The sequence below is a fragment of the Lethenteron reissneri genome, chromosome 50 (assembly GCF_015708825.2).
Source record: "Lethenteron reissneri isolate LAM-NWPU_2019-01 chromosome 50, ASM1570882v1, whole genome shotgun sequence".
NCBI lineage: Eukaryota > Metazoa > Chordata > Hyperoartia > Petromyzontiformes > Petromyzontidae > Lethenteron > Lethenteron reissneri.
Window position 1 is genome coordinate 9359453 of NC_083828.1, and position 60948 is coordinate 9420400.

General features: G+C 46.2%; 3 protein-coding genes and 1 long non-coding RNA gene across 7 annotated transcripts in view; 3 read left to right on the top strand and 1 right to left on the bottom strand.

Moving 5' to 3' along the window:
* LOC133355212 (dual specificity mitogen-activated protein kinase kinase 1-like) overlaps window positions 1-11150 on the bottom strand; it is a 54633-nt gene extending 43483 nt beyond the window's left edge. Inside the window, exon 1 of the mRNA XM_061572575.1 lies at window positions 10908-11150. Within this exon, the coding sequence (XP_061428559.1) occupies window positions 10908-10993 (86 nt within the window). The 5' untranslated portion in view covers window positions 10994-11150. The remainder of the gene's footprint in view (window positions 1-10907) is intronic.
* Window positions 11151-15269: 4119 nt separating this feature from the next.
* LOC133355211 (cyclic AMP-responsive element-binding protein 3-like protein 4) lies at window positions 15270-36681 on the top strand. Of its 4 annotated transcripts, none has more exons than XM_061572571.1 (10): window positions 15270-16141; window positions 20157-20374; window positions 21218-21530; window positions 22144-22277; window positions 25983-26069; window positions 28655-28761; window positions 30697-30765; window positions 32447-32531; window positions 33987-34083; window positions 35535-36681. In XM_061572571.1, exons 2-10 carry the CDS (start codon window positions 20234-20236, stop codon window positions 35915-35917), a joined length of 1416 nt encoding a protein of 471 aa, XP_061428555.1. In that variant the 5' UTR covers window positions 15270-16141; window positions 20157-20233; the 3' UTR covers window positions 35918-36681. The 4 variants fall into 4 exon arrangements, with proteins under 4 accessions (XP_061428555.1, XP_061428557.1, XP_061428556.1 ...); XM_061572573.1 differs by having other exon boundaries at window positions 20157-20227; XM_061572572.1 differs by having other exon boundaries at window positions 20163-20374.
* Window positions 36682-42360: 5679 nt separating this feature from the next.
* On the top strand, window positions 42361-52880 carry USE1 (unconventional SNARE in the ER 1). The gene is made up of 8 exons (XM_061572586.1): window positions 42361-42503; window positions 46042-46091; window positions 46488-46566; window positions 48486-48641; window positions 50273-50291; window positions 50416-50431; window positions 50695-50854; window positions 51895-52880. The coding sequence occupies exons 1-8, from the start codon at window positions 42405-42407 to the stop codon at window positions 52075-52077; spliced, it is 762 nt and encodes a 253-aa protein (XP_061428570.1). The 5' UTR covers window positions 42361-42404; the 3' UTR covers window positions 52078-52880.
* A 31-nt stretch (window positions 52881-52911) lies between these two features.
* LOC133355228 (uncharacterized) lies at window positions 52912-57072 on the top strand. The gene is made up of 2 exons (XR_009756674.1): window positions 52912-55883; window positions 56160-57072. It is a non-coding gene; the product is annotated as an uncharacterized LOC133355228 (long non-coding RNA).
* Window positions 57073-60948: the final 3876 nt, after the last annotated feature.

Below are 60948 nucleotides of genomic sequence, written 5' to 3' on the forward strand. Positions count from 1 at the left end.
CCATCCAGGGATTATCCTCACCTCCGCCGTCGCACGTGCCCACCACCACCAGGTATCCACTCTGCCCAGTGTTGATTTGCTTTTATTTAAAACGAGAAAAACTCTGCATATGCATGGATTATGTGATGCTCCCCAACACGTGGAATTGTCCTTGGAAGTATTTAATTACGTAATCGGCAGTGCAAGCGCCGACGGGTAGAGGTCAGAGAAAAATGCGTATATGCATATTTGCAAGTATGTCCTCTCTACGTAGTTGCCTCCAAGTTTTGGGGTGACCCTATGATCAACTTGACCAGGTGTCTCGAGGGCCGTCGTTCCCAACCAAATTTGACTCGCGTACCAATGTCGAACCTCTAAACATATTTGTCGACCACCAAGCACCAAATAATGTATACAGTAGAACCTTGGATTGCGAGTAATTTGGTCTGCGAGTGTTTTGCAAGACGAGCAAATTTTTAAAATAAATATTAATTTGATAAACGAGCGAGGTCTTGCAATACGAGTAGTACGTGTATATGCTTTGTCTGCTGAGTGTCACGTGATCACAACTGATATACGAGTGCTTTGGATTACAAACACGTTTCCGGAACGAATTATGCTCGCAATCCAAGGTTTTATTGTATTTCGCAATTCAAAATACTCTTAAAAGTACTGAACAATGCACAAAAGCTATACAAAACAATTTACTAGATTTTTGTTACACATGTGCTATTTATAAAGCGTTGTGCAATGGGGTTGTGAAAAAAAATCGGTTTATGACAAAAATTGCCTGCTACTGGACTGTATTCGCAAGTTCCGCAAACCACTTTTTTTTACAATAAAACGAAAAAATGTGCATGGTGATCCATTTATAGACACCCCACTGATTTCTAATGAGCCTCTTCATTTAATTCTCAACAGGCGATTGCATATTGAGAGTGTTTAAATAGTGTGATTCATGTGTTGAGAGTGGGGAGACGGGTTAGTCGCCTTGATACGAAATGATCATTCTGAAAATGTTCTCCCAATCATTTTTTTAGGGGCATCTATAGCATTCACAGATTCTTGAAAAGTATAACGGTTTGAATCCCCTGGCCGCCCTGATTAATACTGTGGCACCATTAACCATACAAATACTATACGGTCGTCTGCTTCACATTGGACGTTTAAAATCCTGTGATATCATTAGCAAGAGTATGCCAAGGTGTGCCAGGTATCATGGTGCCAATTTTCTAAATAAAAAAAAATTCCTGCCAATTACTCAATTTGAATCTACATGACAACCATCACTACATACTGCGAATACTTGGCAGGACCTTCCTGAAAAAGGGTCATGAGACTAAGTGAGGCATTCCAGGGTGCCCAAGTGAAATAATAATTATAATAATACTGAGATTGCTCTGAGATGTGCTGAGTGGAGGTTTTGATGTGAAATGTTCTCTATAATTTCTCTCATTATTTGAGGGTATATATAAATTACGGTGATGTGAACGCAAAGAAAGTCAGATAAGAAGCAGATATCCAATCAACAACTGATACCCACGGTAGGCATTACATCTCAATGCCCCTTTGTATGCGCAAATGAAGTGATGGGGCTTAAGAGAACATAACTCCCGTCCGTTCGATATTCAACCTTTGGAATGGTGCACATCCTGCACAATGCAATCGATCAATCATCTATTTATGGACGTGAAGTCCAATCACATTAATAGCACTCCCTGGCTTCATTTCGACATGAGTGCTGCGACAAAAATGCAAGCTGTACCCATCAATTAATCGCAAGTGGAATCGTACCAAGCCAAGGTCTCCTATGGGAAAGTAAAATTAAACTCCGTGGCTCTATTCTGCTTCATTATTAACATCATCATTTTGCATCATCTCCTGACGGATCAACGCCTCTACATTTGTGCCATATTTCACAGACCTGCGATGCAGCAAACCACTTTGCATCTGTAAACGAGCCAAACGTTTGGCTCTCTCTCTCCACGACAGATATCTTTTCGGGCACGTTACCACCTTTGGCTGCCACTCAATTAGTTAGTCTCGGCCACAAGCCATCTTCCTTTCTAGCGACGTCTCTTGCCCAACACTATGTACTTTTATTAAAGGCAGAAGTTGCGTCTTTAACCAGGGCAATGCTCTCCATTCCGTGTGTCTTTCCATCTCTCAGCGTAATCCCAAGTCTGCATCACTCCAAGCTATCTTTGCACTCTCTTTGGCTCCGTCGTCTTTGTCGGTGTCAATGTTTCTTTTTGATCCAAATATTATAGCAGGTGACAGGCATTTATTAAGTGTGTGTGTGTAAAGCATAATGGTCATAAAGCATGTAATCGCTTAATTATTAAACACTCATTGTACAACGCTAAGGAAAGTGAGGGTATCCCATTGCAGTCGACACCAGACTGGTTTTTCAAACGAAACCTGGGTGAGTTCAATCGATAACATGCTCTATTATTCATGAGACAATGTACAGGTAGTCCCCGAGTTACGATGGTTCGACTTACGATATTTCGATCTTACGATGGCGATAGCGATACGACAAAATTGCTATCAACAACCTAACATCGTTCAAGTATGCAGACGACGGAAATAATCTTGGTGAGTACCAGAGGTGTGGACTCGAGTCATGTGACTTGGACTCGAGTCAGACTCGAGTCATGAATTTGATGACTTCAGACTCGACTTGGACTTGCATAACAATGACTTTGTCCCACCTCTGAGGTGTGGACTCGAGTCATGTGACTTGGACTCGAGTCAGACTCGAGTCATGAATTTGATGACTTCAGACTCGACTTGGACTTGCATAACAATGACTTTGTCCCACCTCTGGTGAGTACAGTACAATGTGATACGTTACGATACGTTCAATGCATATGTATGATACGTAGCTTTAGCGATTTCATTTTAAGGTTACCACGATATGATACGTTCAATGCATGTTAAAATTTTATAGCAGATAGGATTGTTTCCTGAAAAAACGTTCTATTAAATTGCAGTTCATATAGGTAGGCTAAGAATTTACCTTATTTTTTACTTTAAATTTTACTGTGCAATACAGTATTGTAATTCATTAATACAGTATATTGTTTATAGTACGGTACTGTAAATTGCTCTGTTTTGCTAAATTATCATCATTCTTTAAGACTCCTGGGTAGTTTGGGCCATCTTCGACTTACGATATTTTCGACTTACGATAGGGGTCGTCGTAACGCATCTCCATCGTAAGTAGAGGAGTACCTGTGCTGGCTAACAGGTAGTAGATATTACGGGGGTCGAGTTGGCACAGTGGTTTGTGCAATGTCCTGTGAACTCGACCATGCGAGTTCGATTCCTGGCCAAGGCTAACATCAAATTGCGAGTGTTAATTGAATCAGTTCTGGACCTCCCCCCATTTCACCAATTGACCCTCACACAACGGATACGGGGTGGGGAGAGTTTTTTTAAGTAGCGGAATAACAAAGTAAATACGTAATTTTAATGTTTTATAAAGGAAATCACACGATTGAAAGCATTACTCAATTCATCGACCAATTAACTGTTTCTTCACCCCAGTTACTATGGAAATCAACTCTGGTCCAGCATTTCAAGTATGCCAAACCTTTCACATTCATATGCAGACCACGTGTAAAACGAGTGGATATTGTATTCAGCGTTCCACAGCACTCACACGTATGTGTATGTTAATAGCAGTGAAGCAAACGAATCATGACAGTTTCATATAGAGTCTGACGTCTTTTGACGTATAGACGACGCACGAGTTTGAATTCAGAGGCGAATGGAAAATTAGATAAAAGCTGCAGCCCTGCAGCGACTTGCTTACCGCAGATGTCTTTCTAAGAGGAGGAATGCACCCACACTTTACCTTACATCAAGTGACCTGCTAACTTTTCTATACTGCTGGGGAGACACAACACGTGGAGACAGGGTTCAAGAAAATTGCACATTGGATCAACTGCTGCGCTGAGAAATAGAACTGGCAACTTCTGGTTCGCCCAAAGTTTAAATGAAGTGCTCATACCAATAGCATCGGACAATCCAAGATCTTCTGGATAGCATAGGTATGGAATGCCAATCAACGGATGGCTATGTACGGCGCGAAAGAAGTTGAACATACACACATGGCTGATGAAACTAAATAAGTATAACCCGTAAAAACTAAGTTTTTCACTATAAATCCTTTATATGCGTGGCAGCGAACTTAATATAAAGGATTTAAAAATATATTCGCCTGTGGAGGACGCGGGGATCGATCCCGCGACCTTTGGCATGGGAAGCGAGGGCGCTACCAACTGCGCTACTCCGCCACGGCCTGTGGAGGGGTTACGCTCTGGGCTCTTACACTCTGACGTTCAGCCAAAGCCATGAATGCGTTCTATTTGAATATATGTAAAATATATTTTTTTTGCCTAAAAAGTGTACAATTTTGGGAATTTTTTTTTCACGAACATTAATTGTCTGGCACAACGAGTCTGTGTGGAAAATGTCAGCTCGATTGGATCACGGGAAGTGGGTTAAAAAACGACCGAAAGATTTACACGGTCCTAAGCAAGCAAGCAAGCACGCGAACTTAATATAAAGGATTTAAAAACCGTTGGCATCGATGTGTTGAGACACAACAGACGTTATTCTTATATCCAGATTGCAAATCCAGTGCGCGAACCATTACACCGCAGCTGCGTTCCAGGCAATGAGATATTATATTCATTCATACAGATGATAACGTCTGCATTACTGTGCGTTCCCCCGTGTTGGGAGATTAATGCTTCCTGACGGAGAGGGCGGCGATGAACTCAGGGCTTGCATTCCATGGCATTAAAACGTGGCCACCCAACAATAGTCTGGGACACATGGGCACAAAGACAAATATCCCCCTAATAGCCTCATCAGGCTGTTGGGGCAAGTCCTGTTAGCGAGCACCGATTAAGGCCGGAACGGTTCACGAGGGGGTGGCTAGCCAACTTGACACCCAGCTGCCTTTGTCTCTCCAGTGCTGATGCTAACACACCTAGGGGAGGTCCAGTATCAGCTCAGCAATTGTCACCGATTTTGGCTGCAAGCAGGAATTGATTTCCAGTAGTTGGGTTTGTACCGCAGTTCAATAATGATTGCACCACCGCCCCCCACACATTTAAGATGTGCCAGGCGAGGTGCACTTTGAGGCCACATGAAGTGTCAAAAAGGCTCGCTGGCAGGTCACAGAACAGACCCTAGTACCATGGGTTTACTGAGATGACGAGCAGGTGCACTACTTGTGCTCGCCACGATGCTAATGTGCTATGTTTTAGTTGTTGTGAGTGTCGCTACTCCACCCTCCGTTGTTGCTGAAGGGCAACTGCCTCGAACTACCCAGTAGCATCCTTCACAAGCCTCCTCCACAGAGGCCGATCTTGACACAACTGGTACAAGTCATCGCAAGTCCAATCAGCTTCACATCCTTCTGTACGACAACAGTAAATTTCTTCTCTAGCCCGTGCTGTGCCTGTTTAGTCCCCTCTCTGTGGTCAAATGGAAGCTGCTTGGGCATGTGGTGACTGTGCATGCTGGCTACATGACCCAGTCAACACAACCTCGCCTGACCGAGGAGCTCACTGATGGGGCTGTGTCCAAATCTTTCAAGGAACTGGAGCTCCTCACACAATCAAGTCTACACTATGGGGACCTCATTTGCCAGTAAAAATATGATAATTGGTTCTTTACCCTTCTATCTGGCAACAAAACTGACACCTTTTTGCAAGGAGTCATGTTTGTATAGACCGCAATACCTGCAGTCATAATACAAACAAAAGAACATAACTCTGATAATGTGCACTGTCCTTGAAGTTGATTGGTCCACACCCGAGACAGCTTTCCTTAGAGCCTAGTCTCATATGGGTTGGACCAGATGACGCCAAAAGTGCGCCTTTTGGCGTCATCTGGTCCAACCCATATGAGACTAGGCTCTAAGGAAAGCTGTCTCGGGTGTGGACCAATCAACTTCAAGGACAGTGCACATTATCAGAGTTATGTTCTTTTGTTTGTATTATGACTGCAGGTATTGCGGTCTATGCAAACATGACTCCTTGCAAAAAGGTGTCAGTTTTGTTGCCAGATAGAAGGGTAAAGAACCAATTATCACAATCAAGTCTGTTTACATTCAGAATGGATTGTAGGGAGGCCATCAAAAATATTTCAGACCAGTGCATGTGTTCCCTTAAAGGGCTCCACGTTTTGTAAACACAAGGGAGGGCATAACTGTGGCAGAGAATGTCTGGAGCTTTGTATGGAGTGATAGGCCAGGTAGCTTTCACACAACGTTACGCAGCTGATGAAGAGATAGTGCCACTCGACTGAATCGGACAGGCACACACACACACAGCCGCATAGACACACTGATCCGCTGAGAAGTTAAAAGAAGGTAAAGGTGCAGTCTTGTAATTGCTTGGTCATGCCAGAGCTGGCAGAAGAGCTTCCTCTCAAAGGAGCTCTTGAGAGAGTACCCACAATAAACCTAACACTGGCAACCTACGGATTGACTTGTGCTGTGTACTTATTTAAACTGCTGGGACGGCAACGGCAGGGGAATATTTGAGACACTGCACCGTAGTTTCAACTGCTGCGCCAGGATAACGAATTGGTGACCTGTGTGCAAACCATCACACCGCGGTAGTATATGCATGGGAAGAGGGGGGTGGAGACAAGAACATACTGAAAAATATACTGTTTTAGAGATGTGGAGATGTTTAGAAATACAATGACGCACACACATGTACATATAATGCAATATAGTGAAACAGACTCCGGGACAGATAAACCCACATTCTGAATGACGCACACGACCTAAAAACACGAACTTATCTACACACAAGAGCCACACACAATGAGCTACACGAACAAGCATATACTGACGCACACGAAGACACACTCACAAAGCGACAGATATATAGATATACATACTAAAAATACAAATATGCCCTACAAAGAATGATGGGGAATGTTACTTTAGCAAGCACCGATTAAGACTGGTATTGCACATTTGGGAGTGATTTTGCCAACACCACACCTGGCTGCTTTCGTCTCCCATATGCTGGTGTCTGCACACTGCATCATGAGGCCGAGACGAGCTAGGTAGGGAAGGTGGAAAACCAGTTCAGATAGCCACCACATGCATCAACCACTACACCACCACTCTCCACATACATGCGTCAAGACACACACACACACACATTGTGAACCACACACACACACTGCCACCATAAATCTAACCATGTATATAACGAATAACCGTTTGCCAGACGCACCCACAGGCAAACAGTCCCACCTTAAGTAAATGCCCTTGCCATGTGTCATCCTTCCCAAAGCCACACAAGGTGTTGCTACACCGCAATGGTGACGAATGCAAAGCCATTGGAAGCCATGTGGAGTCAAACCGTATCAAAGAACAGGCATGTCGACACAAAGAGAGAAAGGCCAAATACAGCGCTGTTGAAAGTCAACGGGCAACCCTGCTTCTATGTATGTATCCATAATAGAGGTTTTTGGGTTAGATCGCGTAAATATAATTGAGTCGTTAAACCCGCCACCACCCGACACAGCCAATAAGTGAGGTTGGTCACGTAAACAAAACATGACAATTCGTTACGAGTTGAGCACAGTGGTGTGTTGAAGACTAAACCCACGACATTTACGATTCGAGTACGACGTTTCGCCAGTAACTACAACCAGCATCATCAGGCGGACAGCCTGAGTTGTGGAGAAAGTATCCTGCTTCAGTATACAGTACAGCCCGGTTGTCAATCCACTGCTAGATGAATTAAGGCTTCCCTATGCCGTGTCCATAATGAGGGCTGTTTGGCCACACTGTGTTTCACCATGCTGGTCAATACGGGTTTATCAAGTGGGTGGGGGGTGCCGGTGGAGGGGGGGGGGTTACAGCTGGTGCATCTGCCAGTCATCTAAGTCAGCCAAACCCATGGCACCTGAGTCTGTCCCGCAACCTCCCATCAGCGAGCCTTCGATAATTCACGTGGCCACTCAGTGCACCTGGCCTGGCACAGGTGGGTGTTGGTATTGGTGTCCAGGACCAGGTTCGAAAGCACTCGCCAATGTTTAGCCCTGCCTGCGAATCGAAATCGGGTAGTCGGGTCCATAGTGCAGTGTACTTGAGCAGTACATTGACTCCCACAACACCCTTGGCGTATGTGCTTGGATAAAAAAAATACAATCACAAGTGTTATCTTGCTGCCAATTAAACACACGGGGAATAATGTCGCCTTTGTTCACATTGTAAAGAGGAATATAAGATGTTATGACTCCACTGGAATAACAACAGTCCTTGTTGCTCATACTTATAAATCCAATGGTCCTTTTGTAACACGTGTAGGAAAAACAATAGCGTCCTTCATTTATCCTAAGAAAAATCAGTCCCAATGCTTCTGTTCTGAAGGATTGTTGCATGAAGATGTTTGGACAATACATTTTAACATATGCGTGTGTTTGCACATTTGAGCAATGAGTTTATCAGATCAAGTCCGGAGCCAAATGAAACTAAAGGGGAATCCGATATCAAATGCCAGAAAAGAACCCCGTTCTTGAAAATATTTAAAGGCGTGCCCTCGGGGCCAGATGCATGTACAGTATTAGAATGTTATTGTGCAAGTGTGCTCTTAACACATCCTCAATTAGTACTTGGTGTGGTGCGTAATAACGTCGCCACTAAGAAAGACAAAGGCGGCCGGGCGTGGTGCTGGCCACCCACCCCCTCGTGTGCCGTTTTGGTCTTAATAGGTGCTGCTCGCTAACAGCACTTGCCCCGATAGTCTGTTAAGGCTATACGGGAGATCTTTGTCTTTAAAGAAGCACCACAAGATAAAAAAAAATGAACCGAGGCTTTACAAAGCACACGCGGAGATCGCAAGCTTTGAATTCCATTGGCAGAAAGAGAACAACACATGGGCTAGAATGGTAAGTGAGCTTGGACAGGACACGTCATATGATCTAGAAAGTGATGATGTCCGATGGTTAAGTGCTGTAGAATGAGGCAGCCGAGGCCAATAAATTGAAAGAATAGCGCAGGGAAATTTAGTTTTCAGGTCCATACGGCGAACAGCCGTTTCAATACCGCCACATTTTTTTGTTTATTTGTTTGTGTTTCTACCCTGTGATGGGACTTTGTAGAATAAACGTTGAGATTTATAAGAGGCACGGGGTGACCAATAAAGTCTGAACTGGTCTGCAATACGAGGTGGGCACTGATAAGGGGTTGACAGGTATGGAAAGTGTCTGAGTGAGGAATCCTCCACCGTGGAGATGGAACGCTAGAGGTGCTAATATCCATCTGATAAAATGTTCACAAAGTCGCTCTGATTTTAACGGTACTTATTTGAACAAACGCACATATTGCATGTGCAAGAAATTCACGATCAATGCATACGACTTACGGATCAGATATGTGAGCGAATGCCTAAAAACAAATGCGCAAAAGAAAGATGGGGATATGCATGTTTTGGAACTACGCTAAGATGTGAAATAGAACACATTGGACGAGGGAAAAAAAATGCAAAATCGGAGCCATCACGTTGTGTCATCAGCCAGCAGTGGATAACCATGACTCGACGATGAAAGCACGAGATGCGTGCTTGTAATGCCACTAAAAGAGACCAGATGAACACGTGGATCAAGTGAACAAAGGTATCATGTTGACTGTTTAAGGAAATAAAGTGGGTTTGGGCAAGACACATGATGATGGCTAGGGGCTGGAATGACGAATGGGACGAGACTGGTGAAAGAATTGCAGCGAAATGGTGAGAGAGACCCCCACCCCAGACCCCGTAGATTCATAGTAGCAGATTAAAAGATGCAATTAAGATGTTGTTATCCATCTTCTTGGTTCTTTCGGTAAAGTCACGTAGAATGGAAATAATAAAATAATTCTCACGACGTTTCGGCCACAACGCAAGCAGCCGTCCTCAGGTGAAGAACAGGACGGCTGCTTGCGTTGTGGCCGAAACGTCGTGAGAATTATTTTATTATGTTTTATTTAAGATTATTTTATTATTTCCATTCTACGTGACTTTACCGAAAAAACCAAGAAGATGAATCCCTGCAGTGACGAAAGCTTTAAATCGAAAAATGTTGTTATCCACTCAAGTGTTTGTTCAGACGCAGAGTGGATCTGGTCCGTTCTTCCTTTAAAGCAGTGAAGACAACAGCAGAAGCGATGGGGACGACTTTAGACTGTCCACCCCCCCCCCCCCCCTCATTTACAAAGCTTCCAACTGGTGTTGTTCACGACGTGCATGCGATGTATCTGCATTCTAGATTGTTTATTTTATCCGAGAGAAGACACGTGCTACTTTAAATGCTGATCCACGCGGAAATATGTTAAAGTAACGGTCAAGGGGATGGGTTAATTCATTACGCGCGCACATATTTGAAGCCACTTGGGCGAAACGTGATATCCGAACAAGAGTTGGGGTTCCCCTACATCAAACCCGCACACACCCAGAGTGGTGAAGTATGGTCAAACGACACCCCGGGGGGTTTCATGCAGCAGTGGATTGACAATGGGGGGGGGGGGCATGCGCATTATGCACACCTTAATATATTTAGTCCGTAGTGCATAAGGATAATCGCGTTTAATTCGTGCGATCGTATTTAATTAATTTAAATGTACATTTAATCAGATGTTGCATCCGAGGCCTAACGCCGGATCAGGAGACACCGACTCTCGGATAGAATCGCTGCCGGGATGGAGGCACCAACTCCCGGCCGAGCTCGCCTGGTCGAGGACCCCCCCCCCATCACCTCGTCGTTACCTCGTCCGATCGGATTTTTTTTTTTTAAAACCTCTCGCAGCTCAACGAAGGAGCCCCACAGATCTACACGACAACCGACGTCAACGAAAAACAGCGACTAAATAAACACAAACAATACAATTGTCATGCACTCACTCGGTGGACGTGGTGGGGTTTCCCACAGGAACGCAGTCTCCGACCGTGTGGGTGATTTGCAAGGGTTCTGGCTTCTTCTTGGGCATCTTTGTGGAGTGGTCGTTTTTTTTTAAGCTTAACTTGAAGAAATGTGTAAAAAAAAATGTTTAAAGGGGAGAATTGTTGAGGTTTGGTTTTTACCGAGACCCGCAGGAGGCAACCACCACACGGACCCGCTACACAACCACTCAGCCCCGGGTTCCTCGGGCGACGATGACGTCACGCGGGCGACGCCCAACCCCTCCCCCGTAGCCCCGCCCACTTTCACTCTGACCACGCCCACTTTCTCGCTATCGCCCCGCCCCCCTCCCTCAAGCCCCTCCCTTCACGATCGCCCCCCCCACCCCCTTCACGATCGCCCCCCCCTCCCCCTTCACGATCGCCCCCCCCACCCACCCCCTTCACGATCGCCCCCCCCACCCCCTTCACGATCGCCCCCCCCTCCCACCCCCTTCACGATCGCCCCCCCCACCCACCCCCTTCAAGCTCGCCCCCCCCCACCCACCCCCTTCAAGCTCGCCCCCCCCCACCCACCCCCCTTCACGATCGCCCCCCCACCCTCCCCCTTCAAGCTCGCCCCCCCCCACCCACCCCCTTCAAGCTCGCCCCCCCCACCCACCCCCTTCACGATCGCCCCCCCCTCCCCCTTCACGATCGCCCCCCCACCCTCCCCCTTCAAGCTCGCCCCACCCCACCCACCCCCTTCACGATCGCCCCCCCACCCACCCCCTTCACGATCGCCCCCCCACCCTCCCCCTTCAAGCTCGCCCCACCCCACCCACCCCCTTCACGATCGCCCCCCCACCCACCCCCTTCACAATCGCCCCCCACCCCCTTCACGATCGCCCCCCCACCCTCCCCCTTCACGATCGCCCCCCCCCTTCACGATCGCCCCCCCACCCACCCCCTTTACGATCGCCCCCCCCACCCACCCCCTTCACGATCGCCCCCCCCACCCACCCCCTTCACGATCGCCCCCCCCCACCCACCCCCTTCACGATCGCCCCCCCCTTCACGATCGCCCCCCCACCCACCCCCTTCACGATCGCCCCCCCCTCCCCCTTCACGATCGCCCCCCCACCCACCCCCTTCACGATCGCCCCCCCCCCACCCCCTTCACGATCGCCCCCCCCCCCACCCCCTTCACGATCGCCCCCCCCACCCCCTTCACGATCGCCCCCCCCACCACCCCCTTCACGATCGCCCCCCACCCACCCCCTTCACGATCGCCCCCCCCACCCCCTTCACGATCGCCCCCCCCACCACCCCCTTCACGATCGCCCCCCCCACCCCCCTTCACGATCGCCCCCCCCACCACCCCCTTCACGATCGCCCCCCCCACCACCCCCTTCACGATCGCCCCCCACCCACCCCCTTCACGATCGCCCCCCCCACCCCCTTCACGATCGCCCCCCCCACCCTCCCCCTTCACGATCGCCCCCCCCTCCCCCTTCACGATCGCCCCCCCCACCACCCCCTTCACGATCGCCCCCCACCCACCCCCTTCACGATCGCCCCCCCCCACCCCCTTCACGATCGCCCCCCACCACCCCCTTCACGATCGCCCCCCACCCACCCCCTTCACGATCGCCCCCCCCCACCCCCTTCACGATCGCCCCCCCCCACCCCCTTCACGATCGCCCCCCCCACCACCCCCTTCACGATCGCCCCCCCCACCACCCCCTTCACGATCGCCCCCCACCCACCCCCTTCACGATCGCCCCCCCCCACCCCCCTTCACGATCGCCCCCCCCTCCCCCTTCACGATCGCCCCCCCACCCACCCCCTTCACGATCGCCCCCCCCCACCCCCTTCACGATCGCCCCCCCCCACCACCCCCTTCACGATCGCCCCCCCCTCCCCCTTCACGATTGCCCCCCCACCCACCCCCTTCACGATCGCCCCCCCCTCCCCCTTCACGATCGCCCCCCCCTCCCTCTTCACGATCGCCCCCCCCACCCCCTTCACGATCGCCCCCCCCCTCCCCCTTCACGATCGCCCCCCCCCTCCCTCTTCACGATCGCCCCCCCACCCACCCCCTTCACGATCGCCCCCCCCTCCCTCTTCACGATCGCCCCCCCCACCCACCCCCTTCACGATCGCCCCCCCTCCCTCAAGCCCCTCCCCTTCCCTCACGCCACGCCCATTTCGCCCCCCTCCCCACCTCCTCCAATACGATGGTGACGTCACCAGAGCGCCTGTGCCAGGCCAGGTGCACTTTGAGGCCACGTGAAGTTGTTGAAGGCTCTCTGCTGGCAGGTCACGGGACAGACCCAGCAGGGTTGACTGACTGAGATGATTGGCAAGATGCACCACCAGCTGTAACCCCCCCCCCCCTACTGTGCCAGCTTGCTGCGTTTTGGGGTCATCCATAAATGACGTCACGCGATTTTTGACGATTTATGACCACCCCCCCTCGTCACACGGCGTCACAAAAAGTCAGACCCCCCCCCCTCAAATATGACGTCACAAAGCTCTGCCCCCCCCCCCCCAAAATAAAACATGCTTCAAATCGCTTTAAACTATTGTCATTGTAGTGCGTATTTAATGTGGCGCTGCATCCTGATGTTGTAGGAGAAAACATTTATTAAAACGTCTATTTAATTAAGTAGAACGTGTTGTCTATATTTAGTTAAAGTTGTGCATTTTGATGTGACGTCACATTTCCCAACACACATCGTCACAAATGTCTGACCCCCCCCTTCCCATAGGTGCGTGACGTCAATTATGCCCCTTTATCTGCCTGGCACTCCGCTCGTTGTTGTGAGCGTCGTCTCCTCTGCCCTCTGTTGTTGCTGGAGGGCGACTGCCTCCAACTGCCCAGTAGCAGCAGCCTCCTTCACGAGCCTCCTCCGTATAGAGGCTGATCTTGACACCGCTGGTACCGGTCAGCGGCAAGTCCACTCCGCTCCACATCCTCCCGTACCGCATCAGCTCCATCTCCCGTTGAGGCCCCTCTATCCGGACAAACAGCAGCTGCTTGGGGCATGCGGTGGCTGGGCATGCGGGCTCCATGATCCAGCACCTCACCTGCCGTGACCATGCCCGTTCCATTAAGCCACTGCGTTGGTGCTGGCACTATTTTTTTCTTAATCTGTTTAATGTTTATGTTAATTAGAGTACTTAATGCTTATGTTAATTAGAGTACTTTAAAACATATTGCTCGACGATGCTGCATTTGCAGTGGTGCACAAGGACAAATAACGAAAAACTCAACGTATTCGTCAATCACACTGTGACCTTAAAAGGAAGCTTTTATAATAGGCGGCATTTCAGCCAAAGTCCCTTTTCAGAGCACATGAATCGAATCAATTATTTAGATCTCGATTTGCTTCTTTTGTTCCCCTCGTAAGGTAGGTTTGCATGGCAATGACGTTCTCCAGCACGTGGAGACCAGGGGAGGGGGCTTTGTGTCAGGTTCAGTGATAGAATGGTCGATGTTGTGAACGCGGGATGAGCCAGGAAAACCACGTGGCACACATCGTCTTCGGCTGTGAAGTCCGTTACGGGCTTGCCGGGCGGCACTGGTTGCCCTTGCACGTGGGCCGACGTCCACTCAGGGGCCGTCCATAAATGACGTCACGCAATTTTGTCCGATTTGGAAATATGGTTTTGTCCGATTTGGGAAAAAACCGCCACTTTTTCAAATTTTCTTGCTGTGGTTTTCACACCCGATGATGATTGCTTGTGTTGCAGTCGAAATGTCGTGAGAATTTTATTGTTTTATTTTTATTATTTTATCCCTTCTACGTGGCTTTACCGAAAGAACCAATAATACGAATCCCTGCAGTCACGAAGGCTTTAAATCGAAATTTTATGCACAGTAAACACACACTCGGAAGTGACTGCTTTCCGTTTACAACTCATATTAAATGTGTCGTGGTATTCATTAACAATTGGATACAGTATATGTTCCATTAGTTTAATTGTGGGTAGTGTTAGGGTAGATATTCGATTAAATGAAATAATCGTAGGAAGGGCAGAGCGTATGTGCAAGGATACTATACAGGCAGCAATACAAAACGGACGATAGCGCAACACAGTACCGAGTGAAAAGGAACCTAATAATCGTGTACGATAGGCGCAATTATTTCTGGCTGTGGGGTCTTGATATCGGGGGGGGGGAGGGGAAATTTTTGGTTCAGTTTCCGACATACGGAAAATTCGGGTTACGGATCTTTCCGCGGAACGCAACCCCTTCCGTAACCCGGGGACTGCCTTGAAATGTGAACGCCACCCCCTGAGCAACATGGCCGCCCGTCGGCTCACCCCCCCCCCACCCCCCCCCCCTTGGTGTGACGTCAAATCTGCCAGCTTGTACCCGGAAGCCCCGGGCACGGCTCCGACTCTCACTGACATTGGATCTAACAACAACATTACCACCAACAACACCACCACCTCCAACAACATCACCAACAACAACAACACCAACAACAACACCACCACCTCCAACAACAACACCACCACCTCCAACAACATCACCAACAACAACAACACCAACAACAACACCACCACCTCCAACAACAACACCACCACCTCCAACAACATCACCAACAACAACACCACCAGCAACACCAACAACACCAACAACAACACCACCACCAACATCACCACCTCCAACACCAACAACATCACCACATACAACATCACCACCAACACCACCATTACCACAAACACCACCACAAACAACAACACTACCACCACAAACAACAACACATACAACAACAACACTACCACCTACAACATCACCACCAACAACACCACCACCAACAACACCACCAACACCACCACCTACAACATCACCACCAACAACACCACCACCAACATCACCACCTCCAACACAACAACATCACCACATACAACATCACCACCAACACCACCATTACCACAAACACCACCACAAACAACAACACTACCACCACAAACAACAACACATACAACAACAACACTACCACCTACAACATCACCACCAACAACACCACCACCAACAACACCACCAACACCACCACCTACAACATCACCACCAACAACACCACCACCAACATCACCACCAACAACACCACCAACACCACCACCAACAACACCACCACCAACATCACCACCAACAACACCACCAACACCACCACCAACACCACCACCTACAACATCACCACCACCAACAACAGTCCATGAGATCTGAGGCCAGGAGGGAGTGGGTAAGGCTCGTTCCGAGCGATCCCAATCCGCTTGGGTTTGTTGTTGCTGCTGTTGTTGTTGCTGCTACTGCTGCTGTTGTTGCCACTGCTGTTGTTGTTGCTGCTGTTGTTGTTCTCTTTAAATCGTCGTCACTGTGAGTCGTCTTGCTTATCGCGGCCTCGACGAACTTGCCGCGTCGTTTTGCGGACGTGGCGACGGCTCCAGTCGCCCCGCGGCACCTCTCGCTAGCAACGATTCCTCGTTCTTTGGGTTTGTTACAAAGATTCAGTTGTTTTAAATCCTTCTATATGGCAACAAAACTGACACCTTTTTACAAGGAGTCATGTTTGCATAGACCGCAATACCTGCAGTCATAATACAAACAAAAGACACAACTCTGATAATGTACACTGTCCTTGAAGTTGGTTGGTCCACACCCGAGACAGCTTTCCTTAGAGCCTAGTCTATGCAAACATGACTCCTTGTAAAAAGGTGTCAGTTTTGTTGCCATATAGAAGGGTAAAACACCAATTATCATATTTTTACTGGCAAATGAGGTTCCCATAGTTTTAAATCGTTAAAAGTTTACGATGTGTTAATGTGTTTGAGAAACATCTTTCGCTCGAGAGTCGTCCGATGAGATTGAACTAAAGACGTCCACTGCTGGATGAGGGCTGACACCTACAAGACAAAGACAAAGATCCCCCGTGTAGCCTTCACACACTGTAGGGGCAAGTGCTGTTAGCGAGCACCTATGAAGGCCGGCACAGCACACGAGGGTGTGGGTGGCCAACACCACGCCCGACCGCCTTTGTCTCCCCAGTGACGATGTTTACACCGCACCAGGTACTCATTTGAGGCTGAGTCGACCTAGGGGAGGCCCAGGACCGGTTCAGATAATCATCGCTGGTGGTGTTGTCCGTGAACGGGAATCGAACCCGGTTAGCCAGGTTCGCAGCGCTAACCACTGCACCACCGCTCCCCACCCTGTCACTAAGTTGCGGAGACGTCACCACGACGCTTGTGCCAGGCTAGGTGCACCTTGAGGCTACCACGTGAAGCGTCGAACGCCCGCTGGCAGGAGGTCACGGGGCAGACCCAGCAGATGCCACGGGTTGACTAACTGAGATGACCGAGATGACTGGCTGATGCACCACCTGTGCCCCCTACTGTGCCAACTTGCTGTGCTTTAGCCACCCGGCGCTCCGCTCGTTGTTGTGAGCTGACACCCACACACACGTACAGAGAAAGTCACTGTCGCGTGTTGCTGTTGCTCTATGAGTATTTGCAACGATTGTTTCCCTTATAAAAAAAAAGTTGTTCGACCGCACGGTAAAAGTTCTCGTGGTTGGTGATGGGTGGCAGCAGCAGCAGTAACTGCGTCAACCCACGCGGTTTCACGCAGCGGTGTTCTTCTCGTACGGGGTGCAGACGTTTCACTGCGGGCAAAAATAATGATCACTTGTGTCTAGTTGATTATTGGTTTTTTACCCTTCTATCTGGCAACAAAACTGACACCTTTTTACAAGAAGTCATGTTTGTATAGACCGCAATACCTGCAGTCATAATACAAACAAAAGACATATCTCTGATAATGTATGCACTGTCCTTGAAGTTGATTGGTCCACACCCGAGACAGCTTTCCTTAGAGCAGGGGTCGGCAACCTACGGCTCCGGAGCCGCATGCGGCTCTTTACGGGCTGCTTCTTGACGATATGTACAGTATGTACTCAGATGCATTGCGGCTCTTGAAATACTGAATTTTGTACCGAACTGGAAAGAAATGGCTCTTCTTGTTATTTTGGTTGCCGACCCCTGCCTTAGAGCCTAGTCTCACATGGGTTGGACCAGATGACGCCAAAAGGCGCACAACTCAAAGACAATGCACCATCAGAGTATGAGAGCTCGGGGCAAGCATCTACACTATGGGAACCTCATTTGCCAGTAAAAATATGATAATTGGTTTTTTACCCTTCTATCTGGCAACAAAACTGACACCTTTTTACAAGGAGTCATGTTTGTATATACCGCAATACCTGCAGTAATAATACAAACAAAAGACATAACTCTGATAATGTGCACTGTCCTTGAAGTTTGTTTGTGTTGAAGTTTGTGTTTTTCCCTTGTGATGGGACATTTTGGGGTGAACGTTGAGATTGAGAAGGACACGGGGTGAGCAATATGGTCTGAATTGGTCTGCAATATGGTAGAATACTGATCAGGGGTTGACAGGTTTGTATTAGTGAGTGTACTATTGGTCGTTGTCTATTCGTTTGTGTTTCTCACTTGTGATGGGGCTTTGTGGAGTGAACGTTGAGATTGAGAAGGACACGGGGTGAGCATTATGGTCTGAATTGGTCTGCAATATGGTAGAACACTGATCAGGGGTTGACAGGTTTGTATTAGTGAGTGTACTATTGGTCTTTGTCTATTCGTTTGTGTTTCTCACTAGTGATGGGGCTTTGTGGGGTGAACGTTGAGATTGAGAAGGGCACGGGGTGACCAATACATTATGAATTGGTCTTTAATAGGATAGGCACTGATAAGGGGTTGACAGGTTTGTATTAGTGAGTGTACTAGTGGTCTTTGTCTATTCGTTTGTGTTTCTCACTTGTGATGGGCTTTGTGGGGTGAACGTTGATATTTAGAAGGGTACGGGGTGACCAATAAGATCTGAATTGGTCTATAATAAGGTAGAACGCTGATCAGGGGATGGCAGCTATGAAGTAGAGACGCACGGTTCAGTGTGTTGTGCGTGGTGCATTTTCGTACAGATTCTATAATCGAGCACAGAACTACAAAGTCACATTTACAAGAACAACGGAGTGCCCTTGCCAAGCACATTCAGCAAAGCAGCAGCGGCAGCAGAGTCTGGTTTAACAAACCCTGACTGCTGATGCGACCCAGAATTGTCGAAATTGTTTCCAGAGTTTTATGGCTTAATAATTACACGTTGCTGGATCATGCCGATATGGAAAGCCGATTGGCTGATGAAATCAAAACGCCTTTTTTTAGTTTGACGGATGCACACAACGGAGTTCAGCTTGTTATTATGCGTTTAGCATCGTAAACGTGACTTTACCATTCTGTTAACTTTTTAATAGTAGTAGCTACGCCATTTCATTCTTACCATATCAAAAGACCTACTACAGCACGTGTCTTCGCCATGGCGAATGACCTTGTCATACATTGCACGAGGCTATCGACACGTAGCTTTACCATAACGTTGACTCTCGTACTCCGTAGTGACTGCCATGGTAATTGACATTCCATATAGCCATGTGCTATGGTAAAGCCACATCATTGTAACTGCAATTCATGCTGGTCAGTGTGGGTTGGTGAAAGTTCACTCGTGTTAAATATGGCCAGGAATCGAACTCAGGTGATCAGGTTAACAGCGCATCATGCTAACCAGCACCACTGCTGTAAATATTGACTTGTGCTCACATTACATACATCATATCCATCAACGCTTGGATTTATCGTATCATGTGACTCCTGTAGTACGGTATCTAACCTCTCCACGGCATGCCACTTTACCGTCGTAGATTACTTTATGAGACCTCCTTTGCCAGTAAGGAGGCCTCATTACTCTGATAGTGCGTTGTCTTTGAACTGTGCGCCTTTTGGCGTCATCTGGTCGAACACCGTATGAGACTAGGCTCTAAGAAAAGCTGTCTCTGGTGTGGACCAATCAGTTTCAAGGACAATGCATAAATTATCAGAGTATTGTTTTTGTTTGCATTTGACTGCAAGTATCGTGGTTAATGTTAACGTGATGCCTTGCAAAAGGTGTCGGTTTAGTTGCCAGAAAAAAGGGGAAAACCCCTATTAGTACTTCTAGATTTGAAGCTTTTGTGACTGCAAGGATTCATATTCTTAGGTTTTTTTGGTAAAGTCACGTAGGTTAAAAATTTAAATTAGTACGTCGTAGATTACTTTGTCATTTAGCATGTGACTGTCAACCACAGCATTTGACTGCCATGCTCACTATGTGATGGGCCTTACCCGTGTGTCATGTATGTGTGTGGGCAGCAACAGTGGTGGCAGCAGAAACTGGCCACAACAACAGCAGACGCAGTGACAGCAGCAGCAGCAGCAACAGCGTGAGCATGGAGCTGGGCAGCGCAGAGCTCCTGGAACTGCTGCTCGACTGCCCGGATGGGCCACGTGACACAGGGCATTCTGGGATACTTATGGGGGATGCCTTCATCGGCTCTGAGGAATCGGGAGACATTTGGGGCATCAATCACGTGAGCAAAATGTCCTTTTCCTTCAATGCATAAGGGAGCTGATTGGATATTAACTGTCGGTTGTCACTGTTTTGTCCCTGTGGTTAAACTGCAGGAAGGATGAGGATTTGCATTTGGAGGGCACTTGCTTAAATGTACAATAAAACCTTGGATTGCGAGCATAATTCGTTCCGGAAACGTGTTTGTAATCCAAAGCACTCGTATATCAGTTGTGATCACGTGACGCTCGGCAGACAAAGCGTATACACGTACTACTCGTATTGCAAGACCTCGCTCGTTTATCAAATTAATATTTATTTAAAAAATTGCTCGTCTTGCAAAACACTCGCAGACCAAGTTACTCGCAATCCAAGTTTTTACTGTACTTGCTTAAATTCTTCAGCAACTGCAAATCGCCTTCCGTCACATCTCATCTCAATCAATCCACTAACCATCTGCAGTTTTGGATAAGGGAGACCCCCGGATGGCAGCTCCCTCTGTGCAGCGCAAGGCGAATGCAACACCACCCTGCAAGTGGGGATTCGTCTGCCGCTAGGGCAATGTGTTGCCCGAGTGGCAGACTAATGCCGATTAGCACGGTTGGCTACGTACGGTGCGAAACAGGATCGACATACGTGCATGCGGTTTTCCCAATTGAATCATTTTCAGTGGTTTTATGTTCGTTGAACTTCTTTCGCGCCGTACCTAGCCAACCGTGCTAATCGGAGGTGCGGATCAAATGTGCTTGAAATCAGGTGTGATGTAAGGCGCTTTGAGTTAGGAATTTAAGTGCGCTGTAACTGCAAATCCTTACCCCATCCTTTTTTTGGAAAGTATCAAAAATCACCGCATCTGCCTTCCCAGGCCATGGAAGACAGCGAGCCGGAGGACCTCCTCTCCCACATGGTCGACCCCCACCAGGCGCGCTCCATGTCCCCGCGAGATGACGGCGGCTTGTCACCCATGGGCAGCGACGACAGCGGCATCTCGGACGAATCGGCCGTGCCGGGCCCGGGGGTCTCCTTCGGCGAGGGCCTGGCCCCCATGATCGCCGAGGGCAGCAGGGCAGCAGTGGGCAGCGGTGCCCGGGACATGTGCTACGTACTGAGCGTGGGGTTGGATGGGGTGAAGGCCGTGGCACCGTCGTCAGACATGGACATCATCTCCATTGAGTACGGTGAGTAGGGATGTTCGCAGAGCTGGGACGATCAGTCGGTGAAGTCGAGTAAAAGTTATCGGTGGTAAAGGTGCAGCCCTGCAATAGTTTGCTCATGCCACTGCTGGCGGAAGGTTTCCACGAGGAGGAGCTCAAGAAAGCCCTCTCTAGAAGTTACTTGGCCTACTCTTCCTCACCACACGCAACCTGTCGATCGACTATCTGGGTCTGTCACATTTATTTTTCTTGATCGACAGCGGCGTAGAGATTTGAGAAACTTGACCATTGTATTATTTTCTGCGCCAGGAGATCAAATTGATCCGGCGACCTCTGGATTTCAAGTCTAGTTGGCTAACCATTACACAAGGCACAAAAAAAGAGTACAATCTTGAGTCGAATCTGACCTCAAACCGTGAACGTTTATTGAAGTTCTGACTGTATTGGGGATGAATTGTTACCTACTCGCATGTAATTAATATTTACGTAAAAAGTAATTCGCATTTCGAGCCGGATAAACGTACATACGGATTGTCATCACGGATGCGTCTTCAGTGCCTGGGACGCACGTGCACGTTATTTCCCGGCACCGTGACCTCGTGCATCTCTCTCTCTGCCCGTCCACCCTTCATTGCAGACGAGTGGAACTCCCACATGGCTGGCGTCTCCACGTTCGCTGACAATCCCATGGCAGCGCTGGCCGGTGGAATCAAAGTGGAGGGCACCATGCTGTCCGCCAGCCAGTACTCGTACCGCGACACTGGCAGCCTGGTAGGCAGTGATTCCATTGGGTCCTCAGCTGGTGGCGAGCATGTTGTCCTCGCCGATAGCCTGGTAGGCAAGTTGGGCTTTCATCTTCTTGGTTCCTTCGGTAAAGTCACGTAGAAGGGAAATAATAAAATAAAATAAATTAAACATAATAATATACAATTCTTAAATATACGCTGCCAAGCTTGGTGGTGTTCATTCAGACGCTGTCTTTCCGACAGACCTGTTCTTCACCAGAGGGACGGCTGCTTGCATTGTGGCCGAAACGTCGTGAGAATTGTATTTTATTATGTTTTATTTGTATTATTTTATTATTTCCCTTCTACGTGACTTTACCGAACGAACCAAGAAGATGAATCCCTGCAGTCACGAAAGCTTTAAATCGAAAAAAAAAAGTTGGGCCTTGTAGCTGCGCCTAGGCTAGAGATGTCCGCTGGGAAAGCTGAGGCTGTTTGAGAGAGTGTTCGGCACCGCTGAGATCCTGGTGTTTGGATCCGGGTTTCTTTCTGCCTGTGATTAAACCGGGATCTCGCGTGCAGTGATTTGATGGTCTCAAGGGTGGTCACCAATGAATGCGCAATAATAAAAAAGTCATATAAAAAATACTTCTTTAAAAACAATGAAATGTACCGTACTAGTAATGGCAGAACTCCACGACTCCAGGAAGTGGCCCCGAAGCTTGCCATAACGTAAGGGGCCGTGGTGATTTACAGCCAATGTCAGTTGAGCGTGGACAATTAGACCCAAGGCGAAACATAACATATAAAAAAGATGGTTTAAAAAAATATATATATTTTTTAATGATAGAATATAGTATTGTCATCAGTATGACTTAAGTATACCAAAATTGCAGTCGATACCACATTGGGAAGTGGGTTAAAATCGAGTTACAAGATTTGAGGATACGACGACAACAACAACAGACAGAGTGAGTTAAATAAAAGCGTGTAAAGACGTGGAAATTTAAATTGTCAGTTAATTTGCGGCACTGCAGCAGCGGATTGAATTTGACTGTTACGGTTATCTGGTTTCCTCTCACTTGAAGGCAAACGTTCATTGACTTGGCCAAAACTTCCCAATGCAGCAGCGTCCTCATAAACATGAGTCTTGGGACTTGCTGAAGCTTTCCTGTACAGTAGAACCCCTCTTAACGACGGCAATTGGTTCCACGAAACCGGTCGTTAAGCGAGTATAGGAAATACACGTTATAGGCTTAATTTGTCCGATAGCATCGAAAGTTACCTTTTTTCACCCAAAACGTACTTGATACTATTTAAACTATGGATATTAATACATCGAGATACAAACAACATTATAAACACGTAATAAATAAATCAATGCATTAATTAATATTTACTTTATCTACAACATCCCATCGTTAACAGGAGAATGGTTGGTAAGCGAACACATTGGGCTCTATGGAGGCACTACACTATACACTACACTACTATACACTACAATACACTACTATACACTACACTACTATGCACTACACTACTATACACTACACTATACACTACACTATACACTACACTACTATACACTACACTATATACTACACTACTATACACTACACTATACACTACACTACTATACACTACAATACACTACTATACACTACACTACTATGCACTACACTACTATACACTACACTATACACTATACACTACACTATACACTACACTATACACTACACTACTATACACTACACTATATACTACACTACTATACACTACACTATACACTACACTCCTATACACTACACTACTATACACTACACTACTATACACTACACTATACACTACACTACTATACACTACACTATACACTACACTACTATACACTACACTATACACTACACTCCTATACACTACACTCCTATACACTACACTATACACTACACTCCTATACACTACTATACACTACACTACTATACACTCCACTACTATACACTACACTACTATACACTACACTACTATACACTCTACTATACACTAACTATACACTACACTCCTATACACTACACTGTACACTACACTACTATACACTACACTACTATACACTACACTATACACTACACTACTATACACTACACTATACACTACACTACTATACACTACACTATACACTACACTCCTATACACTACACTCCTATACACTACACTATACACTACACTATACACTACACTCCTATACACTACTATACACTACACTACTATACACTCCACTACTATACACTACACTACTATACACTACACTACTATACACTCTACTATACACTATACACTACACTCCTATACACTACACTGTACACTACACTACTATACACTACACTACTATACACTACACTACTATACACTACACTACTATATACTATACACTACTATATACTATACACTACTATATACTATACACTACTATATATTACAATACTCTACGCTACACTACTATACACTACACTATACACTACACTACTATACACTAAATTTATATACACTACACTACTATACACCACTGCTATACACTACACTACTATACACTACACTATACACTACACTATATACTACACTACTATACACTACACTATACACTACACTACTATACACTACACACTACACTACTATATACTATACACTACACTCCTATACACTACACTATACACTACACTACTATACACTACACACTACACTATACACTACACTATACACTACACTATACACTACACTACTATACACTACACATTGGGCTCTATGGAGGCCCGTCGTTTAGTCATTAACAGGGGTGGTCGTTAAGAGGGGTTCTACTATATAGATATTATTGCAAAATTACAATTGTTTTGGAATTACTTTCTTGCTGAGGTTAGAAGTCGCTGGTTGGTTCAGGGGCCTGATGCCAGCACCACTCGAGCCTGAGTTTGAATCTGGGTTTCAGCTGCCCATGATTAAACCGGGCTCTCAAGCGATATAAGCCGATGATCTCAACCCGATCACCAATGGCTGCACAAGAAAAAACAAACCCATAAATAAAAAAATATATAAAAATTCATCTTCATGCTTCCCAGGTTAATTACGCACACATCATCAACTGCACACACACGCTCGTAGCTGTGGGGCAGTAAACATTGCTTGTGAAACGGCATTACCGCGTGAGTGTTTATCACCGTAATAATTAAATAGAGAGGTCAGAGCACTGAGCCGCCACCATTGAGATCCTCGATTTTAGTCCTCGAGTTTCAGCCGCACGCACGTCGACTAAGCCGGGCTCTCAAAGTGCAGCAAGTTGATGGTCTCCGCCCAGTGACCAATCAGTGACTGCGCACAAAAACCCAAACCCGTCATATAAAATTTGGTCCGACACTTGAAATTGCGCAAGTCCGGATGAGAACTTGGGAGGCAAAGCTTTATGATTAATTTATATTATTCGGCAAAAATGTGTTTGCACTGGGTTGGACCCGTGTGCAGGATGGGGGGGGAGTGTTGATCACCGCTGGCATTTGAGTGGTCTCCAGGAGTTTGGCGACTAAGGGGAAGAGAGAAGACATGAGAGCAAATTGTGGGATAATGTTAGGGCAGATATTATAAGTCATGTGGCAACTGGACTGCAACTGCTGGTGGAAGGTGGAAGGGCATTGACGGCGCGTGGTGGGTGACATCAGCAGCCTTGGCCTCGATGACTTGTTGACCTTGAGTGTATTGCGTTGTGCTCAAGTTCCCAGAGCTTAATCTGTCTGAAGAGGAGAGGAAGCTGCTGGAGCAAGAGGGATTGTCACTACCCTCCCACCTGCCACTCACAAAGGTACATTGCAACCAAGCGCCTTGTCCCTTTACTACACACAGGCACACGTACACACATCTCCATATCTCCATATATATATAAGGCAAAGTTGTGAATATGTGTGTCTGTTCAAAATGTTTAGCGACATGCAACAAACTTGAAGTTTGCCATGTCGGTACTTTCCAGACTGTGCACCATGCAAAAATTATGAAAATACACTTTTTTAGGGGGGGGGAGCTCAATAATGCATTTATTTTTGCACGACAAGTGAGCTGTGACGTCACATCTGTCATGTGACCCGCGCACGTGGAAGCGTAATGCATTGTAGTGTAGTGGTTAGCGCGCCGCGCTACGAACCCGACGACCCGAGTTCGATCCCGCTCACGGCCACCACCGGTGACGATTATTTCAACCAGTGCTGGGCATCCCCTAGGTCGACTCAGCCTCAAAACGAGTAACTGCTGTGGTGTGTGAACATCGCCACTGGGGAGACAAAGGCGGCCGGGCGTGGTGGATCCAAGTCCCGTGCGAAGCCGGGTAGTACAGCTAGTACTATATATTTAGAGCTACACACAACAACAACCACCGTTCGCCACCATGTGGTGGTGATGTCACCACGGCGCGTATGCCTAGGTTGGTGCATTTTTAGGCCACGTGAAGCGTCCATGACTCGCTGCAGGTCACGGAACAGACCCAGGTGCCATATGTTGACTGAGATGACTGGCAGATGCACCACCTGTATCCACACTGTACCAAACTTGGTGCCTTTTAGCCACCCAGCGCTCTGCTCCTTGTTGAGGTCGTCACTCTGCCCCGCGTTGTTGTTCAGAATCAGAATCTTTCCACTTTTCCTGGAGGAATCTGATGAGCTATGAAGCTCTTTTTCACAAATGTCCAGGAGGACGGGTCAGCAATTTGTTGGAGGGCGACTACCTCCAATTTCCCCGCAGTGTCCTTCACGAGCCTCCTCCACAGAGGACGATTTTGACACTACTCGTACCAGTCATCGGCAATTGCTGCACAGTTCTCTTTACCACATTAGACCATCTCTCTCTAGCCCCTGCTTGGGCATGGAGTGGCTGGGCATGTGGGCTACATGACCCAGCCAACGCAGCCTCGGCTGCCAGAGGAGCTCGATGATGGGGCTGTGTCCAGATATATCAAGGATCTGTGGGCTCATAAAATCCAGTCTGGTTAAACCCAGGATGGATCGTAGACAGGTCAGCCTGATTGTTTCAACCCGGCACGTGTGTTCCTTTCAAGGTCTTCATGTTTTGCAAGCATCAGTCAGTCTTTATGTTGCGTGCCAATATCTCGCTCAATGAAGTAGGCATCAGTGCACATTACAGCAAAATGGAAATGGTACAGAGGCAAAATATCCATTTTCCATGCATCTCTTTGCCAAAAACCACTAATATAGGTATAAATTATGCTTAAGTTTCTCTACCATCACAGTTTCGTAACTTAAAACTCCCAAAATAAATGATCGGATAAATCACTCAAAATGAAGCACAACTGATGATTTAGATTGTTCCTCTTGCTATTTGTAACGAATACTCACGGTCCACCGATCGATGCACGTGCTCCGTGATTACACTTTCTTGCTCCCGCGCAGAAGACAAGGCCCACTAAGTGGATAGCAGCAGAGCCACGCCAATCAACATCAATCAAACTCCGTCCAATGTTGTTAAGATTTTCAACTACTGTACTGTAGAGGCGATCACGTGGATTTCGGATTCACCGGAGCACATTTTTGTTCATTTTAAGCACGTTACTTGTATTAAACATTTCCAAGATTAAAAATGTATTACTGTTTTTAGATGATTCATTTGGGCTTAAGGGAAAAATCCATTAGTTATGAATTGATCTCAAAATCTCAGGCGCACGGTTAATCTGCAAATCGGACAAAACCATACACGGATAATCGAGAGTCTACTGTATACAGATACATTCATCGCTAGCCACAGATACATTGATACAGCTATACACAGACGGCGATACACAGACAGCCATACCCCCTCAAACCACAGTCTCTCTACACTGAAATGTCTCTTAGTCTGACTGCCCCAAGCCTCAGGCATTAACACTGAACTCTATGAATCCTTAAGGCGCTTTAGTCTGCCTCTGAGCTTCGGACATTAATATTGAATGATAATTAACCTAAACATAAACTTGATTTGAAGCTTTCGTGACTGCAGGAATTACATTTTGGTTCTTTTGGTAAAGTCACGTAGAAAGAAAATAAATTAAATAATAGAGTACGACGTTTTGATTGCAACACAAGCAACCGTCATCAGGTAGAACTAAACATGCCTTAGTCTGGCCTTCTGAGCCTCTGCAGTGTTAGCAATGCCCAATGTGTCGTGATTCTTCTGAAGCCTGTCGAGATTGGATGCATTCTGTGTGAATTGGCCACAGGCACAGCACTAACCCATTGGTATTCTTAGGTTTTTTCGGTAAAGTCACGTAGGTAAAACTTTACCGAAAAAACCTAAGAATATGAATCCTTGCAGTCATGAAAGCTTCAAATTTAGAATTAACCCATTGGTGTACAGAGCGAATGATTGAACAGATGAATGAGTGAATGCCTCCACTTCTGCCAACAGGCGGAAGAGCGCATCCTCAAGAAAGTTCGCAGGAAAATCCGGAACAAGCAGTCGGCGCAGGAGAGCCGCAAACGGAAGAAGGAGTACGTGGACGGGCTGGAAGGGAGGTGCGTGGCTCCGCGCGCATCGTGCGGCCAAGATTGCGGGGGGCAGAGGTCGCAAACGGGTTTTGATTCCTTACCCGTACCCGTACCCGTCCGCACCAGGGTCGCAAACGGGTACCCGTACCCGATACCCGGCCGTACCCGTAACCCACCCGTACCCGGCCGGGTACGGGTAGGGTACGGGTAACGGGTACCCGAATGCGACGTCTGGCATGAAGCCATGTTGCAGGCGCGGGTGGGTTGATTCTAGGAACTTGAATTGTGAGAAGAGACAAGACGTTGGGAAATGAGTGACAAACGGTGACTCACCAGTGACTCACGGTCTACCAGTACCCGTACCCGGGTAGCCGGGTATCGGGTAGGGTACGGGTATCGGGTACCCGGTTGCGACCTCTGACGGGGGGGCAGCAGAGGAGAATGAGCAACCTCTCCACCCCCCCCCCCCCCCCAACTGTGTGCCTGCGTGTGCGCACGCATATGCAAACAATAGATTGTTTACCCAACAACACACATGTTAATTTCCATGGTAAGAAAATTAATTACGGCACGGAACACAGAATCCGATCTGCGTCGGCTTTTCCCGTTAGGCGCTCCTGCGCAGCTCTACGATGTGTTTTCGGGTTGTGCCGCACGATATCCAGCGTTCCGCTTGGCGTGCAGCGCGTGAAGAGGGCTGCCACCGCACGGAGCGAAACGTCGGACACTGCGTGTGAACACCACGGGGCACGAGCGGGAAACACGGCGGAGATTCGCATAGAATCTTGAGTTTCGCAAACTTTGAACGCGGCCGTTGCTCGCGTTAACGTTTGCGAACGTGACGTCAACCTCCGCTGAGTTCTCCACACGACCTCCGTGACCCCCGCGTTGGGGACAGGTGGTCAGTTTTGTTGCCAGATAAAAGGGTAAAAAAACAATTATCATATTTTTTCTTCTGGCAAATGAGGTTCCAACGGTGTAAATGCTTACCCCGAGCTCTCATACTCTGATGGCGCATTGTCTTTGAGTTGTGCGCCTTTTGGCGTCATCTGGTCCAACACCATGTGAGACTAGGCTCTAAGGAAAGCTGTCTCAGGTGTGGACCAATCAACTTCAAGGACAGTGCATACATTATCAGAGTTGTTTTTTTTTTGCATTATGACTGCAGGTATTGTGGTCTATGCAAACATGACTAAAAAGTGTCAGTTTTGTTGCCAGATAAAAGGGTAAAAAAACAATTATCATATTTTTTCTTCTGGCAAATGAGGTTCCAACGGTGTAAATGCTTACCCCGAGCTCTCATACTCTGATGGCGCATTGTCTTTGAGTTGTGCGCCTTTTGGCGTCATCTGGTCCAACACCATGTGAGACTAGGCTCTAAGGAAAGCTGTCTCGGGTGTGGACCAATCAACTTCAAGGACAGTGCATACATTATCAGAGTTGTGTTTTTTGTTTGCATTATGACTGCAGGTATTGTGGTCTATGCAAACATGACTCCTTGTAAAAAAAAGTGTCAGTTTTGTTGCCAGATAAAAGGGTAAAAAAACAATTATCATATTTTTTCTTCTGGCAAATGAGGTTCCAACGGTGTAAATGCTTACCCCGAGCTCTCATACTCTGATGGTGCATTGTCTTTGAGTTGTGCGCCTTTTGGCGTCATCTGGTCCAACACCATGTGAGACTAGGCTCTAAGGAAAGCTGTCTCAGGTGTGGACCAATCAACTTCAAGGACAGTGCATACATTATCAAAGTTGTTTTTTTTGTTTGCATTATGACTGCAGGTATTGTGGTCTATGCAAACATGACTCCTTGTAAAAAAAGGTGTCAGTTTTGTTGCCAGATAAAAGGGTAAAAAAACAATTATCAGGTGGTAGGCTGTCAATGTGTCCCCGCACCTGAGCGATGTTTCCCCGGCCCTGGCCTGCGTGGCTTTCACTGTGAGGCGGTGATCGTGGCGTGCAGGGTGGCGGCCTGCAGCAATCAGAACGAGGAGCTGAAGAGGAAAGTGGATCAGCTGGAGGCACAGAACATGTGGGTTTTTTTCTTTGGCTCTTGCAAACTCCGCTCACTCACTTAAAGCATTGTGATACTCCCGGGGGGGGGGTGGGTGCGGTACCTATTTTACGAGCATTACCTACAGCCCCGTGTCTGTCCACAGTTTGGCGGCGGTCATGGGGGGATTGTTTGACCATACTTCACCGCGTTGGTCGGCGTGGGTTGGCGGGGGGATTTGGGCCCGGGACCGGTATTGATAGCAAACTGGCAGCGGTGGCTGAGAATCGAACTTAGGTCGCTGGATTGAGAGGGTAGGTCAGTAATCTCCGAATTGCTGTGTCAGTTAATTCAAATGCTTTACGACGTACAATCCACTGCCTATTGTGATATCACCCGATATTCACCTCGATTGTGTCAGATCTTGAAAGATAAGCAGGTTATAAGCCTTTGATAGTGCTTGCACGTGCTTGCACGGGCATAAAACAGCTATCGTATGTCCGTATGTTGAACTTCTTTAGCATCGTACGTAACCAACCGTGCTGTCGACTGGCGGCTGTGGGGCTACGTTGTGGGCGGCGCAGCGCGGTGTAGCAAAATCAATCGTGTTCTACTTCTGTGCTTTCACGTCCGCTGCACGACTTCGCCAAACCCGCCGTGACCAGCGTGGTGAGATACGTTTAAATAATCCCCCTACGTCCAGCAGTTGATTGCCAATATGCTCATACGTGTTCGCGCAATACAGCAAGGCAGCGCACAATTAATGTCTGTGCCATCGAATAACAGACTCGCAAATAAGGGCAAACAGTGCATCGAAACTTAATGGCAATTGAACCTCATTTGACCAGAACTCTAATCGCATCCAAGGGTGGCAGGGTGATGCAATGGTAACACTTGGCCTCAGAGCAACACATTTCCTGGGTTCAATTCCAACTCAAGCACCTTTTTGCGTGGAGTTTGTATGTTGCGAGCGGTAATGCGCTACGAACCCGGCGACCCGAGTTTGATTCTCGCTCATGGCCAAGACCAGCGATGATTATTGGGCCTCCCCTAGGTCAACTCAGCCTCATATGAGTACCTGGTGTAGTGTGTTAACTTCGCCACCAGGGAGACAAAGGCAATCAGGCGTGGTGTTGGCCACCCACTCCCTCGTGTGTCGGCCTTCATAGGTACTCGCTAACAGCACTTGCCCCAACAGTCTCTTAAGGCTATACGGGGGGTCTTTGCCTTTGGAGTCTGTATCTTCTGCCCCTGTTGTGCATTCGGCTCCTCTTGGTTCTTCGGTTTCCTCCCGTAGCTTAAAAAACGCACACAACGTAACTGGTATTGATCAAACATCCCGATGCCGACAAACGAACTGCACATTACTCAATTGGTAAAACTCATCGCAAAATCATCCCCTCTGTGTAAACTTAGCAGGACATCTTCTTGGTTCTTTCAGTAAAGTCACGTAGAAGGGAAATAATAAAATAATAAAAATAAAACATAATCAAATAACAAATGTTTTATTTTATTTTATTATTTTACCCAAAGAACCAAGAAGATGAATCCCCGCAGTCACGAAAGCTTTAAATCGAAACTTAGCAGGACATGACGAAGCATCATTGAGGCCCTCCTGGTTAAACGCGCACGAGAGCAATCGTCACGATCGCGCGTTAACGCACCGAAAAGTACGTGGCGTGCGCACGAGTCATTGGCGGTGGCCCCGTGTGCGTGCCAGAACGTTGGTGACGCAGCTCAAGAAGCTGCAGGCCATGGTGACGCAGACGTCCAGCAAAGCGGCGCAGACGAGCACCTGCGTCATGGTGAGCGCGTCGCGATATTCCCACATTTTAATGCACGATTCTCATATACAGGGACTCCTCTACTTGCGAACGTTCGACTTACGAACTTTGAGAGATACGAACAAACCTGTCCGTATGTCCAGTTGCCTGTTTGGACCGAGGCTCGTAAGTTCAACCGCCGCGAAATAGATGGCGGTGGTGGCATCTACATCTCCAGAACATGAAGAACCAGTGGCATCTACATCTGCAGAACATGAAGAACCAGTGGCATCTACATCTGCAGAACATGAAGAACCAGTGGCATCTACATCTGCAGAACATGAAGAACCAGTGGCATCTCCATCTGCAGAACATGAAGAACCAGTGGCATCTACATCTGCAGAACATGAAGAACCAGTGGCATCTCCATCTGCAGAACATGAAGAACCAGTGGCATCTACATCTGCAGAACGTGAAGAACCAGTGGCATCTACATCTACAGAACTTGAAGAACCAGTGGCATCTCCATCTGCAGAACGTGAAGAACCAGTGGCATCTACATCTGCAGAACGTGAAGAACCAGTGGCATCTACATCTCCAGAACCTGAAGAACCAGTGGCATATACATCTACAGAACGTGAAGAACCAGTGGCATCTACATCTACAGAACGTGAAGAACCAGTGGCATCTACATCTGCAGAACGTGAAGAACCAGTGGCATCTACATCTCCAGAACCTGAAGAACCAGTGGTATCTACATCTGCAGAACGTGAAGAACCAGTGGCATTTCCATCTGCAGAACATGAAGAACCAGTGGCATCTCCATCTGCAGAACATGAAGAACCAGTGGCATCTACATCTGCAGAACATGAAGAACCAGTAGCATATACATCTGCAGAACGTGAAGAACCAGTGGCATCTACATCTGCAGAACATGAAGAACCAGTGGCATATACATCTACAGAACGTGAAGAACCAGTGACATCTCCATCTGCAGAACGTGAAGAACCAGTGGCATCTACAGAACGTGAAGAACCAGTGGCATCTACATCTACAGGAGATTATACAACTTTTCAAGTCATTCCCCGTGTTTAGTGTACACGCCGTACAACGTTTGGAATCGACAGGAGTAAAGTTAGACTTATGAACAACTCGACGTACGAACAGACCTCTGGAACATAACTCGTTCGTCAGTAGAGGAGTCCCTGTACGTTGTTAGCAGTGGGGTTCACGTCCCTCTCACAGCCACGAAAGAGAGCCACCATTTTTTCATTCTCTTTGGTTCTTTCGGTAAAGTCACGTAGGTGAAAATTAAATAAAAATCACGACGTTTCGGGCGCAACACAAGCGTCCGTCAAAGAGTATGGATCCTTGCAGTCACGAAAACTTAAAATCTAGAATTAACAATTTTTTTTGTTTTTATTATTAACAGCGCTTGGTTCGACTTTTCAAATGTCTTTTACCTGCCTCCCCGCCCCCCCCCCCGTCGTTGCGAAGGTGTTCCTGCTGTGCTTCGCACTCCTCGTCTTCCCCAACTACAGCCCATTCGGCTCGTCGAAGAACGCCACTCAGGAGCTCTATACACCCGAGGGAGGTGAGATGCTGCGCTCACGTCGTAGGCTCTCCATTATCCGCGTGCAGTTTTTCCGGTTTCCGGTTTGACCGCGCACCTGAGATTTTTACGTAAATTAACTCATGGAGTTTCGCTGAATCACAAAGTAATCATCTAAAAACAGCTATACATCGTTATTCTTGGAGATTATTAGAAGTCACGTGCTTAAAACAGAGCTAATATGTGCTCCGATTAATCCTAAATCCACGTGATCGCCCCTACAGTACGGTAGTGGGCAGAGTTTGATTGATTTTTCTTGCCGTGGCTCTGCCGCTATCATCCACTTAGTGGGCCGAGTCTTTGGCTGGGCGGGAGCAGTAAAGTGTTATCACTGAGCGCGCGCATCGATCGGTCGGCCGTTACTATACCTATAGTTGTGGTTTTTGGCATAGAGATCCGTGGAAAATAGATAGTTGTGGTTGTCCGCGATTGCTGTCCTCCAAGTCAATAGCAGCGGATTACCTCCGTGACTTTACCGAAAAAACCTAAGAATATGAATCCTTGCAGTCACGAAAGCTTCAAATCCAGGATAACCGAGAGTCTACTAAAAATAAGTACGTGAACATACAAGCGGACATGGCACCCCGTTCAGCGACCCTGACACCTGTCTGCAATTGAGAGTGGTCACGGAATTGCGAGAATAATACCGGGGTTTCTGGAATTGGGCTCTTGCGTGCGTCATATGAACGCCCGCTGTGTAAATGACGTTTTAAAAACAACAACGGGTCGGCCTGTGGCCACGTTAGATTTTGCGTTTATCGGATTCCATGCCACCTGCTGGAACTCCGTTGGCCTGCAGGGGGCACTCACACAGCAGCGGAGAGATCATGGCTTCTGATGGCGCCATTCACATAAACAGATGCCACCGTCGCATAAGGGTGACGCTGCGTCTTTGCAAGTGTCAAATTCCGAACAGTTGCTGCGAAATTTTACAGAATGGCGCAGGCCATCGCTTAGTTTGTCACGAAATAAATAGCGGCCGATGGATTCGCCCTTCCATGTCCGTCGCGTGACCCTGTCACTTGTGACAAGTTTGACGATTGTAAAGCGCGTTCTTTCGCATTTCAGCACTCCCATGAAACATTCCCATCTCGCAGTGTTAAGATCGCAGGGTTCAGATGGAGGCAGCTGCCCCGTTGCCAAAACCGAGTTTCCAAGTGTATCGAGTAAAGTGGCCTCAGCCCCGTTGCTAATGACTCTACTTAAAAGCCATTGTAATCAACTTGGTTTCGTCAATGAAATATAATCTATCCAACTTCCGAGAATTACAAACACCTCTGCAAACTAATGCTATCATTGGCAGCTGAAACCTGGATGTAATCCGAGGGTCTCAGGAGTGCGGGAGTAGTGTCCGTGATAACCATAGAAATCCCTTAAAACTTTAGGATCATTAAATGTGTCATTTTACGATTTTCCCCCTTCCTGTATTGCAGCGGTGCTGTCCAGGGCACTAAAGGGGATCGAATCTCCCCTAGAAAACCTGGAGCCAGAGCAGCCTAACCTGCCGCAACCTGAGGGGGTCGTGCCAGCAGGGTCACCAGGAAGTCAAGCTATGGCTGCCGCCGGCCCTCCCAGCATCCCTGAAAATCTGCCATCGCAGTCGTCATCATCATCATCATCATCGGCAACAGCAGCAGTGGATGACGTGGTGAAAGCGGGCTGTGGAAACGCCACAAATTGTGTGGCTGCCATCAAAGATGTGGTTGCGGAGGCGCCAGGCCCGGTTGGCGTGCCCAGTGTTGCGGTCGGAGACGGGGAGGCTGCGCTGGGCAATGTGGCCGATGTCGTCAAGTCGACGCACGCTGACGAGATGTGAGAGACTTGGAGGGAGGAGAGAAAACGGGGAGTAGCGGGGAGATATGAGGAGCGGGTGGAGGAGGAGGAAGACGTGGGGAGGAGAGGGAAGACACAAGGAGGAGTTTGAAGACACGGAGAGGGGAGGGTAGATAGGATGAGATAGAAGAAGAGACGGAGAGAAGGGAGAATTGAGAGAGCGGAATGCCATGATAAGAGACAAGGGGGCGAAGAGGCAGAGGGAGACACGAGGAGGGGAGACATGGGGGAGTAGAGGGGAAAACTTTGGCCCAGAGACGTGACTGAAGGGGCCTCCTGAATTTGTCTGCTGTAACTCTGCGGGTTTCCTGACACTGAAATCAATAACCAAAAAAAGCATAGAGACCTGTGTAATATATTCTATTGTAATTTAATAAGTTAAATATTTTGACATTCCACGGATAATTCTTTCAATCGTCAAGCCAATACGTGCCTTTAGGTACTATGAGAGAGTCAGAGTATCGATAGGGATATTCATCCAGGACGTCACAATTTTCCTGGTGGCGTTTTGCTGCATCGTCGAGATTCGATGCAAGAATAATTTTTTTCTTTTTTTTGTATCATCGTGGTAAATGTTGTAGCAGCCTTTCAGCGGCTGCGTGGTTAAGGTCAACCTATTGCACGCTTCGCATCATTCCAGTGAGAATCGTATATTACTGGTAGGAACCACCTGGTTCCACCAGCCCACAGGGGATTATTGTGTCCGTCCGTCCGTCGTGCATCCAAAAATGGGAAGGGTCGGGCTGGGTGGAGAGGGGAGGGTGGGGATGGGCTGGGTGGGGATGGGCTGGGTGGGGAGGGGCTGGGTGGGGAGGGGAGGGTGGGGAGGGGCTGGGTGGGGAGGGTGGGGCTGGATGGGGGGTGGGAGGGGTGGGGCTGGTTGGGGAAGGGCTTGTCACCCCGTGGTGCCCTTATATAACTCAACGTTTAACCTACTCACGCCGGCTTGTGCCCGCCCTCACAGTCGGGCATATTTACGGAATACACCACGCCGCCGTTGACCCTGGCCATTGACCGAGCCACCCAACGTTCCTACCAGCTCCCTCCGCAGGACAATGTGTTAATGACGGGCCAGATGGGTCAGCGGAAGAGCGAGTGGCTTGCAATCGGAATGCGGCGAGTGCACATCCTGGTTGGGGCAGGCGGGGTGGGGGAGAGGTGTTGGCTCGGCCCCTCGTCCATCCTTCGGGGAGGGAGGATCGATAAAATAAATAGCAATGTGGGGGAAGTCAACAGTGTTTGTCTTCTGCAGGAGATGTGGAACTTGGAACACTGTACTCAGGGCTACAAACAGGATGAGCACCGATGCCCTCAAAGCTCAGAGCGACAGGACATCACTTGACTTTTTGACCGTTGTTTGTGTAATGGGCTCACGTGACCTCTCATTGTGTTAAATATGATGGGAACATATCGAGAGAGAGAGAGTCAGACTTTAGCAATGATTTTGAGAGCGTTTATGAACAAGTTATCGTGTTATAATAGGGACCAGGGGGCAGAGCGTTCTCTGGTTCCGAATGCTGTAAAATAAGTGTGCGCGCATACACACGGCAACCAACTCCCGTTTGCCGTTAAGTTGCGGCAACGGCGTGGCCCTCGGTGCACTTTGAAGCCACGTGGATTTACAAAAGCTCCGTCGACATGAGGTCACGAGACAACGAAAGTTCGGTGAACCGCAACCCTTTGCACAGAGGTGTGTGTACGCGTACGTAAACAGACACTCATTCACAAGGACAGATCCACCCTTGTGGCCTTAAACTCTTGGGGGGAAAGTACTTTTGGCGAGCACCTACCTAGGCCAATACGGTACACGAACGGGTGCGGGTGGCCAGGACCACACCCGGCCACCTTTGTTTCCCCAGTGCTAATATTTATACATCTTACCAGATACTCAATTTATGGTTGAGTTGACCTTGGGGAGGTATCGAACTCGGGTCACCGTGTTGCTAGCACAGTGATCTAACCACTACACGATCACTCCCCAAAGTAGGCATGCATACCCACACATAAACAGATTCACATGCACACCGAAACAGACTCGTACATAAATAGTGGGAGAATGAGGGTATGGAGTTTCCAGTACCACGCGCCAGCAGCTACCTTTGTTCTCCAGTGCGTTTGTTCGCACACCACACCGAGGCTGCTTTGACTTTGGGGATGCTCAGAAACCGGTTCGGACATCGCTTGCCACCGATTTTATCCGCGGCCGGGAATCAAAGTGATGGCCATTTTCCTGGCGCAGAGCGTGGAACCATCTCAGAACCATCGCGCCATCCTGTTACTGTGAGCGACAGCTTGTCGGCAAACGGCATCAATGTCGGCCATATCACGCCATTTGTTGGCTGCAATGAACGCGACGCACTTTGCCGTGGCGCTGCGAAGTGACATTTGGCTCCTGCAGCACAGCGGGGTTTAGGACGCGAGAGCTTCTCAACGGCCCAACGAGTGTGAGCCTCGAATTCGTAGGGAAGGAATGGTTGCTTCTGGATTGGGCACCACGGTGGCTAGAAGATGTTAACTACCTCGCCTGGTATGCAGGAGCTCGTGGGTTCGATCCCGACCCGGTCGTGTTGGCAGCGTCCTGCGCGCACACCTCGCACAGGCACACGACCGCTCTTCACGATCCGCTTGTGCGAGCGGAGAAACGGGGGGCGTCAGTGTAGGGTTAGCGATGTGTAGTAGTGATTGTTTTTTGCACTAGCTTTATTTGTTGGTAATAGAGGTGGTGGTGGGGGGGTGTTGATAAACATTTACATATGACCTTGGTGGTTTACACTCCAAATGTGTTCTAAATGTGTTTAATGTCAATTGTAAGAATTTTTACACTATGTATGTCAACCAACTGCTCGATGGTTTGCCGGCCATAGCGGGGGTGGGGGGGGAGGGGATTGATTGAGCATATTTCACCACGCCGGTTCGTGTGGGTTCGTGTGGGTTCGTGAAGACAGGAAGGGGAAGGGGGGGGTGAGAGGTGGATCAGGACCATTTAAAAAATTAACCCGTAAAAACTAAGTTTTTCACTATAAATCCTTTATATGCGTGGCGGCTAGAGTCCTCTCGTCCTCTGGCTTGAGATGGCTGCCACCTATGGGTCAGATGATTGCCTGCCACCATTAAGCAATTGGTAATTAAATATAATTAATTTTTTAATAAAAGTGTAAAATTTTGGAAAAAAAATTCACGAAAATAAATTGTCACGCACAACGAGTCTGTGTGCAAAATGTCAGCTCGATTGGATCACGGGAAGTGGGTTAAAAAACGACCGAAAAATTTGCACGGTCGTAAGCGCGCAAGCAAGCAAGCAAGTGAACTTAATATAAAGGATTTAAAAAATCAACTTGTCACTGATGTGAATCTTGGCCAGAATTTGAACTCGGCTCTCTGGGTCCACCACCGCCGTCCCCCCAACCAACCTCAAAAACACAGGAATGTAAGTAGAACACTACATTTCTGTTACAGCTTAACTGCATTACGTTTGCTTTTGTGGGCATCTGATGGTACCGTATTTCACATAATCGGGGAGGCCGAAATCGTGTTTGAACAATGTCGTTCTAATTGCGACGTGCATTAAAAAATAATAATACTGTTATTGTGCATTCTGGGTGAGTTTGGAAAACAGTCTTTTCTTGTGGTATTTTGGATTTTACTGTTGTTGCCTGCTGACCAGCTCAGGGCGTGTGGGTGAAGAGCTGTCGAGGAGTGTGGTTGGGGTCGAGGGACATTGGAGGCGCAGGGCGCATGGGACGATGGGGCTCAGGGTGAGGACGCACGGCTCGTGGCGAGCGAGGTGACGCCTCGCACCACGGCTTGTCGACTCACGACATCTAACGCCTCGACATTGCAACTGCGATTGCTGCCGGGGCAATCGCCGTTCCGCCACATCGCATTGTTGGCCCGGACCACCGCCGGTGTTGCGGTATTGTCGAGGAAGCTTTCTTCACTCATTTTAGTCGATACGACGTCGTCAGTTGTGCGAGGTGCCGCCACTCCATGAGACACTTTGGGGGTTTGACAGCAGGCCGATGATGATGGTGATGATGATGGTTATGATGGTGATGATGATGGTGGTGATGGTGATGATGGTGATGATGATGGTGATGATGATGATGATCGTAATGATGATGATGATGGTGATCATGATGATGGTGATCATGATGATGGTGATGATGATGGTGATGATGATGATGGTGATGATGGTGATGATGATGGTGGTGATGATGGTGATGATGATGATGTTGGTGATGATGATGTTGGTGATGATGATGGTGATGATGATGATGTTGGTGATGATAATGTTGGTGATGATGGTGATGATGATGGCGATGATAGTGGTGATGATAGTGGTGATGATGATGATGGTAGTGATGATGATGGTGGTGATGATGGTGATGATGATGGCGATGATGATGGTGATGATGATAGTGGTGATGATGATGGTGGTGATGATGATGGTGGTGATGATGGTGATGATGATGGCGATGGTGATGATGATGGTGATGATGGTGATGGCGATGATGATGGTGATGATGGGGCAGTGTTGTCACTGTGTTTTGTGTCGGGGGGGGGGGTGCGCACGAAAGGTCACCAGGGGCCGCCAGCGGATCTTGGAATGAAGAACGCTGCGTACAGGGTTGTCCAGATGTATTGTGACCCCCCCCCCAATTAATTGACCTCTAAATTTTCGGCCAATTACAGTCCTTCATAACAGATCCAAGGGTCATATTCCGAAACGTCGCCTGTGTATATCCTTTGAAATTATGGCTGTGTATCCACTGTCAACGCAGCATCGCCAAACACTTAGTTTCATTGACAATTGTCCTGCTATAATGAAACGAATAACGTTTACAATTCTACACTTGCATTATGGCAGCAATATGTTCAGGGGCTAAATGCCATTAGCCGGGGGGTGTGGGCTATTCATGCCTGTAATTCAGCCCTGTGGAGGCAGCGTGAATTGGTGAAACTCATTTCCTGTGTGCGTCGAGGTGCCATAACCCTGGCTTGCCACGAGGAGGCAGTACAGCAAGTTGATTAATCGCGATCTGTATTCATCTTGTGAAAGGGTCAACGCAGAAGGTCGCCTGGTTTTGATCGGGGTCCACCCTAAACTTCATTCGCACAAACCATGGCAGACGCGGATACCTGATGCACAAATAGAAAATTAAAAACTCTCTAGTAGTGTGCGAATTTGGGGCCGTCCATAAATGACGTCACGCACCGGGGGGGGGGGGGGTCAGACATTTGTGACGATGTGTGACGATGGGGGGGGGGGGAGAAATGTGACGTGTACATGAAAATTCGCAACTTAAAATAAATATAAACATCACGTTCTACTTAATTAAATAGACTTTTTAATAATAATAAAAATTCCTACAACATCAGAGTGCAGCGCCACATTAAATACGCACTACAATGACAATAGTTTAAAGCGATTTGAAGCATGTTTTATTTTTAAAATGGAAATATGGTTTTGGGGGGGGGGGGGTTCTGACTTCTGTGACGCCGTGTGACGAGGGGGGGGGGTCAAAAATCGTCTGGTGGTACATGTTGTTTATGTCGTTTATTGTGAAGATTCGGTCACAGTTCCTATGATCACTGTTACATCGCTTCTATGGCTTTATTTGAGTGATTTCGAAAAGTGTTTTGGTTTGGCCATGTTTGTTTGTTGTACTACGGAGTTAGACTGATGGCCTTAATCTAAGTTGTCTTGTGGTTTTTGTTGTTGTTGTTTGACTTGCATCCCAGTGGAATTTTTGCACACAGCGTTGGTGTACGGTGTTTTTTAAATCCTTTATATTAAGTTCACTTGCTTGCTTGCTTGCGCGCTTACGACCGTGCAAATCTTTCGGTCGTTTTTTAACCCACTTCCCGTGATCCAATCGAGCTGACATTTTGCACACAGACTTGTTGTGCGTGACAATTTATTTTCGTGAAAAACATTTCCGAAATTTTCCACTTTTTAGGAATTTTTTTTCTTCATATTTCATTTAAAATACCAATGTGATAAAAATGAAACTCTTACTCAAGAAAAACAGAAATGAATAATAAAATATAACCGATGTCACGCATATAAAGGATTTATAGTGAAAAATTTAGTTTTTACGGGTTAATTTTTTCTGCAATATTTTGCTGTCTTTTCCTGGATTTTCTGTTTGCACATAGTCACATGGTCACTTTAAGATGTTTTCTTGTTCATGTTTTTGTTTCATGTTTTTGTTTTTTGTTTGTTGCGGTTGCACCCGATTCAAGAGCCGAATGGCTCACAGGGCTCTACCAAATAAATGAAACTGAAATCCTGATGACGACTCAACAATCCACGTGGACGTGGTGGGGGGAGGTGACCCAGCTGGCACTTTACGGCCCGACACGCAACGACATATAAACCTCTTTACGACACAAACGATCCCCACTTCACGACCCCCACCGTGCTTTACGGTAAGCGCCGGCCAAACTCGCCGCTGGCCCGTGTCGCGATGTCGGGCGGTCGCCTGCAAATCAATTTCGTGCGACTTCTCGCAAGGTGCGAGTCGCTGGTCGCGGACAACAGAGGTCACGACTGGCGCCTCGACAAGGTAAAAGGCGTAGGCCCTATGACTCTCCCTTTAAAAAATATATGTCTAAAAATAAAAAGCCGCCGCGTCCACAGATAGGCCCGAGGCGAGGCACGGGGCTTGCCTAGAATTTGGCCGGGAATAGGCGCGGGTCGCCCGGCGGGAGTGGAGCACCAGAGGTGCCCCCCCCCCCTTCCCCTCCTAGTTGGTTGTGGAGTTCCATGTCAGGACTTGATCGCGATGTTGCCAAGACGGGCAACTTTCTACTTGTCTTGTATTTGTCTGCGATGTCTCACTGATGTGTCCGAGTGTGTCTGTGTTTTTTTAAAATCCTTTATATTAAGTTCACTTGCTTGCGCGCTTGCTTACGACCGTGCAAAATTTTTTTAAAATATTTCATTACTAATTGTTTAATACTGGCAGACAATCATCTGACCCATAGGTGGCCGCCATCTCAAGCCAGAGGACGAGAGGACTCTAGCCGCCACGCATATAAAGGATTTAGAGTGAAAAACTTTGTTTTTACGGGTTATACTTATTTAAGTTATTTATATTAAGTTCACTTGCTTGCGTGCTTGCTTGCTTACGACCGTGCAAATCTTTCGGTCGTTTTTTAACCCACTTCCCGTGATCCAGTCGAGCTGACATTTTCCACACAGACTCGTTGTGCCAGACAATTAATGTTCGTGAAAAAAAATTTCCCAAAATGTTACACTTTTTAGGCAAAAAATTTTTATTTTACATATATTCAAATAGAACGCATTCATGGCTTTGGTTGAACGTCAGAGTGTAAGAGCCCAGAGCGTAACCCCTCCACAGGCCGTGGCGGAGTAGCGCAGTTGGTAGCGCCCTCGCTTCCCATGCCAAAGGTCGCGGGATCAATCCCCGCGTCCTCCACAGGCGAATATATTTTTAAATCCTTTATATTAAGTTCGCTGCCACGCATATAAAGGATTTATAGTGAAAAACTTTGTTTTTACGGGTTATACCTATTTAAATCCTTTATATTAAGTTCGCTTGCTTGCTTACGACCGTGCAAATCTTTAGATCGTTTTTTAACCCAGTTCCCGTGATCCAATCGAGCTGACATTTTCCACACAGACTCGTTGTGCGTGACAATTAATGTTCGTCAAAAATTTTTTCCAAAATTTTACACTTTTTAGGACAAATATTCTATTTACTTACCAATTGCTTAATGGTGCAATGCAATCATCTGACCCATAGGTGGTAGCCATCTCAAGCCAGAGGACGAGAGGACTCTAGCCGCTACGCATATAAAGGATTTATAGTGAAAAACTTTGTTTTTACGGGTTATACTTGTTAAATATTTGTATCGACGTGTTCTGCTCTGTACTTCTTAATAATACGTTCAGCTTGTAACGCGCACGGTATTTGTTCACACTCGAGGAGAGAGAGAGCACGACTCTGAGACGAAATGCCACATGGCAGCGAGGCTTTCAATATGCGCCTCTGCGGCCGTCTGGAATGTTCCTCCCGATATTAGGAAGCCTCGGGCGCTATGCACTTTTAAGTCATCATCTTGATTGACAACTCATGCCTTTCAGAACTGCTTTTTGCGTTTAGTTTGTTGTCCTTCCACGCACACCTCCGATTAGCACGGTTGGCTAATGTACGGTGCGAAATAAGTTCAACGAATATATGGGGCCGTCCATAAATGACGTCACGCACCTGGGGGGGGGGGGGGGTCAGACATTTGTGACGATGTGTGACGAGGGGGTGGGTTTGAGAAATGTGACGTCGCATCAAAATGCACAACTTTAACTAAATATAGACAACACGTTCTACTTAATTAAATAGACTTTTTAATAAATGTTTTCTCCTACAACATCAGAGTGCAGCGCCACATTTAATACACACTACAATGACAATAGTTTAAAGCGATTTGAAGCAAGTTTTATTTTTTAGGGGGGGTGGGCAGAGCTTTGTGACATCATATTTGAGGGGGGTTCTGACTTTTTGTGTGACGCCGTTTGACGAGGGGGGAGGGGTAAAAAATCGGCAAAAATCGCGTGACGTCATTTATGGACGGACCCATAGGCGGTGAGCCGTCGCCAGCAATTGCACCAAGCTCTGCCGCCCTTTGTATGTGAAGGTGTGTTTGGCCACCGATGAGTATTCACACTTGTTGGACTAAACCGAAGCACCCGGAGAAAACCACGTGGTCAAGGAGATTGTGTGATTCACACACCCGCCACAACCCCTTATCAGTGCCCTACCTTAATATAGAATTAAGTCAGACCTTTAAATTTCGATTTAAAGCTTTCGTGACTGCAGGGATTCATCTTCTTGGTTCTTTCGGTAAAGTCACGTAGAAGGGAAATAATAAAATAGTAAAGATAAAACATTATAAAATAATGAGAAATAAAAATAAAACATAATAAAATAATGAGAATTATTTTTTCATGTTTTATTTTTATTATTGTATTATTTCCCTTCTACGTGACTTTACCGAAAGAACCAAGAAGAAGTCAGAGCTTATTGGTCACCCCGTGCCCTCGTACATCTCAACGTTCATCCTACAAAGTCCCATCACAAGGGAGACACACAAACCGATAGACATAAACAAAATAAGTATAACCAGTAAAAACAAAGTTTTTCACTATAAATCCTTTATATGCGTGGCGGCTAGAGTCCTCTCGTCCTCTGACTTGAGATGGCTGCCACCTATGGGTCAGATGATTGCATTGCACCATTAAGCAATTGGTAATTAAATATAATATTTTTGTCCTAAAAAGTGTAACATTTTGGAAAAATGTTTTCACGAACATTAATTGTCTCGCACAACGAGTCTGTGTGCAAAATGTCAGCTCGATTGGATCACGGGAAGTGGGTTAAAAAACGACCGAAAGATTTGCACGGTACTAAGCAAGCAAGCAAACTTAATTTAAAGGATTTAAAAAATGTATGGTATTGAAACGGCCGTACGCCGTATGGACCTGAGAACTAAATTTCCCTGTACAAGAGTACGGGTAAACTTTATGGGTTAACAGGTATGGATTCACCAACCACTCGATGTAGCTATGTCCAGACAGCTCTATCCACATGTGTGTGTTGTTTAATCGTCTATTTTCGTGTTGTCTCTATGTATCTATGAATCTCTCCGTAATTTTTGTTTTGTCACTATCCGTATTCCTGTCTCTCTGTCTCGGTGTTTTAGTTACGTCTAACGTGTGCTCTCTCTTGGCTGATGTTTCGTTTCGCGCTGCCCATGCCGTGAGTGTCAGCGTGTCTGCGGGATCTCTCTTAGCTCACTCCTTCCTCGCGACACGCATGTTATAATTGGACCTAAAGTATGAATTTGTACAGTGAAATACTTTTTCAATTCCCTTCGAACGTTGATGCGTATATGAAGAAAAGCGATTTGGTGATACGCTGCGAGTTGAAACTGCTGGGGTCCTCATGAGGCTGCAGAGGAACTTGTAATGCCACAGTAATTCGTAATAACTCATTACGCTGTGTTTGAACGTGTGGAAAATATGTTTAAGTACTTAATGTTGTATTTATTTTAGTTCATACGTTATGTTTTTTTATGTCCTAGTACATTGGAGCGTTACAAGATCAACTAGCCGAATTGAAAAGGCAAGCGAGGTAAGGTTTTAAGATAATTTTATTTATTCAAATGACTACATTTAGAGCTTACATTTAAAGCTTTCAACAAAAAAAATTGTTTTTAGTTTAAAGCTTGTTTATTGTAAACGTGATCTAAGAAGACTTACTACTGTCTGATTAACTTTTATTGTTTTTATCAGCAGTGAACACATTATGTATTACTATCAGTAGGACATTTGCGAGGTCAAAGACTATGCCTAAATTCTTGTTTAACAGCCAACTCACAGCCACAACTTGCTTTGCATTCTTTTTTTGTTACTGTATAGGTTTAAAAAAATATTTAAATGATGTGACAGCGCTTTGGATTGCAGATTTGTTCCAGAAGGGCACCACATGTTATCCAAAAATGAATTGACTTCACTTTTTTTTTTATAGCAAACCATCTCCAGAATTGCTGAAGGAATACACCACCAAAGTGGAGTTCCTAAAAGGACTTTTGCTGGCAGAAAAGCTGGTAGGTAAAAGTGAATTGCCGTGTATCTACATTTTTAAATGTACACTTTAAGGCAGTATAGAGTACTACAAAGAAGAGTCATTTCCTGATATGCCACCCATTGTATACGTATTGACACATTTTTCACAGTTCTCACATTAACATCATGCTAATCTCTCACATTAACATCATGCTAATTTCTCACATTAACATCATGCTAATCTCTCGCATTAACATCATGCTAATCTCTCACATTAACATGCTAATGTCTCACATTAACATCATGCTAATCTCTCACATTAACATCATGCTAATATCTCACATTAACATCATGCTAATCTCTCACATTAACATCATGCTAATCTCTCACATTAACATCATGCTAATCTCTCACATTAACATCATGCTAATCTCTCACATTAACATCATGCTAATCTCTCGCATTAACATCATGATAATATCTCTTAGCTAGATCTCACATTAACATCATGCTAATCTTTCACATTAACATCATGCTAATCTCTCACATTAACATCATGGTAATCTCTCACATTAACATCATGCTAATCTCTCACATTAACATCATGCTAATCTCTCACATTAACATCATGCTAATCTCTCACATGAACATCATGCTAATCTCTCACATTAACATCATGCTAATCTCTCACATTAACATCATGCTAATCTCTCACATTAACATCATGCTAATCTCTCACATTAACATAATGCTAATCTCTCACATTAACATCATGCTAATCTCTCACATTAACATAATGCTAATCTCTCACATTAACATCATGCTAATCTCTCACATTAACATAATGCTAATCTCTCACATTAACATCATGCTAATCTCTCACATTAACATAATGCTAATCTCTCACATTAACATAATGTTAATCTCTCACATTAACATAATGCTAATCTCTCACATTAACATAGTCACTTCCGTGCCCTCGTCCAGGAGGCCGCTCTCCTCCTATCTTACAGTTACATGCTAATCTCTCACATTAACATCACTAGCCCCGGCCACCTCTTAATGACCCTTTGGCTACACCCATTTCAAACCTTTTAAAACAGTCTGCATCAGCAGCAGGCCACACTTTCACCACCTGATGACGGACACTTGTGTTGCGCCCGAAACGTCGTGATTTATTTTATTTTATACCTACGTGACTTTACCGAATGAACCAAAGAGTATTGACAAATCTGTTTAGTTTTGAGTATAAAGGAAAGTTAAATGTTTTTGCACAATTATATTCCAGTTGTATTTTTAAGCTTCAAATCATGAGACAAGACACATTTCCAGTCAGAACCCGACTGCCAGCATCGCATCACCCTCTGTCATAGAATGGCTTATGAGGTCACTGCAACAGGCTTATTTATCCACACCATGGGAGGAACTTTAAACATCCTGCAAAGGTTGATCGTACGTCAATCAAATTTATTTCAGAGCTGGAGTTTAGCCAAATTTAAGTGACTAAACAAACGTGTTCTGTCTTCTTGGTTCTTTCGGTAAAGTCACGTAGAAGGGAAATAATAAAATAATAAAAATAAAACATAATAAAATACAATTCTCCCGACGTTTTGGCGCAGTGATTACCAGACCGAGATCAACTCGTTCCGCTTGAGAGCTCAGTTTGACTACAGATGGCTGATTATCCAGATTTGAACACGGCATCTAACAGCTGCTGTCTCAATCCTCTTGACTCCGAAGCCACCCACCCACCCTACCTACCATCTTCCAGTGTGTATGCTTGTGACTATGTAAAAGCTTTCTGAGCAACATGGCCCTAACTTTTTTTAAATTATCTTTTATTATTTGTTTTTTTTTCCCTACGTGACTTTACCGAAAAAACCTAAGAGTATGAATCCTTGCAGTCACGAAAGCTTCAAATCTAGAATTAACTTTTGTGGCTTTGTATTCCTTTTCGCAGCCAACAGCATCTGAGAAGGCTTTGGCAGCACAGTTGCTGGCTCCAGGACGTACGCCCACCACACCCAGTGAGGTTACACCGACTAGCAAGACTGCGCATCTGCAGGCCAGCGCTCGCTATCATGGGGAGATGCGTGACGAACTGCTGGGATCCACCGTGAGTCTTTTTGTTGTTTGTAATCAACGTTTTTGGGTTTAGATCGCGTTATTTATAAGTGTGTCGTAACCCTCCACCACCCGACGCGGCCAATCAGTAAAAAAGTGTCACGTTGACAAAAGACAAATAGTTCACTGCTTTAGCCCACCGGTGTGTTGAAGCGTGAAACCACAACATTTACAATTTTTGAGTACGACGTTTCGCTGGTAATTGCATCCAGCATCATCGGGCAATTCGCCAGAATGGTGAGGCTCTGCTCTGGCTCCCGGTCTTATATAGAGCAGCAGCAGGGTGACGTCATCATAACTCATTAACTCATCAGGTGCAACGATTTGAGGCGGAGGGGGGGGTTATTGTAATTATATACTAGATTAGTAATCAGGTAGTTGTTACGATGCGAGTTGTAGATTAGTAATCAGTTGGAATGTGTTTTATTGTAATTATGCTATAATCGTCGTACTCAAAAATTGTAAATGTTGTGGTTTCACGCTTCAACACTCCGGTGGGCTAAAGCAGTGAACTATTTGTCTTTTGTCAACGTGACACTTTTTTACTGATTGGCCGTGTCGGGTGGTGGAGGGTTACAACACATTTATAAATAACGCGATCTAACCCCAAAAACGTTGATTATGAATAATATTGGTCGCGAAAGCCTACGTGTTTTTGTTGTTGTTTCTCAAGTTAGAAAACGTTCACTGCGGCACAGCGCTCGACAGTAGCTCACTGACGGAGTCATACGAACACGAGAACAGCTGTTCTCGCCCTATGGCACGCAGACCGTTGATGCTCATCAACCCGCAAGGCCATGGGAAGTGGATCTGCGGAAACCTTTCAGATGTTAAGATTTTCAGCAGTTTTTACTCGAGAAAAATGTTGTTGGCGAATTGTGGTCCACGAAATAATGTTTTGAGTGAGGATCGCCGGAGGTCCCGCGGGTCCAGAAAGGATTCTTAGTAAGCATGTTGCCTCCAGTGATGCCAAATCAGGATTTATTATGGAACATTTCTGACAAATATTGCGTGCGATGAGTTGTTAAAAAAACACATTGTTTAGATTTACTTTGCAGGATTTTTTATAGGTTATACACGGTTGTGCAGTTGTAGCTCGCCAACGCGTTTCCCGGTTGTTGCCGCGTGTTGTTCAGCGTGATGTCCGACGTTTTGCTCCACGTCCTGGAAGTTTTTTTTGGTTTTAAACCATTTAATTCCTTGAAAACGCACCCAACGTCAGACATCGTGCAACTAAACGCAACGCAGTACAAGCGAAACATCCCGTGAACGCGTCAAAGAACTGCTTGTCGTAGGTTTGACCTTCCTGGGATTCTCAAGAAGTGTGAATTATGAGCTGAACTTGTGAAATGAACATTTCGCAAGGTTGTCTTGCAACACATTTTAATGGCAACTCAATTTACATCGTTTCATCGGTGACCTACTCTACGTGCATTACGCGGTACAAAATTAGTGTTTTGACCATTTTGCAGCATTTGTTGGCTGAACTTGTCACATAAATTAGATCATTCAGAGAGACAGAATAACAACAATATTCATCAATTAAGTTTTTAGAAGAAGAATAACAATTAATCCTGTGGTCTACTAAAGTGATTCTTTTTTTCCCAATTCTTTTTCTTTTAGACCAACGAGTTTGGAAATGGTAAGTGGAAATGTGTAAATAACTACGCACATTTTATTCATAACAATCGCAAACATAATGACGTTTATTTTTGTTCATACTTAAAACCCTTCACAGTTTTTAATTGATGTTTGTTTTCGTTTAGGAGTAAGGAAACGAACGTGAGTATACATTTTGTTCCCTCCAAACATTCCTCCTTAAAAATGTAACCGTCAAAGTTTTTTTTCTCTCTCTCTTTAATTAGATATAAATGCGCCAGGCTATTATAGCTACACGTCGATCTTCGCAGTGCAGATTTGGACTTGGTTAATTGTGATTGTATTGTACCTACTAAAAATGAACGCATTAAATTTTCTCACCTCTTGTACATGCACAGTTGGAGCTAAATGCCAGGGACTAAACAATGCAATATTGTGCGATGCAGTGCAGGAAGTGTGACGGATAATCAGCCGGCAGATATCGACGCGGTTTTGCAGCATCACAACAACATGCAAGAGAAGCTCGCAGATGAGATGCTGCTTCTTGCACGCAACCTCAAGAACACGTCACTTATTGCCCACAACATCATCCAGCAAGACAACAAGGTAGAGTGCATGGAAATACGTGTGTGCTCTGGGAGATATAAACATTACGCGTTGTTGAAATGACGATAAGTATATCGCTAGCTCCGTAAAAAAATTCGTCAAAAATCACGTGACTTTATCGTGAAGCATTCTGGGTAAATGTTTTTTAAAATAATTTTTTTGTCAGTTTAACACGTAGGCTTTCGCGACCAATAATATTCTATTTAAGACCGGGAGCAAGAGCAGAGCCTCTCACCATTCTGGCGAATTGCCCGATGATGCTGGATGCAATTACCAGCGAAATGTCGTGCTACTCAAAAATTGTAAATGTGATGGTTTCACTCTTCAACACACCCGTGGGCTAAAGCTAGTGAACTACTTGTCTTTTGTCAACGTGACGCATTTTTGCTGATTGGCCGTGTCGGGTGGTGGAGGGCTACGACACATTTATAAATAACGCGATCTAACCAAAAAACGTTTATCATGAAACATTTTTTGTCTTTGCAAGCATCAACGTGACGAGTAGTTATTTAACAATTCGCCTCCGCTGTGGGCGCACTGCCGGGTGGTGATGGCTATGCACGTGACTTGTAATCCAGCACCGTGTGGAGGCAGCAAGCGAGGATCGGTGGATCACACAAACGTGAAACTCCCGTGCCGTACCCTGGCTCGCCAGGAGAAGGCGGTGCAGCGGCAATGTGGTGCCACCCGTTGCATCGGAATGAGACGGCGTTACCCGCTCGCCTGTGTGGGTTTTCTCCAGGCGCTCCAGTTTCCTCGCACCGGCTCACCACCTGACTGTGGTTTCTTACGCCTCCTTGAGTCATTATCTCTCTTGGAGAGTGAAGTGAATACTCTCCGGCAGTGTTACAATTTTTATTATTATAATGATTGAAACCTCCATTTGGAACACGTTGATGGCAAGGCTCTGTAAGACTGTCCGAGATCGGTCATCTAAGTCTCCTCGCCATCACTCGGCAATTCCAACACTGGCTCTTATCTCTCAACCTCCCCCCCCCCCCCTTACGCCACGCCGCCCCCCTCTGCGTCGTCGCTTGCAGACAATGACGCAGTCGCTCAAGATGGCGGACGTCAACTACGAGAAGCTGAAGGTGGAGTCAGAGCGTCTGGAGCAGCACACGAAGCGTGCTGCCAACTGGTGGATATGGATCATGCTGGTGGTCGTCTGCTTCATCTTCATCACGATGATCCTCTTCATACGAATCTTCCCCAAGCCCAGATAACGCGGCCAAAAGAGCCTCGTGGAAGGCCGCTCGCCAGAGTACCACCGCAGCCTGCGCCCGAAACATTCTGTTGCAAGTCGGCCCAGCACAGGACCCGTTAGGTTACGCTTGCTACAACAGCAGTGAGCCATGAAAACATTGACTTGCCCCTCCCCCCCCAAGTTAAATAGGAATCTTAAATAATAGTTAATTGAACCTATATTGATTTTAAGCTTTCGTGACTGCAGGAATCCATACTCTTTGGTTCTTTCGGTAAAGTCACGTAGGCATAAAATAAATTGAACCTCTTTCTGTTTCAAAGTCAGTGATTTTCTACTCCAATACGCATCGAGGTATTGTGTATCTCTCGTCTACAGCTCTGAGCCAGTGGTGAAAATTCTGCTTTCCTAAGGGGGGGGCTAGTCCCGTGTTCTTCATTGCAAGGCCCGCAGGCCACTGGCGGCCCCTGGTGGCCTTTAGTGCGACCCCTGACGTGTGCCCCACCCTCCAGCAATACACAACACGTGGCACAACACGTGGCACAACACGTGACACAACACGTGACACAACACGTGACACAACACGTGGCACAACACGTGGCACAACACGTGGCACAACACGTGACGCAACACCCTTTGCAGACGGTGTGGTGGCCCTCACACTCATGCAGCCTTATTGGCGAAAGTGTGCCCCTGCCCCCCCCCTCTGAAAATTAGTGAAGAACACTGGGCTCGTCGTTCCATAGGGACTACCCACTGTTGACTTCCTCACAAAGTGGTACTAATTTTATTGACCCCAATGGGATGATGGGTCAAGTCTCTCCATCCCCCAACCAGGATTTGAAATCCAAATCCTTCCAGATTGCGAGCTGCTCTACTACAGAGCCATGTAGGGCTTGATGCTGAATATTGTTTGGGTTTTGTGATAATGCTTCGATTATTTAACATCACTTATTAAACTCAAGATGTATGCATCAAGTTGCGTGTGCAAAACCCAGTGGTTTTTGAGTCGTGCTCATGTACAGTAAATGTTTAATATTCGCGGGGTGGGGGGAATACTTTGCTGGAGAACGGCGAAAATATTAAGTCTACGAAATAATAATAATACTTGAAATTAGGGTAAGGGGGCATGAATATATATTACGATTAAACCATGTGAACTATGTTTATATCATTTAATACATATATTGTGTTATATTGTGTTATTCAACCTGCCTATAATTATGATGCACACTAACATTTAAAAGTGCAGATATAAATAAGTGGATATTATACGATACGTAAGTCCAAAAAGTAGAAGAAAGCACTCGCGTCTACCGTAAGCGGTGCGGCAGACGAAGGCGGACGAGGGAGAGCGTCGCCATCGGCACCGTGGTGGTGAGATGTTAACTACCTCGCCTGGTGTACAGGAGGTCGTGGGTTCCACCACCATCATCACTGGCTAGGAGATGTTGACTACCTCGCCTGGTGTACAGGAGGTCGTGGGTTCCACCACCACCATCATCACAGTGGCTAGGAGATGTTGACTACCTCGCCTGGTGTACAGGAGGTCGTGGGTTCCACCACCATCATCACAGTGGCTAGGAGATGTTAACTACCTTGCCTGGTGTACAGGAGGTCGTGGGTTCCACCACCACCATCATCACAGTGGCTAGGAGATGTTAACTACCTCGCCTGGTGTACAAGAGGTCGTGGGTTCCACCACCATCATCACGGTGGCTAGGAGATGTTAACTACCTCGCCTGGTGTACAGGAGGTCGTGGGTTCGACCCCGACCCTTGACGCCTGCTGTATATTTGTAGTTTGCGTGTCTCTCTCCCCGTGGTGGTCATGTAGGGTTTTCCCCCTCTACATTTAGGATAAACATCACGCTTTTAGAGTGTTCGACTGCAGCTAAACATTTCCACGTGATGAGCCGCTTTGTTGACCTATCATTTTTGGCAAGGTCGCTTCTGGTGTACAGGAGGTCGTGGGTTCGACCACCACCACCATCATCACAGTGGCTAGGAGATGTTAACTACCTCGCCTGGTGTAAAAAAAAGTTTACAGTTTTAACTTTTGCCGTTTCACAATCTCCACCGCTCCCATGTGCCACAACTTGCTAGTAGCGTGCTATGACTGTGGATATTAAAAATACAACCCCATAAATGCCAAATAGCACTACAACATTTTCGCGAATGTTCAAAACCGCGATAAAATGCCCCCGCGAATATTAAGGATTTGCTGCTCAACGATGAGGAGTTGCATTTATTTCTTAAACATCGCAGCATCTCAAAGCGGCTCGTGTTGATATAGGAAATGCAAAACGCATCGGAGCAAAACGCGCAGAGGTATCGGGAAAGAAGAAGACGGATTATGATGCAAATAATATAACAACTTGCATAGACTCGCTGTGCCCAAAATTGTCCATGAAATACGTTGCCTTCAAACTTTCGGGAAGACGATATCACCGCTTACGCTGTGCGTGTGTCTACCCGAACATTTAAAGTTGCATTTAGAAAAATTTGATGTTGAATGTAAAATGCAGATTAAGAAAATCCTTGGTCCCAAATGTCATGGTTCAAGCAGTTAATTATTGTTCTACTTGTGACATTTTTTTCATCATACTCGTAACAATCGCTTGACAATATTGCAGATGTAGATATAATTGAACTCGTTATTGGCGGCGACGAAAACATCGCCTACGTTTTGCGCCGCGTCAGTGTGGATGTGCTCTCTTAAAAACGTGTCACTTTAAAATTGCCTGCGAAGCGTAATCGTGTTGTTTAGATCTTCTAAAAGCGTTCTGTTTCATGAATCGCCGTAAAAGCTGAACAGCTTTTAAAGATCCATAATAGAGGTTTTTTGGTTTAGATCATGTAAATATATAAATGTGTCATTAAGCCCGCCACCACCCGACACAGCAAACTAGTAAGGTTTGTCACGTAAACGGAACGTGGACAATTCGTCACTAGTACAGCACACCGGTGTGTTGGAGAGCCAAGCCACAACATTTACAATCTGAGTACGACGTTTCGCCAGTAATTACAACTAGCTTCATCAGGCGACAGCCAGATTTTACTAAATGGCTGTGTTAGGTGGTGGTGGGTTAAACGACACATTTACACGATCTAACCCAAAAAAATGTATTGTGGATATTGGTCGCGAATGCCTGCGTGTTGAAGCTTTTAAAGATGTCCACAAATAGCAGTGCATTTTTGAGACAGGAGGTTGAGCTCTTGCATCGCTTAATTTTTGACATCGGGTCAAACTGTGCACGTGTGTAAAACAGGAGAGAATGTGTTGATTGTGGGACAGCAGCATCGTGCAATAATGTTAGTTTCTTGTTGTTGCGATGTACATACAAAGTGTTGGTTTGAAATTCACACTTGCAACCAAACCCTGCAAGGAAAATGTACATTTTGGTGAGTGCAAATTTCGGTAAATTTCAAATGAAAATTGTTGGTGATGGTAATCGTATCACTTCTGAAGTATTGCTCCAAAACAGTAGACAATCCCAATGTCTCGAGCCAGTTATGAATATCTGTAATACCCATCTCATTTCAAGACACCCTTTAAAGTTACTTTCCAGCCCTGTATCGATCCACTTCTGGATGAAGACCTCCCCCCCCCCCCACACTGTTGACCATGGGCATGTTGTTTGACGATACGTCACCATGCTGGTATTTCGTGCGGGTTGATGAAGGTGTCAATGGATCAATATTTATTTTACGTGCTAATATCGGACCTAGGTAAAGTCGGCATCGGTGCACATTACAGGAGAACGGTACCCGGGGCATCCAGCAACAAGAGTGAGAATAAACTCCTTTAAAAAAAATTACAACCACGGTTTTTTTTCTTCTTGGTTCTTTCGGTAAAGTCACGTAGAAGGGAAATAATAAAATAATAAAAATAAACCAATAAAATAATTCTCACGACGTTTCGGCCACAATGCAAGCAGCCGTCCTCAGGTGAAGAACAGGTCTGTCGGGAAGACAGCGTCTGAAGGCGTCTTCAGACGCTGCTTGTGTTGTGGCCGAAACGTCGTGAGAATGATTTTATTATATGTTTTATTTTTATTATTTTATTACTTCCCTTCTACGTGACTTTACCGAAAGAACCAAGAAGATGAATCCCTGCAGTCACGAAAGCTTTAAATCGAAATTTAACCACGGTTTTATCCACAACTTCGTTTAACTCACGCTCGAGAAGTACGTCAATGATACGGCGCCTGCTCCCACGTCAACGCTTTTACTTGAATTCATTGATTACTTCCGGAAGTCGTTGACACGGAGCAGGCGCGCCTGAGACACGTGGCGCCTGCTTCTTGGGCGAGGCGATTGGAGAGTTTAGGGGGCCCCGCTGCGTTTTTGACCTACACAAATATAAATAGGCGTCCATGCAAAATAGAAAATTGCTTTAAAGTAGCAAATTTATTGATGGATTGATGCCGATTTTGATACAGTCATGCATTGTCACCGGATCTGAGTTCGTGTGCAAAATGTGGAATTAATTGGACAACGGGAAGTGGTCGAAATTTTTATTACAAGATTCGACCACCACAAACGGAGGAATCAAGTTAAGTAAAACCGTTGGAAAAAAAACCCCGTCACAACCTCGGCAGCTAACGCCGACTGAGCATGTATGTATATGTATATGTTGAACTTTTTTCGCGCCGTATGTAGCCAACCGTGCTAATCGTTATCGATGTGTGGCTCCACAAAAAATCCGTTCTATAAAAAAAATCGTTTTCAATCTCGATTTTAAAGTGAAGCGCATCGCTCCAGTGGCTTCCGAATAAAGTGAATTGGCCATGACCGCGGTGCCCCCCAGGACCGGTTCAGATATCCGCTCGCCACTGTCGCGAGCCATGGCTGGTATAATCGAAGGCAGGTTGCAGGGATCGTAGTGTGTTGCATGAGCCCTGTCACCATGAGGTGCCACGTGTATTTTTTCTTGTTTTACAAATGAAATGTTGAAGAAATGTTGCGTCTTTCGGTTAACTGCCCTTCTAGGTTTAATAAAATACTTAACCTACCATTTGTGGTTTTCGGTGTACCAACGGGCAGCAGTGAAATTGACACAACCCAGTGACCGATTTAGGCCTAAAGATGACTCATCAGTCGAGTCCAGGTGTAGCGCTGTAATTGGGCTGCGTGGACTTACCTGCAGTAGCAGACAGGGCCCACCAGGAGCAGTAACTTGAACCGGCGTGAGGGTCGCGACATTCCCCAGCCGCAAAGCAGGGGGGGGGGGGGGCTGCGGGGTGTTCAAGGATCCCCCGAGACCCCCCCTGGAACTCTCTGGAAGGGAGGCGTGGCCAGGGCCGGACACACCTGGGGAGGTGTAAAGAAGCAGGACCTCTGGACGGGTCCGGGGCCTGTCCGAAGACCAGCTAGCCTATGACCCTGGGACCACGAGACCCGCTGCCCTTGTAAGGGCCGGGACTCAGTGGGCCAGTGGTGAGACCCTGGGAACCCCCAGCGCCCGATGTCCTTGTAAGGGCTGGGACCGAGAGGGCCAGTGGTCGGGACCCGTACCTTGGCTGGGTCGGGTCAGTGTATCCTCCCCTAGGTCACCCCTCGCCGGAGGACTTCGAGCCCGTAGCCCAGTGACAGGGCACGCCGGTCCGGAGGCCGTGCCTCCCCAGGCAGGAGGTAAAAGGACCGCTGCCCCTCCAACCCAGCTTAAATAGACGCTCCAAGCCTGGGGTGTTTCATTCAGACTCTGTCTTCTCGACAGACCTGTTCTTCACCTGAGGACGGCTGCTTGCGTTGTGGCCGAAACGTCGTGAGAATAATTTATAATGTTTTATTTGTATTATTAAATTATTTCCATTCTACGTGACTTTACCGAAAGAACCAAGAAGATGAATCCCTGCAGTCACGAAAGCTTTAAATCGAAACTTAATGTTACCGTTATTGGAATGAACGCGTTGCATCTACAAGTCGTCTCCACTCCCCGGATATCCACTGCACAGGCACCGATGTTCACCTGAATGTGAAACTAGTTAAATTTCGATTTAAAGCTTTCGTGATTGCAGGGATTCATCTTCTTGGTTCTTTCGGTAAAGTCACGTAGAATGGAAATAATAAAATAATAAAATATAACATTATAAAATATATATTTTATTATGTTTTATTTTATTATTTCCATTCTACGTGACTACCGAAAGAACCAAGAAGGTGAAACTAGTTGTTGTTGTTGCTCTGCATCTACAGCAGCCGTACGAAAGATGATCAATGTTCGCCTCTGCTATCTGCCCCCAGAGCTTCATACGTGCGCAGAGGGCGTATTGCCTCCTGAGTTCAAAGCACATGGGTTCAAGGCCCTGGTTTTAGATTATATTGAAAATATTCAATTGTCACCCGACTCTCGGTCATATTGTACCAATACTCGTACAGAGACGGCCTCGGGTAGCTCAGTTGGGATCTGGAGTCTGGGAACCTATGGGTCCGTCCATAAATGACGTCACGCGATTTTGGACGATTTTTGACCCCCCACCCCCTTCGTCACACGGCGTCAGAAAAAGTCAGACCCCCCTCAAATATGACGTCACAAAGCTCTGCCCCCCGCCCTCCAAAACCATATTTTCATTTTGACAATAAAACGTGCTTCAAATCGCTTTAACTATTGTCATTGTAGTGCGTATTTAATGTGGCGCTGCACCCTGATGTTGTAGGAGTGTTGTTATAACAATTCTATATTTATTTAAAGTTGCGCATTTTGATGTGACGTCACATTTCTTAAATCCCCCCCTCGTCACACATCGTCACAAATGTCTGACCCCCCCCACCCCCTAGGTGCGTGACGTCATTTATGGAAAAAAGTGTTCCCTTCGATCAGAACCGCGTTGTGTGAGCATGCGTTCAGTGAGAACTTACATATGTTAACATTTAAAGCATATTTATATTTTTGCACTTCCACAAATATACTAAATATGGTCAAACCAAATGAAGCACATATCGATGTTTTATTGTGTTAACATGCAACATACATTTTAAAAACATGTGACTGCACAACTGTCACATGACCAGAATGTTTACTAAAACTAAACTTTTACCAGGTAAGGCCCACTGAGTTATACCGCGATTTTGCAGAAGCGGCCTGGCCACAAATGATAGCTCGGCGAAGTGGCTTGTCGTCACGTGGACATTCATAGCAGCTAAATTACTATCAACGCGTGATGTTGATTCGAAATTTGGAGGGAAAAACCAGAGGACCTGGAGAAGTGTCCACCCACAACCACGGGGAGAACACAAAAGCTCCAAATATCCAGGCGGCGGGGGTTGGGATTGAACCCACGACCTCCTGTATACCAGGCGAAGGAGTTGATATCTCCTAGCCACGGTGACGCATTTGCTTGGAGATGATGGTGGAGGCATTCCACTTGGAGAGAGATGGTGGCCTCGAGATGAGGAGGTGAAGCAGAGGAGACAAACGTAGATCGGGAAAAATAGTACAGAAATATATTTTACTAAAAATAAGTAATTTTTTCACAATTCCCAAAACGCTTTATTATACAATTTATTGCCACTAGAGGGCGCAGTTGCACTTATATCTCAACATGGGAGCAACTTCCTTAAATTTCGATTTAAAGCTTTCGTGACTGCAGGGATTCATCTTCTTGGTTCTTTCGGTAAAGTCACGTAGAAGGGAAATAATAAAATAAAATAAATTATTTTATATTAGTATATTATTTTATTATGTTTTATTTTTATCATTTTATTATTTCCTTTCTACGTGACTTTACCGAAAGAACAACTTCCTTAAAATAAAATATTCGGGCAGTGGACCCATTCTTCATGGCACATCAAAGAAGAGTTGTGTTGATGATTTCGTTTAGGTAATTTGTACTCGTGTACGACTGCCGACGCAGCAGCGTCACCCACATAAATAAAATAGAAACATTTTCCGGATAATTTTTTGATCAGGGGGACACCGCACACTCCAAAGAAGAGTTGTGTTGATGATTGTTTTTGTTTCGTTAATTTGTAATTGTGCACGACTGCCGCCAACACAGCAGCATCACCAAAATAGTTTCTTGTTTGTTTTACTTTTCCTGAGCGTCTTTTGATCAGGAGTCGTCGGCTGGTTCGTGGCTTGCGAAGATCAGGGAGGAAATACGGAAGCCCACGCAGTTGGCGGCTGTACAAGCCGACCCTTGACTTGCAGCTCTTCTGTTCGTTTGTGGCAGGTGGTGCATTTGAACGAGGGCTGAACGATTAATCGATTTCAAATCGAAATTTGAAACAATGCGATTTTTTTGCGATTTGAAAAGTCCTTTTACTTTCTTAATGTAATTGTTTTATTAGAACTTTATTTATTGAACTTAACAATTGTTCTATCTAGGTTTGAAGTTTTCGTGACTGCAGGGATCCATTCGCTTTGGTTCTTTCGGTAAAGTCACGTTGGTATAAAATAGATTAAATCACGACGTTTCGATTGCAACACAAGCAATCATTAAATCCTTTATATTAAGTTCACTTGCTTGCTTGCTTGCGCGCTTACGACCGTGCAAATCTTTCAGGTCGTTTTTTAACCCACTTCCCGTGATCCAATCGAGCTGACATTTTGCACACAGACTCGTTGTGCGTGACAATTTATATTCGTGAAAAAAAATTCCTAAATTTTCCACTTTTTAGGAAAAAAAAAATCATATTTAATTTAAAATACCAATGTGATAAAAATGAAACTCTTACTCAAGAAAAACAGAAATGAATAATAAAATAAACCGATGCCACGCATATAAAGGATTTATAGTGAAAAACTTTGTTTTTACGGGTTAATTTTTCATCAAGTGGGAAAACCACAGCAATATTTTTTTTTGCTGAATTGGGAGAGAGTTGCCGTGGTAAGAGGTTATATAGGTAATTGTTCTATGTTTGATTGTTCTATTTAAATTAAAACATTT

What these genes read in the sequence shown, in the direction of transcription:
- USE1 (XM_061572586.1), top strand. Translation starts at nt 42,405, where the DNA reads ATGTCGGGCGGTCGCCTGCAAATCAATTTCGTGCGACTTCTCGCAAGG. An exon ending in GAATTGAAAAGGCAAGCGAG is followed by an intron (nt 46,092 to 46,487) that starts GTAAGGTTTTAA and finishes TTTTTTTTATAG; the next exon opens with CAAACCATCTCCAGAATTGC. An exon ending in TCATCCAGCAAGACAACAAG is followed by an intron (nt 50,855 to 51,894) that starts GTAGAGTGCATG and finishes CGTCGCTTGCAG; the next exon opens with ACAATGACGCAGTCGCTCAA.
- LOC133355211 (XM_061572571.1), top strand. Translation starts at nt 20,234, where the DNA reads ATGGAGCTGGGCAGCGCAGAGCTCCTGGAACTGCTGCTCGACTGCCCG. An exon ending in CATCATCTCCATTGAGTACG is followed by an intron (nt 21,531 to 22,143) that starts GTGAGTAGGGAT and finishes CCTTCATTGCAG; the next exon opens with ACGAGTGGAACTCCCACATG. An exon ending in CAGCTGGAGGCACAGAACAT is followed by an intron (nt 30,766 to 32,446) that starts GTGGGTTTTTTT and finishes TGTGCGTGCCAG; the next exon opens with AACGTTGGTGACGCAGCTCA.